At 39.3% G+C, this 72,089-nt stretch overlaps 1 protein-coding gene across 2 annotated transcripts; it reads left to right on the forward strand.

Moving 5' to 3' along the window:
* Positions 1 to 24,919: 24,919 nt before the first annotated feature.
* Positions 24,920 to 60,464, forward strand: LOC111566068 (sprouty-related, EVH1 domain-containing protein 2-like). 2 transcript variants are annotated; one of them, XM_035946521.2, is made up of 6 exons: positions 24,920 to 25,542; positions 43,893 to 44,085; positions 45,023 to 45,209; positions 46,011 to 46,075; positions 56,163 to 56,321; positions 56,429 to 60,464. In XM_035946521.2, the coding sequence occupies exons 1-6, from the start codon at positions 25,517 to 25,519 to the stop codon at positions 57,212 to 57,214; spliced, it is 1,416 nt and encodes a 471-aa protein (XP_035802414.2). In that variant the 5' UTR covers positions 24,920 to 25,516; the 3' UTR covers positions 57,215 to 60,464. The 2 variants fall into 2 exon arrangements, with proteins under 2 accessions (XP_035802414.2, XP_023122214.2); XM_023266446.3 differs by having other exon boundaries at positions 24,921 to 25,542; positions 45,023 to 45,191.
* The last annotated feature ends 11,625 nt before the right edge of the window (positions 60,465 to 72,089 follow it).

Below are 72,089 nucleotides of genomic sequence, written 5' to 3' on the forward strand. Positions count from 1 at the left end.
GCCTTTGTAGAGTACCAATAATCGGTATTGGTATCGGCCCTGGAAAACCCATATCAGTCAACCCGAATACAAAATATTAAACAATAGATCTGTGTCTGTGGAAGTGAAAATCCTTCACCACAGCTTCTCCTTCCTGCTTTGCTGAAACAGCCGGCAAGATGGAAAACAACAGGTCAAAAAGTAAAGGAGGCGATAATGAGAAAACAAGAGGATAATGGAAGCCTCCCTTTTATAATTTAGTCTAATAAGACAGGTGCATCTTAACAACAATAAATTATAACCCCAAGCAGCTTTAATTGAACTCGGCAATTAAAGAGACTCAGATGCTGATCATTACGGCGGCTACACATAAAGGGAGTACAGTAGCCGAGCTGGAACGCCGAGCTCAATGCAAAACACAAAACAATTACGTTTAGAAACACACCTGCACCGACGGTAACACTTCCATCAACACGTGCACAAGAATCACTGCAATTACGCCTGAATTAAACAAAGCAGCAGGTCGGATCTGCAAAGGAGAGAGCGTCGAATGAAAGGTTTGATTAACTTTAACCTTGAGTGAGTCTGCGAGCTGCACCTCTGCACTTTATATGGATGCAAATGAGTGTCTGACTGTTTATGTGGATGCATCCAGACGCAGAAACAGTGTGTCTGAGTGTGATACCGCCATGTGTTCTCTCTGCTCTCCATGCTGCTCGGCTCCCACAGTGCCCCTGGGACCCATCTGCCTCCCTGTTATTAATTCATCAGGCTTAACCATGCAGCGCTTTATGACTCTGTTTGGACTGACGAACTATCACACACCCCTGCCTCTCTGCCTCGGACTCTCTCGCAAGAACACAGTATCCAAAAACAATATCTGTCACTGAATGCTGAACCTTCACTTGCAGCATGATATGTCTCTTCATTGTCTATGTGTGGAATCAGCAGTACGGTGTGCAGCATGAGCTCCGTCTGCATGAGATGATCAACTTAAATAAAACAGAAAAGGGCTGAAAAATAGTTCCTCAAAAGCCCTAAACCTTCTCCTCACTTTGCTCCATCTGTGTAGCTAATTCCCATTTCAGAAAACATACAGCTGATTGCACCCCTGTTCAGAACAAACCCCCTTTCTTAAAAATAAAGACAGAAACCTAAAGTTTGCATTGAAAGATAATCTAAGAATCAATCAATGCCCTTCACGTGAATACGTCCTGATTGCCATGCCTAAACCGATTCCCATCAGCGGAGGGGAGATCTGAGATTGCAGCACATCAAAAGAGTTTATCTTGCTCGTATTATGTGACTGGAAATAGCTGCTGCAGAGACACAGAGCTGAGGAAGGAGAGAGGAGAGAAATGATGGAAAAGTCTTAGAGCAGCATGATTCTCTTTAAAGATGCAATAAAAAGCAAACAAAGCAGCTGCGTTATTCTCTCTCTTGCAACTACTAATAAAAATGCACCATTTTTTTAAAGATAGAACAACTTTGCATGCTTGCAGCTGAACAAAATTCGTCTTTAAGTTAGAGTTTAATAGAAATCCTTCATCTTTCCTCCCTCTTCTGCACACTATGCCTGCAAAAAACTTAACTTTTGCAGAATTAATGCAACTTCCACGTGCGACACTGAGCTTATTGGCCCGTTTCTGACAGGAATCCTTCATCTGGAGAAGGTGAGGGACATTTATTTCACAAATAACAAGGTTGCATATAAGTGACTTTCCCCTCAGAGGGCAACATTAAACTTGAGGACATCCAGGGGGAGTTCTTGTTGGCTCAACAGCGGCCGACTGCCAGGGTTATACTGCCCCCCAGTGGACGTAACGGGGACCCAGAGGTCTGCAGCAGTGAGCAGAAGAAAATAATCGAGGTCCATATGCATGAGTTTAGTCTAGAAGTTCAAAGTTGGATGCTCGGAGCTGGAAGGTGTGTTAATCCAAGGACACACAACCAGCAGGGAGTTGGCAAAAGGAGGCCAGAGTTTATTTAAAGTGCAAATTTCACAATCTATTATTCTTTAATATAATATGTGCAGGTCAGAGTTTGTCCAACACAGATTCTGGCAGGAAGCCCAGTGAGCATTTATGAGTTCAGGTTCAGGTTAGGGGTGAAACTGCAGGAATTACCTCTTTTAAATTTGGAAACATGCAAAAACTCTAAAACAAAAAATCAAAACGTCTGTTTTCCTGTAATCTGATGGAACACATGAAGACGCGTCAGCCAAGAAATGCCCACAATGTGAGTCACACGTGTTGGAAATGCTCTTGTTTGATCCTCGGAGCTCTAACGTGTCCCACCTTCGAGTCTCTGCGGAACAAAACGACTGACAGTGTTTGAAAATGGCCTGACAGCGTGATTACATGTATGACAGGACGGTGGTCGTCACTTTGAGGGGAAAAAGAGGGAGAGAAAAGAGGGATGCAAGGGAGAGAGATGGAAAGTTGTCAGGAGAACAGGCTGAGAATGAAGCTCTCTGTGGAGTAAAGGAGCGAGAATAGTCGAGAAGAGACGGAGGACGGTGATGTGACGGATTTACATGAAGGTGCAAGACGATGAGAAGAGATGGGAGTCAGACTGGAGTGGATAAAACACCAGCATCAGTGGAGGAAAAAGTACTGAAGTAAAATACAACGTAAAATCCTGCATGAAAAAACCCTATTCAAGTTAACCCTCCTGTTGTCCTCATTTATGGGCACCAAAAAATATTTTCCTTGTCTAAAAAAAATCCAAAAATTCAGCAAAAAATTTCCCCAAATTTCTGAAAATTTGCAAAACCTTCAGGAAGAAAATTCCAATAATTCCGTAAAAGTTTGAAATTCATAAAAATATGATAAATAAATATGAACACGAGAAGGAATTAGTAAAGTACTTTTGAATTTCCTCAAATATATTACTTGATTGTTTTTTTGATGAGATATTCAATCATTTGAACATTCTTTGAAATGATGTTTAGATGTAAAAATCCCTGTTTGGTGGCTCTATTAACAACTAACAGACATCAGAAATGTGACCCAGACTACACTCAGCTTTTTGGAACTGTGTTTGTTCTGTTATTTAAAGTGCAAAATCCTAAAAGTGAAGTAGAAAGTGCAGTTTTTACCTCTACAGTGTGGTGGAGTGGAAGAATAAAGTGGCATAAAAAGAAAACTTTCATTTGGCTCAAGTATGATTAGAAATGTTGACACCTTCTCAGGTAGAAAACAAAAATTCATACGGTTACTGAGGTCATCACAGTAAAAAGTAGGGTTTTTTAATCTGTAATTTGCAGTCATTTTAAAAGTTTTCCCTGCTTTGTGAAATTACAGATAATAACTGGTAAAATCACAAAAAAGAAAATCGTTATTTTAATGTTTGGCCATAAAATTACACAATTTTTAATGTATTCAAGTCAATTAAAAATATTATTTTGCAGATATTTGCTGTTATTTAAAAAGAATAAATATGTATATTAATAATTGAAAATTTGTAGATTATTTTACAAGCTGCATTTTGAAGATTTATCCTGTTAAATTACAGGAAATGCCAAAAAAAGCATATTTCTTTTTAATTTACATGTTGACCACAAAAAATAATAATAACAACTAATAATAATTATCAATAATCAGTAGTAATTTGTTCTTTTACAAAGTCTGACCATATAATTACACGGTTTCACTGTATTTAAATCAGCTTTTTCAGATATTTGGCATTGTTTTTACTGTTTGTACTGTGTTATTTTTTGCAGCATAGTTTGCTTTAGAGTTTATTGAAAAATACAAGATATCAGCAATATAAACTACCGTTCAAAAGTCACCCAGACAATTTCATGTTTTCCATGAAAACTCCAACTTTTCTCCATGTGCTAACATAACTGTACAAGGGTTTTCTAATCATCAATGAGCCTTTCAACACCATTAGCTAACACAATGTAGCATTAGAACACAGGAGTGATGGTTGCTGGAAATGTTCCTCTGTACTCCTATGGAGATATTCCATTAAAAATCAGCTGTTTCCAGCTACAATAGTCATTTACCACATTAACAATGTCTAGACTGGATTTACCATTCATTTAATGCCGTCTTCATTGGGAAAAAAAACTGCTTTCCTTTCAAAAATAAGGACACTTCTAAGTGATCCAAAACTTTTGAACGGTAGTGTAATAAATAATACAGTAAAAATATAGAAAAAATATAGTAAAAAAATATAGTAAAAATACAGTAAATATTTCGTAAAAATACAGCAAAAAATATAGCAAACATACAGTACAAAATATAGTAAATATATAGTAAAAAATATAGAAAAAATATAGCAAAAAACATAGCAAAAATACAATAAAAACACAGTAAAATATATTAAAAATATTGTAAAAAAAAATAGCAAAAATACAGTAAAAATATAGTAAAATATATCAAAAATACAGTAAGAAAATATTTAAAATATAGTAAAAATACAGTAAAAATATTGCAAAAATACAGTAAAAAATATATCAAAATATAGTACAAAAATATTGTAAAAATATAGTAAAATATATTTAAAAGTACAGTAAAAATACATTAAAAAAATAGCAAAAACACACTAAAAATATAGCAAAATACAGTACAAAAGTAAAAATACTATAGTAAAATACAGTAAAAATACAGTGAAAATACAGTAAAATATAGTAAAAATACATGTATAATATGTACAATATACTGAAGGGTAGTTACATTTAATTTCTTTCCTTTTCAGCTCCTAAAGTGCAGCATTTCAACAATTCAACAATTGAACTCTCAAATTTACTTAAACGTCTTTGTAGCTGTTTGCATGTAAACAATCAATAAACACAGAAAAGAAACACAAAGAAAATTAAACTTAATCAGTGAGTTACAATCACTTCCTTGGAATAAAGCTTTATTCTAAGTCTATTAATATTGCAGTTTATAATAAACACAAAGCAGCTCATTTGTACTGTCAGACCTCAGAGGTTACACAGCAGATTTATTTATTTCTAAAACAGTAAGAATCTACAGACTGAAGGTGGCACAAAGATGGAATAAACTCCGGCACCTTGAGGAAGCGCTCAGACATTTTCTGCTCTTCACAAAAGTAAATATGTTGTAGTTTCTTGGATAAACTGCTGCTTTCTCTCCATTTCCTGCCCTGAGCAGCCTGACTTAGTGGCTTCCCCTCCAGGGAGCCTTTTCTTGGCAAACAGAGCTGTTTATTTTACTAAACCGGGTCGTCTCCCTCTCTCTCTTCAGCCCGTTTGTCTAATTAAAATGTTGCTAAAGCATCGAGGAGTAGGCATTTTATTTAACAGCTAATTGTGCTGACGCCTGGGACCGGGATGTTTTATGCATACACTTTCCAGGATCTTAGGGAAATAACACACACACTAACACACACACAGGAGATGGGTTCTCGTTCATCGGTGGGATGAATTTTAAGCAGTCAGGAGTATCGCGTTAATCAGTGAGAATTCTGCGGGGGAATATCAGGTTGCCTTGTAACACGGGAGGATGCATGTATGATTAATGTGCCGCCTCCCCCACCGGACCGGCAGAATAATCGTCTTGTTTACCAACAGGTGTTTTTAATCTAGACGCAGGAATTAACAATCCTTGTTTGTACGGGCGCTCAGGGCTTCAGACGGAACGGCTCGTCGTTTCTCTTATCAGCAACTCGTGTCGCTCTAATTGAGGATTTCAAGTCAATGAGTTTGGAAAGTACAGGGAGAGAAAATAAAAAAGCTTTGTAACCGGGTTGATGTATGATTGAGGGATTTTTTTGTATCATAATTGACATTTTTGCTGTTTTCAGTCCTAAAATCAACATGGCCGCCTATAACCAAACCAAAACACAAAAAGACACAAAATTAGCACAAAAACAGACAAAATGACCACAAACAGACTGATAATGACCAAAAATGACCACAGAGAGACACAAACGGACAAAGAAACACAAAATGACCAAAAAAGGCTCCTAAAGGCACAAATGACCACAGAAAGACCTAAAATGCCCAGAAATCAGTCTGAAAATGACCAAAAAAGAAACAGAAGAATGAGCAGCAAGATATATAAAATAACCACAAAAAGACAAAAAAATTACACAAAATGACCACAGAAAAACACAAAATGACTCAGTGAGATAATTATCAGATAAAGACACAAAATGACAAGACACACAAAATAACTACAGAAAATTGCCACATTAACTCATTTTGGACAGGGTTTGAACAGTTAAGGAGGATTTTTTTTGAGCGAGTTCTGGAAAAATTTGAGTAATTTCTAGTCATTTTGTACATATTGCAGGTCATTTTTGACAACATTTAGAGAAAATATTTATTTTATGAGGTCAAATTTGAGACATTTTGGATGTGTTTTTATTGTTTGTAGTCATTTTTGGAACCCTTCTAAGCCATCCTACATGTTTAACTCATTTTGGACAGACTGAACAGGAAAAGAGGATTTTTTGAGCAAGTTCTGGACAAATTTCTAATAATTTTGGACAAACGTGGAGATTTGTTAAAGATTTCTGTATCGTTGCCAGATAGCGGCACGTCGTCACTGTAACCATGACAACAAGTGAACACTACGTCAGCTGCCTGCTGATGATCACATGATTGTGATCCTACTACAAATCCACCACTGAGGACTTATCAGGACTTATCCGTCAGAAATGATACAAGGAACAACTGATTAAATTGTGGGGGTGTTTCTGAGTCCCATCAATTCCTGCCACCTGTTACATATTTAGGTCACGTGATTCGGTACCTGTACATAATGTACACATGCATAACACACGCCTGTGCTCAGTGCAAGGTTATTTAGTTTGTGGGTACATTTCTATTAAATGGACACGTTCTATGGTGCCGTGATTTCTGATCATCAATGATTAATAAACAAATGCTGCATTTCTGACGATGTCATATGGGGGAATGAGCAGCCTTGGAGGAGGACTGCGCTCTCTGGGTGCTTTTCTAGTTATAATTACTACTGTAACTTATGTACAATAATTTATTAGAATTTCATCTTTTGTTTAAGGTTTCTCTGCTATTTTTGTGCTGTTTATATAACAGAATCTTAAACTCTTTCCTCACTGTGGGATCAATAAAGTTTATCTTATAGAGTAATCAATAGAAAAGAAGTTTATAATATCAGCATAGAACAATATAGTGACATGTTATTTTATTATTTGATTTAATCCCCTGCAGGTTCCTATGAGCAGACATGATGCTTGTGGGAAATAAATTCATCACATTTAACTTTTTCTTGCTGCAGATTTTCTGTCATTCTGGGAATCAGACCAATGAGACGACTCACCTTAGCTGAGTGTTATCAATGAAAAGTCCTTTTTTTCTTCTCTAATGAGGTGTTAAAGCACTTGGGTTGGTTTTTAGAGGGTTTGAAGGAGGATGGTGTGAATTTGGTGCAGTTATTGTAGCGGTGGAGGTGAGGAGGGGGATCTCAGTGAGCTGGTATTACCTTTTCACACGTCGGCCTGCAGCTGACAGGCTGCTAAAGCAAAGGTATTTTAACATCCAATTTCCACAGTTTGGTGGCACAATCGTGCGAAACTCGGGGTGAAAATGAAAATGGAGAGAGAGACAAAGAGAGATGTTAACTTGAGAATGGACGGAGGTTTTTTACTCTTCTAAGAGAAATAAAAACACACCAGTAGTGCTGTCATTTCTGATCTACGCTGACATGTCTAAGCTACTTTTAGGAGCTGATGCATCCTGAGGGGGAAAGTCTGAACAAAAAACATCTTAAATAAACAATAAATACAGTCCATTAGAGGGAAAGCAGCACTAAAATAAAGCCTGTCTGTCAGTGCAGCTGTTAATGCAAGAGTGAAGCCATATTACTACTGAAGCTAGTTTTTGCTTCATAATATCTTCAAATATGATAAATCTGTAAAGTAACATTCATAAAATTATTTACCATTTTTAAATCCTTGGTATACATAATTTTTCTTTCAAATACTGGCAAATATCTGTGAAATAATGACATTTTTATGAAGATTTAAATACAGTACAAGTGTGTGATTTTACAGCCACACATTATAAAAGAGCAAATTTCCATTTATAATTATTATTACTGTAACATTTAACATTATGATTTTTGATGTAGACGTTACTTACAGCTTTTTCATATTTTTTTTTCCATTTTTTTGTCTTTATACAACATTTTCTTTAAAATAACAGATACGTGTAAAATAATTAGATTTAAGCTGATTTAAATGCAGTAAAACAGTGTAGTTTTATGGTAACGTGCTGTAAAGAAAGAATTAGCATTTGGAAAATTATATTTACAGCTTTGGTGCTTTTCATCAGTTTTTTCTGGGTGGGGGGGGTTCAATAGTTAACATGTAAATTACTACTTTTTAGTAATTTTACTGGTTATTATCTATAATGTTCCAGAACAGGAAAAATCTGTAAAGTAATATTCAGATAATTATTTACCATTTTTAAATCCTTGATGTACATAATTTTTCTTTCAAATACTGGCAAATATTTGTGAAATAATTATATTTTTATGAAGATTTCAATGTAGTAAAATTTTATAATTTTACAGTCACACATTGTAAATTAAGAAATTTCTACTTATTATTACCGGTACTATTAAGGTAATATTTAAGATTATGATTTTTGAGGTGGACATTATTTACAGTTTTGTGGGATTTTTTTTTTTTTTTTTTTTTGGTTGTTTTGTGTGTTGTTGGTTTTCTTTATGTTTTGTTTTGTTTTTTTGCATTATAAATGCTATTTCCTGAATTTTCTGAACAAAATTACAGTTAAAAGCAGTTTACTTTAGAATATGTTAAAATATGATAAATATGAAGGCAAAATCTGTTTCCAGTCGCAACATACCAGGGAATTCACAGGGTACGCCGATTTTTATGTAAATGTTCTTAAAGAAAATATTAGAAGTTTTACTGATACATATGTAATCACTTTAGATATTTTTAGGATTTTTTTTTGAATATTTTTACGAATTTTTTGAAAATATTTACAAGAATTTTCTTGCCAAATTTGGGTTGTTTTTTTTTGTTTTTTTTTTAATAAAATTTTTAAGGGAAACTTTTAAGGAATTACTGGAATTTTCTTCCTGAAGGTTTTGCAAATTTTCATAAATTTGGGGAATTTTTTTGCAGATTTTTTTTCAGACAAGAAAACAATAATTTTTGTTGCCCGTAATTGAGGACAACAGGGGGGTTAAACATATTTCTGTACAGAAGATGCTTTCAGAATCCAGTTAAATTTGTATTTTCTAGGAATGGATCGGAGCATCTTTGCAACCAGAAGCCCCTCCTGTCCTCCAGTGAGCATGCTGGGATCCCATCCTGCTCAGAAACGGGTTCTCCAGGATTAACGGGTGTTTCTGACGCTCTTAACTAGTGTCTGAACACCTGATCACGGAGCCGTGGCCTAATCCCAACATCGATGCAGCTCCATCAACACGCTCTCCTGGAGCAGCTCACCTACAGAAAGGGGCTGACGGAGGCCACACACACACACACACACACACACACACACACACACACACACACACACACACACACACACACACACACACACACACACACACACACACACACACACACACAAACCTTTAACACACACACACACACACACACACACTAACCTTTAACACACACACACACAAACATTTAACACACACTAACCTTTAACACACACACACACACACACACAAACCTTTAACACACACACACACACACTAACCTTTAACACACACACACACACACAAACATTTAACACACACACACACACACTAACCTTTAACACACACACACACACACACACACACACACACACACACACACACACACACACACACACACACACACACACACACACACACACACACAAACCTTTAACACACACACACACACTAACCTTTAACACACACAGACACACACACACACACACACACACACACACACACACACACACACAGACACACACATCCACACACACACACACACACACTGAAACACACAGATCCCATTAACCCTCATGTCGTCCTGTGGGTCAAAATTGACCCATTATAAAGTTTGAAAATGTGGAAAAAAAAATATATTTTCACAGTGAAACTTCTGATGTCCACATTTTCAACATTTTTGGGAAATCTTTGAAGACTTTTTGGTGGAAAAAAGAAATGTTAAAAATGTTTTTTAAGAACATTCAGAAAAAAAATCAACCAAAATCCAGCGAAATTCGCTGGATTTTTTAAAAATCAATATTAGAAGTTTTACTGATATATATGGAATCACTTTAGATATTTTTAGGATTTTTTTGGAAGATTTTTATTCATTTTTTCAAAATATTTACAAGAATTTTCTTGCCAAATTTGGGGGATTTTTTTTAAAAGAAAACTTTTAAGGAATTATTGGATTTTTCTTCCTGAAGGTTTTGCAAATTTTCAGAAATTTGGGGAATTTTTTTGCTGAATTTTTGGATTTTTTTCAGACAAGGAAACAATATTTTTTGGTGCCTGTAAATGAGGACAACAGGAGGGTTAAAGGAACTCTGTGTCTGCTGCTGCTCATTTTGATAGTTGATGCCAGATGTCTAATCTCATAAACTTCTGCCTGTTCTCTGGTGACGGACTCAGATTTAAGATCTGTGAAGCGGTGTGTGTGTGTGTGTGTGTGTGTGTGTGTGTGTGTGTGTGTGTGTGTGTGTGTGTGTGTGTGTGTGTGTGTGTGTGTGTGTGTGTGTGTGTGTGTGTGTGTGTGTGTGTGTGTGTGTGTGTGTGTGTGTGTGTGTGTGTGTGTGTGTGTGTGTGTGTGTGTGTATATAAATCTCAGCGGCAGATTAAATCAGGTTGGTTGATCATCAGTGGGTTTGTTTAGGGCCGGCTTTAGACGGAGATGATAAGCTGTTTATGTCGGATCTGTCATGAATAATTGCAGATGTTTGGACCTTCTGATGTGTGGAATACGACCCCCTACATGTGACGCTGCTTTCCATCAGTGGAGATAAACACTTAGTGATTGGATATCATGTTTAAAATCTACTTTTAACAGATTTTGGGTCCTTAAAGTCGACAATACAACAAGCTGCACCTTTAAAAATCATTCATTGCCACCGTTTCCCAGACGTTGTGGTCAATAAGCAAACAGAACTGCTCCACTAAGGCTGATTTCTCTGTTTTATTATCATTCTCTACTCCTGCAACAGCCGTCCAATTTCATTTAACGGTCATAAACACACATCTGCACTTCTATGCTTGTGAGAACCTGAACTCAGACTCAAACTCTAAACCTTAAAACAGATCTTTGACCCTGTGAGCCGCAGCAGGTTTGGAAATCATCTCGTTTTATTTGGAAGGAGCAGCAGAACTACTGATTTATCAGAGCTAGAAACTGTGTAAGCAGAAAGAATCCTTGGATTTTCAGGTTCCCAATGGTCGTTGAACTACTCATCATGGCTTTAATGTAATCAAATGCGAGCTTGGAGTCAGGTTGTTTCATCATGTCACCAATGAATGTGCCAATTCAACACAATTATTCAACTTCCAGATCTCCAAAAGAGCAGATTCAGAGCTACATTTGATGTATTTTTTTGGTCACAGTATGTATATATTTCTACAAGCCATACAAAGAGACAGACAAGAGTGTAGTCAAACCAAAAAAAGACCCACTTTTTAATAAAACTTCCACTTCTGCAAAGACAGGTTTGTTATCACTGGCTATATAGCAGGAGCATGTGACAAACAGCAGCTCCTGAAGCTCTAAAATGCCTTTTTTTAATGATGTAATCCTATAAAATGACTACAGATTATTTTTGCACCAATGAATGCACCAATTTCAAGCAATTAATGAACTTCCACATCTCCGAAAGTGCTGATTTAGAGCTACACTTGGTGTATTTTTTTGTCAGAGTACATATTTCTGTCTATAACAAGCCATACAAAGAGACAGACAGAAGGACTGTGGTTAAATCAACTATAAAAAGGACCCTCTTTATGTTGTTTTTTTTTTTTTTTTTAATTACAATTTTCCCTTTGGCAACACTATGTTTGCATTTCACTGTGAAAATTAAAAACTCTTGAATCTCTGAAATGTTTTTTTTTTGTGATGCAATCCTTTAAAATAACTGAATGCACCAAATTCACTCCATGAATCAATTTCCAGATCTCTGAAAGTGCGGATTTGCAGCTAAATTTAGTGTATTTTGTCAGAGTAGGTATTCATCCCTACAACAAGCCATAGAAGGAACTCTTTTTTCCCTTTTTTTAATACAGTTTTCACTTCTGGAACACCACTTTTGCATTTTGCTGCCTATATTGTACAAGCATATAACTCTTGAATCTCCTAAATGCTGTTTTTGTTATTTTGCACCTATGAATGCACCTAATTATCTCAATTAATCAACTTCTAGATCTCCAAAACTGCAGATTTAGAGCTACATTTGGTGTATTTTTTGTAATTGCCTCTAACATACACAGAGATAGACAGGATTGTGGTCAAATGAAACTAAAATAAAACAAAGATAAAAATGACCCTAGGTAGGTTCATATTCATACCTGCAACAAGCAATACAAAAGATAAACTGATAAACAAAAGAAGACCCTCTTTTTGTCTTTTTTTTAATAAAATGTTCACTTCTGCATATCACTGCCTATGTTGCAGGAACATGTGACAAACAGCAACTCTTGAATCTTGTGGTGCAATACTATAAAAAAGATTAATTTTGCACCCATGAATGCACCAATTTAACAAAATTAATCAACGTCTAGGTCTCCAAAAGTGCAGATATATGGCTACATTTGGTGTATTTTCTGTAACATGCTTACAACAAGGCAGACAAAGAGACAGACAGAAGGAGTGTGGTCAAACAAAACAAAAATAAAATGAAAAATGAGCTTCTCTCTTCGCCCTCTGGCTGCTGGCTGTTTGACAGGACTGTATATCATACTACTGGATGAGTTGGAATTGTAAGTGACTGTTCTGTGTTTCTCAGAAGTGGCTGTGTGTTGTGTGTGTACTGAAGAAAAAAAAAGTGTTGCGCTTGCTGTGGATTCTTTAGGAAATAGTCGTGGCACATGCAGACCTGGAGCCGAGGCCCGGAGCCCGGAGCCGAGGTCCGGAGCCCGGAGCCGAGGTCCGGAGCCCGGAGCCCGGAGCCCGGAGCCCGGAGCCCGGAGCCGGAGCCCGGAGCCCGGAGCCCGGAGCCCGGAGCCGAGGCCCGGAGCCCGGAGCCCGGAGCCCGGAGCCGGAGCCCGGAGCCCGGAGCCCGGAGCCCGGAGCCCGGAGCCCGGAGCTGAGGCCCGGAGCCCGGAGCCCGGAGCCCGGAGCCCGGAGCCCGGAGCCCGGAGCCCGGAGCCCGGAGCCCGGAGCCCGGAGCCGAGGCCCGGAGCCGAGGCCCGGAGCCGAGGCCCGGAGCCCGGAGCCCGGAGCCCGGAGCCCGGAGCCCGGAGCCCGGAGCCCGGAGCCCGGAGCCGGAGCCCGGAGCCCGGAGCCCGGAGCCGAGGCCCGGAGCCCGGAGCCCGGAGCCCGGAGCCCGGAGCCCGGAGCCCGGAGCCCGGAGCCGAGGCCCGGAGCCGAGGCCCGGAGCCCGGAGCTGAGGCCTGGCGACGGTAGACGGAGTCTGGCTCTCTGAACCATTACTGGGCTGCTGGAGCAACCAGGACAAGCTGTGTGAGACTGAATGTGTGTTTTCACAGAGCTGAGAGCTTCTAGGGCCACAAGACTGGAGTGAAAAAGGGGAGATACTCGACTTATTTTTATATTTGGGCGAACAAAGATGTCGTTAGGTCAGAGCTGTTGGTGCATGATGAGACTTTTACGAGCAGCGACTGGTTTGAATTCAAGAAAATTCAATTAAGCTTTTAGCAATCTCTGGTTGTTCTTTGCCTTTTGGGTCTGAGCTGTTTCCTTCCATGCAGTGTTCCATCATAATCAAACTTTTGCATTTCACTGATATATTATTGCAACATGACAAATAAAAACTCCTGAATGTTGAAGCTGCTTTTTTGGTAATGCAATCCTGTAAAATTGACCATTTTCACTCAATTAATCAAATTCCAGATCTCCAAAGGTGCAGATTTACAGCAACATTTTGGTCTTTTTGTCAGACTACATATTTCTGCCTATAACTAGCCAAGCAAGGCCAAACAAGGCTTCTTTGCAGTTATAATTGTCCTTTTATATACAATTATATTAAATATTTATGTCCACATTTCACACATATTGGTATTTTTGCATCTAAACATGAGTGTGTGTGTATTGCATGTGCATATGTGCATGTATGTCTGTTCAGACTTCTCTATAAAAGCTCCAAAGCTGAGAAGGTAAAGCTGGAAATGCAAACTGAGAGTTGAAGTCGCCACTCCAGAGAAACCCTCAGACTAAACACTGATGACCTCAATGCTGACCTCACACACACACACACACACGTATACAAAACACACACACACGCTACTAAATGACACATGGGCATTTTCTGAGCTGCTGTCCACATGGTGAAGTTTAAATAACAACTTCATGGTCAAAAGGACAGCAAGAGGAAAACTTTAGGGCTGTAATATATATAGATATATCTAAAAAAAAAATCACTTTCGGTTGTAAAATTATCTTTTTTTTTCTTAGTTTATTCATAATAAATTGGCCTAAATATCATAAGATAATGGCAAAAAGAAAAAACTGCCAATTTTTTCAAGCCTTGGATGTGTTTGTTTGGTCCAAATTGCAAAGATATAAAGTTTTCTACACTGTAAAAAGCATATTTGAGCTGTATTAATTAGTCGGAACTTTTGACTTTTGTATATTACATCCACTGTGTAAATTGGCATTCTAATTTCAGCAAAAGTGCAAAAATTATGTTTATTGTTGCTTTAGTGACACGTCTGATGCAACTCAACTGTTGTTTTATTTTAACAGGATTAGATTTTGCAAAGACGAGGAAAAAAACTGTCAATCTAATGACAAAAATCAAGTTTTGCATTTTACATTTGGGCAAAAGCACATAATTAAGTTGGGAAAACTGCAAAAATTAAGCTGCATCAATGCAAACTGGTCATCTGAGAGGTATCAGTTGATTTATATACATTAAATATACATTATTTGTTAACTTTAACTGGATAAACTTAAATAAATACTGTACTACAAACTGGAGCAACAAATAAAAACTGCTGAATCTTGAACCTAATAACTTATTTTTTGGTAATGCAATCATGTAAAAGGACTACAGTTTATTTTGCATCTACAAATGTACCTATTTCACACAATTTATTGCATAAAAAAATGAGACACAAAACAACAAAAATGAGATGCAAAACGACAAAAACTAAACACAAAATAACAAAAATGAGGCACAAAACAACTAAAACGAGACACAAAATGAAAAAAAGAGACACAAAATGACAAAAACAAGACATAAAAGACAAAAGCAAGGCACAAAACAACAAAAACGAGACACAAAGCGACAAAAATGAGACACAAAACAAATAAAACGAGACACAAAACGACTGAAACGAGAAACAAAATGAAAAAATGAGATACAAAATGACAAAAACGAGATACAAAATGACAAAAATGAGACATAAAAGACAAAAACAAGACATAAAATGACAAAAACAAGACACAAAACGAAAAAACAAGACATAAAACGACAAAAACGAGACACAAAAGACAAAAATGAGATGCAGAACGACAAAAACTAAACACAAAATGACAAAAACGAGGCATAAAATGATTAAAATGAGACACAAAATGAAAAAAACGAGACACAAAATGACAACTTTTTTAAATTGGTCCAAACAATACTGAGAAAAAATCATAAATCTTCTCATATGAGAGGCAGAAGCCACCAGCTGTTTGCCACAGAATTATAAAATCAATTGTCAAAAATAGTTTCCCGTTTTTCTGTCAATTGATCGAGACGGAACTACAGTTCTTTTTCTGGTTTGTCAAAACTACTACTGAAAGATAACACCGTGACAAGCAGGCACTGCTTTGAACCTATAAGATGACATTCTGTTTAACATGCTGTGTGTCTGTGCAGGATAAAAGCCGTGGTACAGAGATCTAAGTGCTCCCAGTTTACACTTAATCTACCAAAATCCAGCGAATTCTGAGCTGATTTTTATGTGAATGTTCTTAAAGAAAATATTAGAAGTTTTACTGATATATATGAAATCACTTTAGATATTTTTAGGACTTTTTTTGGAAGATTTTTATTCATTTTGTGAAAATATTTACAAGAATTTTCTTGCCAAATTTGGGGGATTTTTTTTTTTTAAATAATACTTTCAAGGGAAACTTTTAAGGCATTATTGAAGTTTTCTTCCTGAAGGTTTTGCAAATTTTCAGAAATATGGGGAAATTTTTTTGCTGAATTTTTTTCCAATGAGGAAACAATATTTTTTGGTGCCAGTAAATTAAGACAGCAGGAGGTTTAAGCAGCAGGAACGTGAGCGTTTGTCTCCCTCTGCTGGACCACAGGTATAACGTTTTGCTGGGTTTGCTGGGATCCAGTTTGACCAGACTGGTGACCCACATCCCAGTGACTCCCATTTGCCCCCAGAATTTCACAAAAAACTGTTAGGTCGGCCTCTGACCCGATACCACACACTGGGCCGACCTCATTTATCACCTGGATGGGGAGTGTTGTGATAAGAGGGTGCAGGGAGGCTGGGGGGAGGCTGGGGGTGTGTTTGGGGGGTCATTAGTGCTGCGATGCCGGTGGAGGTTGTTAAGGAGGGAGCGAGGCTTTCATGTACGAGTACACGAGTTACAGACAGAGAGACGCTGTCTGGCTGGATGCTGATTGGCTGGTAGGGGGATGCAGAGGTCAGGGAGTCGGAGCTGATGGATGTTTGGTGATCCTCAGGAGGGGGGGGCACGGTGTGGTTTGAATTAGGGACAAATTGACCCCCTTAAAAACTCCTATTTGCTGTTGTGACTGCGGCTGCTCCAGAAAACTAGAGTGAAGCTTTTTTAATGAAGGGCAGCAACAGTTTTACTTTTATTCTTCCCCTGCTTTTGTTTTGGGTTTTTTCAACTAATTCTCTATATGCTGTCAATCATGTACCAATCATGCACTGCGTTGCAAGAGATTTTGGCAGAATCACATACTTATGTAAAAGCTCAACACTAAAGAAAGGGAATTTAAAGATTTGGGGACAATAATGAGAATTTTTGGGAGGACAGATGTTGTTAATGCAATTTGATTTGCACTTTTTGTTAACCCTTGTGTCGTCCTGCAGGTCAAATTGACCTGTTTTAAAGTTTGAAAATGTGGAAAAAAATATATTTTCACAGTGAAACTTCTGATGTCCACATTTTCAACATTTTTGGGAAATTTTTGAACATTTTTTGGTGGAAAAAAGAAATGTTAAAAATGTTTCTGAAGAACATTTACATAAAAATCAACCAAAATCCAGTGAATTTCGCTGGATTTTGGTTGATTTTTATGTGAATGTTCTTAAAGAAAGTATTAGAAGTTTTACTGATATATATGTAATCATTTTAGACATTTTTAGGATTTTTTTTAAAGATTTTTACTCATTTTTTGAAAATATTTACAAGAATTTTCTTGCCAAATTTGGGGGATTTTTTTTTTTTTTAAATAAAACTTTTAAGGGAAACTTTTAAGGAATTATTGGAATTTTCTTCTTGAAGGTTTTGCAAATTTTCAGAAATTTGGGGAATTTTTTGCTGAATTTTTGGATTTTCTTCAGACAAGAAAAATATATTTTTTGGTGCCCATAAATGAGGACAACGGGAGGGTTAAAATGAACTCTTCAGTTTAAAGCATGCGATGGAGCTTTAACACATAAGAAACCATCAAAACTAGAACTGTTAGACAAGGAGAACAGCATGAATGAAACAGTTTAACTCTGGGTCAGACTTGCTGCCATATATTCTAAATTGCAGCTTTTGTGATTGCTTCAAATCACAATTTTCATTTGAAATTGATGAATTTCTCATACTTGGCTGTAAGTACAACTGACTTCTTAGTTTCCACCAGCAGAGGTCAGCGCACCACGTTTTTCCTCCACATTAGATCCAATATGAAGCTGCATCTCAAATACTCAGGACATTTCTCAAAACTATTGTCTTTATGAGGAGTTTTGATGTCGAAATGTAAAACAAAAGGGTTCAGATTACCACCGAAGGAGATTGTTTAAACTATATTCACATTTATTCCCTCCTTTCAGTAACTCAGGTTCGACATCCAAATCCAGAGAATTAATATACACAATAACATTCTACATCCCATCATCATCTGCACACCACTTAATCCTCATTTGGGGGGGGGGGGGGGGGGGGGGGGGCTGGAGTGTATCCCAGCTGACTGAGGGTGAAGGCAGGAGACACCTGGACAGGTAACAGTCTGTCACAGGGCTACACATAGAGACAAACAATCACACTCACATTCACACCTGTGGACAATTTAGAATCATCAATTAACCTCAGCATGTTTCTGGACTGTGGGAGGAAGCTGGAGAACCTGGAGAAAACCCACACATGCACAGGGAGAACATGGAGACTCCATGTGGAAGATCCCAGACCGGAATGGGACGCGAAAATTTGGGGAAAATTAAGTATTTTTCCTGACTGATATTAGCATTTGATCTGTGATTTAGCTTTCTTTAAAGTCTGTGTAACAGATTTAAAACAGGTGATGGAGCATTAACACGTCACATACCATCAAAAACATGACTGGAACTTACTAAATGCGCTATTTCTAATCACAATTTTAGTTTAAAAATTAAAATAATTGTTCAGTCCTGAACTTATGCACAAAAGAAAAAGAAATCACACAGCATGCTTTAAATACTGAAGAAGAAGAAACATGGAGGCCGCTGAATGCAGTGTTTATAGTTGCATTCATTTAGCTGATTTACACTGAAATAGTGAAAGTCCTCCACTGCAGCTGTCTTCTACGTTCCAAAGTAATGCAAATTATTACGTTCCAAAGTAATGCAAATTATTACGTTCCAAAGTAATGCAAATTATTATGTTCCAAAGTAATGCAAACTTTTCTGATATGACTGTTCAGACTGAGATCACATTGATTTGGGGCACATATGGAAGAACTTAAAAAGATCAAATCCATGTAATGTGGGCTTTTCATACAGTTATGAGCTGTATGAATTATTAAACAGATCTCAGCCACATAGGAGCTAAAAATATTCACATTTGAGCCATTTTTGCCTGAGGTCTGAGCAAACATGACAACAAAATGATGACAAGAACACAACAGGCATTACAGAACAGCCACAGCACTTCAACACATCAGAAACAACTACTATACAAAGCACAGAGGTGAAAGAAGATGCAACAGGTAGAATAACTTCCACAGAAGGGACAGGTAGCTGGGTTAAGACATGCACAGGGACAAATGACAAAAATAACAAACGGAGAGTCAGATTATGTCCACAGATTCACTATCAATAATGAACCGACTGGGTTTTACCAGAGGATGGACGAGGATTAACCTCACAGCAGACTGAAGGAACTACACTTCTCCATCAGCTGATCCTTCAGAGGGTTTCTGGAGTCTGTTCAGTTCAATGTTGGGTTAGAGTCGTGGTACAACCTGGACAGGTGACCGACCAATCACAGAGCTCACACACAGAGACAGACAAATCCACACAGAGAACTATTTCTGTACTTCATTTCTACGTAATTTTGGCTCAAAATTGTCATTTGTGGAGCGACTATTCACAACAATAATCCTGATGGATCCACCTTCAGTAAAGGAAATGAGTCTCTGTTATCTAATTAGACAGAAATGTAGACATTTCTCTGTTATTTCTGGTCATTTAATGAACTAAGATGTCTGTTGTATTTAGGTAAATGATGCCCCAATCCAGAAAAAGGTACATTTTCTTACACTAGTGGTTTTAATTTGACCCTGGCTGAAACCTCTTAAGAAGATCGTGCCAAACATTTCTCAATGCATGTTTGATATATGTAAGAGTTTCAATTTTGCAAATTCCTCTACTTTTGCACCTACAAATTTCTGGGAAATTAAAGAGAACACTGTCCATTTTTTTCAGAAAAATTAACTGAGTTTTCTTCTTCAGTTTAACACATTTAATTCACAAAAAAGTCTATCAAACTACCTTTTATACAGTCTGAGAGAACCAGTTTAATGGATTTAGAACAACGGAGCAAAGGCCACGATTCAGGTTTGAGTTTAGGGTGGATGTACCAGAGTTATTATTCTGGTTTGTCAAAACTACTATCCAAAGATAATGCTGTCACTCTCAGGCACATGGCCTTATGGGAAACTTGAATGGAGCAGATCTTGCATCTTTGCTTTGACAAGTCAAACTATCTGCTATGAAAAACTCCTGAGACACAGACAGATGTTATTCCTCCACAATTCCACATTTTAAAGCAGCCACCTTTCTCAGATTCAATAACAGAGAAAACCAAGCAGCCTCATCTGCTCAACACTGAGCTCCAGGAACACAGAAGGGTGCTGGGAAAACTCTGTGGCTAAGATTCTGTCTTAAAAGCCTTTCACACAACAGTAACTCAACATGAAAACAACATTTCAGTAACACAAGTCCATCTGACTGCTACACAACAAGCATCACAGAGGAAGAACTGATGGAGCCAAAGATGCTTCAAACAACTGAAAAAACTGACACCAAGCAGCACATAAACCTTTCATAAAGAAGCAGTGAACTACACCTGTAACCTTTCACTGTGTTATAATGATGAACTGTAACAAAATCAGTCAGTATGGAGAAAAACACACAACAACTGCTGCTGATCAGCTGATCATTGATTCATCTTTCACTCCACAAAATGTCAGAAAACATAGAATCCAAAAATATGCACTTTTAAATGTGTTTGTGTTCTGCAAAACTAACAAAATACTCAATTTGCAGATTTGTAAAACAGAGAAAAGGCAGCAAATGTACACATTTGAAAGCTGGAAACTGTGAATGTTTGTCTTTTGAAAGGATAAATAACTAAAATAATCATTTTGACGATTAATTGCCAGATTGCTAATCAAGTTGTTTTAGCACAAATACGTCTCAAATGAACCAAACAATCTTACCTTGATCAGACTGTAGCCTCCTCATGTGGACAAACTGCAGCCGAAGGTTGAACTAGCTCGTCAGTCAGTCGGTTCAGTGACGTTACCGGTTAATTAGCTCCATAAAAAACGCAAAACGCGGTTCTTAGTAAACCGTTTGTAAACTTTTTTAAACAATAACTCCGCTAAAGAAAACTTTTCGGGTTTGTTATCGTCACAGGTAGACACACATTTGGATCCAAGGAGCCAATGATGGACAACTTCCTGACAAACACCAAATATGGACGACTTCCTGTTAAACACCTGCAGCTACGTCATAGCTCTGCGGGTTACAGGTCCTTCCAGAGCTGGAGGAGGGTTTACATCAAATTTCAAATAATCCATGTATTAAATCTTAAAACATGCAGTAGTTGTGTACATTTATTTGTCCTGAGACCATTTTACTCTTGTCCACCCCTCCGATGACCAAACTCAAACAGTCTAATCTAATTTATATCTCCTTTTTTTGGTTTTATTTTTTTCATTCACGTCTATTGTAATTGTGGAAACATGTTTTTAATCATCACAATATTTTAAATAATAATTATTATTCAGGGAATGTGTCCCACAACATGTTAACATGACCTGTTGATGACATTTTTATCGTTTTATGTCTCATTTTTGTCGTTTTGCATCTTGTTTTTGTTGTTTTGTGTGTTGTTTTTGTAATTATCTGTCGTTTCTCTTGTTTTGTCTTGTTTTTGCTGTTTTCTGTCTTGTTTTTGTTGTTTTGCGTCTCGTTTTTGTCATTTTGTGTCGCGTTTTTGTCATTTTTGGTCTCGTTTTTGTCACTTTGTGTCTTGTTTTTGTCGTTTTATTTCTTGTTTTTGTCGTTTTGTGTCTTGTTTTTGTTGTTTACATCTTTTTGACTGTTTTCCGTCAGTCAGTTTGTCCTCTTGGTCAGCAGTAACGGCTGTAAAGTAACAGCTGTGTGTGTGTTTACCTTATAGATGTTTTGTTTTGGGGCTTCAGAAGTTTAAAGGCTGCGATGCCATATGTCTCCTGATTCACTAAAATGACAGTTTTTTTGGGTAAATTCCATAATAAAACTAAACATGACCTCCATATGAATCATTAAATGAACCAAAGTACCACCTTCAAAACTCAATGTGAATCTGAAAATAAGGTTTGAGTGTCTGAACATTAATTATCATGCAGTCAAACAATAGCAGTTCATTACCGTAAAAAGGCAAACTTTACATCTTTATAAACTTTGTATTCTGTAAATAATGACTGAGCTGTTCCACCCTGGGGGGTCCTTCTGATGAATACAGAATGACATATTTAAAGATGTTTGACCTTATTTGGCTGATTTATTAAAGAGTAAATCCCTGCAACAAACATGTTATCTGATATTATTGTGAATTATAAATGTCTGTGAGACTAAATTCTGGTGTTTACTCCGCTGGTGATGAATGGTTGGTTCACTGTTTATATCCACTGGAGAACGCTGGATGAATGAGCCGTCGACACCCTGAGGGAACGTTTCTGCTGCATGAAGTACATACAGAACATAAAGCAAATATTAGGACACAAAAACAACACAAACGCTGACACAAACCAGACATGAATACCAGATGGACTTATAGGGCCACAAAAGCAGCTCATAAACAGAAAATGTATCCTGATGTAATGTTTGACCATTTAGTAACTTTTCCCTTATTGTTACGCAGCATATTAGCCTGGATGCTAAGTCAAAAACTTGCAGAAAAGAAGGATATCTGTGTTTTAAAATGCAGTAAACTGACATGCCGACTATTAATACTTTTATATGTTATCATGAAAACTATCATGTGATAATCAGCTGGACCAGAAGAAGGTTTATGTGACATAGATCTAGAAAAAATGGACATTTAAATGCAGAATTAAAGTCAGATTTTATTACAGATACAGTTATAACTTACAGTATATATACATAAAAGTAAGATAAGTTTATCAATCTCAGATGTAAATTTTTATATACATATACTGTATGTTATAACTGTGTCTGTGGTAAATCTGACCTTTTTTACATTTTAATGCCCAATTTTTCTAGAATCACACAAATCTTCTGGTCCAACTGATTATCACATGACAGTTTTCATCATAACATATAAAAATATTAATAGTCGGCACGTCAGTTTGCTTCCTATCTTATCTCTTATAATGAAAAATTAAACAGGGATTTGAAATATTACATCTGAAAAATGAAATAATGCACATTATTTCATTTACAAATATTAATTTGTTTCTAAAAATCTAACACAACACATATTTCCCTTTAAAAGTTTTCAGCTGTTAAGTCTGACTTTAATCAGTGAATTTTACATTTAAACATCATTGTGGCTGAGGAGATGATGATGGAGAAGCACTGCTGGGTTTTTGCGGTTAATAAAAAACATTGTTCAGTATCAAGTGAATCACTTGCACATTTCTGCACACTGTAAATATTTCTTTTACTTTTATAACTAAATGAGATTGCTGAACTTGCTGTCTATTGACTTGCAACACAGATTTTTTATGTTTTTATTTGTATTATTTTTCGACATGTTAGTGTTTACTGTCATGGGTCAAACTTCTCACACATTAAACCTTCGTTGCAATTTAAAGCTAATTCTAAACACCTATGTGTCAGAGGTGCCATATTTTGCAACAAATATTCAAAATGCACACATTTTCTATTTAAAATAAATGCATTTAATTTTAAACAACGCTTTAGTGTGCTTTTGTCGTTTTTGTTGGCTTTGTATCTGAATTTTTGCTCTTCAGCCCATATTTAAGCAATGCTTGAATTGTCCACCAGATGGCGCTGTGGCGGTCTTGACCCCAAATGACTGCATTCATTAGAAATATGATTCACAGTCACAGTTTTAATGTTATTTTTCATTAAACTTTGTTTTCAAATTAAATTATTTGGGGTCCATATTACAAGAACTATGTTTTATGACATATTTTTTTATAGTTATGTTATATAAATTCCACTTTTTAAAACATTTTTTAAAATTGCAATCTGAAAAATAAAAGCAAAAAATCTGTAAATTTACAAAATTTTTTTCTATGTATATATTGTACTTCATATATTTGGGACACATTACAAGAATTAGTATTATTTTCAGATATATAAATTGCAACATAAAATGGCCAATTTATATTATTTAATAGAAAACAAATTGAGTTTCTGTCTGGTTCCTGTTGTCGCTGGAAAGAAACACAACATGATCGCAGAATATTGATTAAAAACAGAAAGATGAGGCTGCGGTTTAGTTTCATTTCAGTCTTTTGTGTAGGAAGCAGTTCTGACCAGCTGATGGCGCTGCACGACCACACTTCTAAACATAACCGTGTTCATTTTTTTTATTTTATTTTATTTATTTATTTGCCCAGGCATGAACCTGAAAACAATTGCTGGCAACTGTTTGGGGCAGAAACACAAATCTGGCAGCACTCAGAGCAAATAAAAGAGTGTAATCAGTGAACTTCCCCGGATCAATGGGTGCTGAAGAGCCCAATCCAGGCCTCAACAGAGAGCTGCTGGATCACCTGAGAGCCTCTCAACCATGACGGTGTTAAAAGATTAGTCAGGAATCACCTTTAATCTCTTTAGTTGACTCATCAGACGTGCTGAACGTTGTCGATTTCACTTCCAATTACGCGCAAATCGCGATTCCATGCATCTGGTGGGTTCATGAAGGCGATATAAACCAATAAATATTAAATCTATCCAATCCGTAAAAACAGCATTTCTGTTGTGGATTAATATCCTAACTTGTGGATCCTCCTCTGGGAGCAGAGGTGACATGTAGCCGGAGAGCCCCTCTAGCCTGCAGTCGTCGTGGGCCCTTCACCAAAATGTAGACCGACGTCACCACTTCCGCCCTTGCACCCCCCTCCTCATCCTCCCCCTCTCCCTCCTCCCTCCCCTCCCCTCCCTCCCCCGGCGTCGTTGGAGCTGCTCGGCCGCCTGCAATCCAACATGGAGTAGAGAAGAGATGGGGCTCTAGCGGGGCCACCCCTCGGTAACGGCAGCGACGACGCGCTTCGTTTTTACCCACAACTGGAACCGGAGCCGTCGGCGAAAACATGCGCCTTAGGACTTAAAAAAAGCAACCCAAACGGAGGAGCGTGTGCCTTTTGTGTGTGTCCGTGTGTTGTGTGCGTGAGTGTGTGTGTTTGGGGAGGTGGTGGAGAGGGGAAGAGAGACAGAAGAGAGAAGACGAGAGCTGGATTCTAAAGTGTCCGCTCTGCTGGAGGGGATGCGGGATTAAAGTTGTAGAAGGAAGAAGAAAAAACAGGGAGGCTCCGGCGATCCAGAAGAACCAGGACAGGCTCCGGATAAATAAAAAAATAAGGGGGAGAATTGAGGAAAAAGAAGACGGAGGCGCAGCCAGTCGAAGGCAAAGCCAAAGAGCCGACACTCGCACAAAGGCGCAGGGGGGATTTATGCGGAATCGGAGCCAGAACCGGAGGAGAATGACGAGCGAAAAGTATGCAATCGCCGCGGCCCCTTACCTGAGGTGAAACGAGAAAATGATAGAAGAAACACACCCAAACGAGTGAGTACTTTAACATTTCTCTCTGCTTTATGTGTCGCTTCTCTCAGCGGCTACAAGTTGGAGGTGATTCGGGGCAACTTGGTGGAATGTTGCAGTAAAAGTCCGCTCCGTGCGTTTTTACGCTTTATTCAGGGGGTTAATTTTCTGGGATTTGATGCTGCTGCAATGCATTGACAGAGCTGTAGGGGCTTTTTAGGGCCCCCACCTCGGTGTAGTCTTGAGAAGGCTCAGAGAGAGAAAGGAGAGGAGTGGGAGGAGGAGGGGAATAAGCGTGGGTGGATCGGAAACATTTTCTGAAAGGATCTGAGGCAGAGCAGGCCCTGTTGCAGCGTAACTTAGAAACTCCAACACGCCCAGAAGTTCCACCTTTTCTAAACACGGACGGCTCACGCACCTCGCTTTATCTGTTTGCGTGTCGTGCAGAAAAAGAGCCGACGGCGTTTCTGCAGAGGCGCTTTTTTTTTCTTTTCCTCGTTATTTGGCCACAGATGTGTGTTTGCTTCCAACCGAGGAGGGGAGGAGGGGGGAGGAGGGGGAGTCTCACAGGATATGAGATATCCGATATGCCTCATCCGCCATCTCTTTCTCAATCGCCCTCATTTGCATAGCCTACCGCGCTCCATTCATAAAAAACACCGTCTGTAAACGACGGCTCGCCCTCAAACGTTCACGCATGTTTTCTCCGGTGCCATATGTTCGTGTGTGCGGAAAAAAACCCGGAGACTATCGGCGTGCAGGCCCACGGACGTGTTTATATGGCACCACGGGCCTGCCGCTGTGGAGGGCTGGTGTTTAGAGGAAGGGGTTGCGGGTTGATCCGAGCAGAACCGAGCAGGTGGAACCGGGGATTAGAACGGTTTCTGCTGCTGCGCTTTTTGCTAAAATCACATGTGCGCGGACGCCAGGAGGAAATAACGTGTCTCCGCGGCCATGTCGCCTGCTCGTGTCCGCGTCAGGCCGGTCGGGAATGCCTGCCTTGCAGATCGGTCTGCGGGGGTGGAAGGGCGAAGGGCACCGGAGGATGTTTGCGCTGCGGCGGCGTGACGCGACTCATTCATAAAAGCCTCCAACCTCCAGCTCCCCCTCCCCTCCTCCTCATTCATGCCGCCGGCCGGAGCTGATCTGAGGCCAGCGGTGGGAGTCTGTCCCCGGCTCGGCCCTGCAGAGACCCGGGACCCTGCAGAGATCCGGGACCCTGCAGAGATCCGGGGCCCTGCAGAGACCCGGGGACAGACACCGGTTCCGCAGGCCCACCGTGTTCCGGTGCGGATCTGTTCCTGAGTTCACCTCTGCTGCTGCTGCTTCTATCTTTATGGCTCTTCTGACTCATATGATTCTGATAACAAGTTCTCTTTTCTCGTGGCGTGATGTGCAAATTGGACGACGCCCACGCAGCTCAGAACCAGGCTGGTGGACTTCCAGCCTCTTTTATGGGCCCTGATCATGGATTTTACAAGAAACATCAGACGTGTATGACAACATGTTAGCAGTAGAACAGCTGAGAAACAGCAGACAGAAGAAATAGAAATTAAAAATACATGGACCTAAAAAACCTATGGGCCCCACTGATAGTGTTTTCCCATCACATTTCTCTTTCATATTCATCAGCCAACAGTTACTCAAAATTCCATCTAAATCCAAAACAAACTTTATTTTAACCCAGTACTATTCAATATATATGATTTGTGTTTAACATACATATGGGTGACAAATTAAAGGAAAAACCATTGACCTCTACAGTGCGTGGCTAAAGTAGTTTTACAAGCAGTGTAGCATTTTTCAAGAAATTCTCTGATTCCAGCTTCTTCGTGTTTCTTTCCTCTTTGACACTAAACTGAACATGTGGACGAAACAAGACATCTGAGGACATCGTCTTGAACTTTGGGAAACACCGATTGACATTTTTCAACATTTTCTAAACATGTTAGAGCCCAAATAATTGATTAATCAATAAGCTGAGGTGGTTGCAGCTCTGTTTTGTTGGAAGGGTTCACTGCAGTTCAATAGGAAGTTGTTGTGGCAGATAAAGCAGCGGTTCATCCTGGGAGGAATCCTCTCTTCTGTGAATCCCAGATAACAGTAGCTCCATCCACAGGACACCAGGGTCACTGGATGGGCTGATGAGAAGAACAACGATGCAGATTGTATATGGCCTTCAACAAACTCCAAATCGGGGGATATCTTTAGGAAGAATGACGTTTAAAGCTCTGGTAGAGTTCCAGAGACTTGGAGATTTAATGCTGAAGCTGTTCCAGTAGCACATGGAAGCCCAACACCTCACTGAGACACTTTATATCTGTGTTTTCCTTTAATTTGTCACCCACCTGTGTATTATAAACTGCTGGCTGATAGATGTCAGTTTGTCTTTTGATTTCCACTGGCTGAATAGTATCTTAAAACTCAAAACAGATGCAGAATTGGCACCACACTCCATGTGTTCAAACCTACATTTTCTGGTGATTTTCTCCGTTAGCTTTGCATGCTAACCTTTGACATTCGGTCCTTTCAGCTTCTTTTAGGTGCATTTTGCACAGTGAAGTAAGTTTTATTATTTTTCTGCAGATGTTTTCCTTCGTACAGATTCTGCTGCCTCATACAAAGCATTTATTGTCTTATTGCAGGATGGAAATAATCAGCTCTCAGTTATCGGCTGGATTTTTGTTGTTGCTCTCTTATCAGAAATAAAACTGTTGTAGGATCAAGGCAGAGTCAGGAAGTAAAGACACACCTGAACACTGTTTGTGTCAGGTTAGAAGGTGCAGCAGTGGAGCTTTTCTGATTGGCTCTCATTGAACGTCTAGTTCAGAGGTGTCCAACATGCGGCCTGCGGGCCAAAAGCGGTCCTCCAGAGGGTCCAATCCGGACCTCAAAGCGTAAAAATTCCAGAGAAGACACTAACTGCAGATTGTAAATCAGTAAAACTGTAAAATTAAAATAGTTTCTAGACCATGACAAGTTGTTTTGATCATAAAGTAAAATATTAGATTGTTCATTGTTCTTTTGTCATTTTGTGTCTAATTTTTGTAATATTTTGTCTCATTTTTGTGTTTTTTTGTCTTTTTTCTGTCTGTCTTTTGTCGTTTTGTCTCATTTTTGTAATATTTTGTCTTGTTTTAGTCTGACTTTTGTTGTTTCTGTAATTTCTTGGTCTTTTTGTGTTTCCCTTTTGTCTCACTTGTGTCGTTTGTCCATTTTTTTTCGCTTTGTAACTTTTTTGGCAATTTTTTTGTCTCTTTGTGTTTTGTTTTATTTCATTTTTCTCCTTTTTTGTCATTTTGTGTCTCATTTTTGTCATTTTTTCATTGTTTTTGTTTTTTGTCGTTTGTCTTATGTTTTTGTCGTTTCGTTTCAGGCTTTTGTAAATTTTTGTGTCGTTTGGGTTTTTTTGTCGCTTTGTAACTTTTTTGTCAAATTTTTTGTCACTTTTTTGGTGTCGTTTGTCTATTTTTTGTCGCTGTTTTTTGGTTTTTTGGTCTTTTTTTTAAAAAGTAAAATACTTTATGGTTCAGTTCCAGATAGCTGTGACTAAATGTTTCATTTTTCTTCAGAAATTTCAGGTTGTTCGTGATGCTTTATAAAAAGATAATTCCTTAAATGTGAACATTTTCAGAATGTACTTTTTTGTGCTAAAACAACTGAAACATTTGAAGTCATCGTTATGTATTGGTTCGTATTCTGTGATTTTCCTGGTCTGGTCCACTGGAGATTAACTTGGGTTGAATGTGGAATCTGGACTAAGGGTGCTTTCACACCTGTTAGTCCGCTAGAGTGGTTCGTTTGGACCCAAAAGTTGTTACAATGTTGCTATTTTCAACTGGTTCGGTTCGCATTCACACCAGTGTTTTCGCAGTTGAACCTACTCCAATTAATGTTATATCTCCCCCCAGTCGTTTGGCGGCGCTGTTTACAAAACAAGGCGTTTAAGTTTGTCCCCTGTTCATCGTAAACGCAGGCTCTCGATCAAACTCGTGTGGAGAATGTGGTTTAGCTAGCGCGAGTTTTTTTGCGCCTCCCAAAATTCCCTGTGCAGGTTGCTACGGAAGCTCCCGTAGACCAAAAAGTCTGCTGCGCCATCAAGCCGGTCCGAATGGAGACAGGTTTGTGTTCTCACCAGGAGCGAACCGAACTGGAGTTCACATAGAAGCGGACCGAGACCACCTCCCGAAGGTGGTCTCGGTGCGGTTCGTTAGTCCGAACCAAAAAAATCTGGTATGCTTTCACATCAGCCCAAACGAACCGTACTTGCAGGTGTTGCGGACTCCAGTCCGCTTTAAGCGGACTAAAAGACGTAGGTGTGAAAGCACCCTAAGATGAGTTTGACACCCTCTGGTCTAGTCTTTTAGTTTTTTGTAGAGATGGAGTCACGTGGCCACGTTTACTGCCCCACCTGCTCAATGGAACAATCACATTCGATGTGTCAGTTTACTGTCAGCGGGGTAAAGCGATTAGAATCACACATGCGTTGTTTGTGAGGTGTCCAGCTATCGTATCCTCGATCCCCGTCCTTCTGAGGACATTTATCACCTTTTATAGAACGATCTCCCCCCACAACCCGAGCAGAGGAAGCATCGATCGGGTGGAGCTGCTGCAGGGTCAGCATGTGCAGTCGGTATCAGACAGGAGATGCCCGCTGACTTTCAGCTAAGGTCAACGTAGCATCGAAATATAATCCATCCGCGAATAGAAAAAAAAAGCTCTCATCAATCGGAAAACAGCAGCGAGGAGCGAGCAGGGCTGTTCTGTTGCTCATTTTTAGCAGCTTTTAATATTTAAACTCAGCAGGTGTGGATTTCAAGGCACTGCAGAAGTGTCAGAATGCCTTAAATAAATAGATAAGAGGTTGATTTACTGATATAAATGCAGCACCGGAGCTGCTTTCCACACGGTTATGTAACAATTGCACACTTTGTTAAAGGGATACTTCTGGCGCTGTTTTAAAATAGCATTATAGCTACAGAAGTAGTCTATTAGAGTGGATACATATACACAAGAAGAGTACACCTATGTAATAATGGAGAGATAGTCACTTTTCTGCAAGTTTTAGGCCAAACGAGAATGTTAAAAATACAAAAAAAAGACATAAAAGATCAGAAAGATGATGACAACCACAAAAAGTTGCATTGTAGGGATAGAAATAGGCTATTAGAGTGGATAAATATGTGGTACATAAATGTGGATGTACAGATAAATAGAATAATATGATGTTAGCGATATACATGTAGCTAACAGAGAATATTAACACCATGTCCACAGATGAACTTCCTTTACAGACCCTTGGCATTTTTCTCCGTACTCAGTCTCCACACACACACACACACACACACACACACACACACACACACACACACACACACACACACACACACATCATGTGGAACAGATCCTTTTTCACAGTGTTTCCTGTGTTATACAGAGCAGCTCATCACTGCCTGCTATCCGGAGCCTTTATATAATGACCCGAGCTGTTTATATCGACAGACCAGACAATGGAGCTGGATTGTTTGCCTGTTTTTTAACTAATCTCTGCTCATCAGCTGACTGGATGACCAAGATTATAATAGCTGGAGTTTTCATTCACTTCACTGTGTGTGTTTTCCTCTTGTCACACCAGCTATACAACAGTCCAGCCAGGCAGAGAACTCCTATTCTCTCTAAAAGCCAATGAACTTAATTTCTTTGGTATCCAGTTTAGCCGTAGAGGCTCCATGATTGACGGTGGACGCATGCAATGTGCTTCTATAGAGTAATACTACTGTACTGTACGTTCTGTTGTTCCAGCTTTTATCATTTAGCTTCTTTTGCAACCGATTAGACAGTTAAGGAAAGGAAATAAGATCCAGTTAAAACTCTGGCTGTGTGAGAGTTGATTGAGGTCACCGACGTGCTGCAGATCTTCCTCAGCGTGACGTACACAAAAAGTTTTCTGATTATGAAATAGCTGCCCCACTTTTCAAACAGAGCCTTCACATTCAGCTGAAATGCAGAAATTCACAGTAATTGGAGCGGCTGTTTTAGCCGGATATGGATTCTAGGAAACTACAAAATATTTTCACATTAAGATTTAATTCAAATTATTTTCACAAACGCTTTATGGAGAAAGACCGGGGGCTATTCTGAACTGGCTGCTATTAGCATCTGGAAACGTCATGTGTAGCGGTAAATATATCAGCATGTTTAGACGAGGGAAGCCCCAGGAGGACAGACTTCCTACTGTTCATTATGCAAATGATTTTTTTCAATTGGAACAAACCGCCGGCATCCGACAGTTTCTGTAAAGGGAAGTCTACCTGATCAGACACGTCCATCAGAGGTGCAGAGAGGATTAGGAAAAGCCCCCGAGTTGACCCAAAGCGCTAAATCTAACAAAGCATAAGCGGATGTGAGGCTTTATTGTCGATCTTGTTTGGTTTTTCCAGTCAGCTGTAAGAGGTTTAGAGCCAATCAGCTTAATTTCGTTTCATTTAAGTTCATATTTAGACGGGCAGCAGTCACCTTCACACGGCACAATATTCCAATTTATTTCTTCTCCTAGATAGATTTTTAATCTGTGTTGTGATTGGTCAGTCAGATGTGGGATGTTATGGCACTCATTTACACCAGGAAAAGTGCTGCCCCAACATGTGAACGCCCCACATAACTCCAGCCGATTGACAGAAAACCGATCAAACCTCCCCTCAGGAGCTTCCGCCATCAATAGTTGTGAACGAACTCTCGTCACCTCACCGCCCTCCCTCTCTTTCTGTGTCTCTCCAAATGAAAAAACAAACATCATTGTTAGATTTGTCCCCACGCGCTACAGGAACATACATTTTTCTACCTGTTTCTACCTCCAGCAGTGGCAGCAGGTTACCATGGAAACGCTGCAAACCATCAAGAACAATTTGGAGTTTCGACGTCTTGCCAAACGTTTGATCTGATCACATACTTTTGCCCACACATCTGATCAGTTCCTCCTCTTTGTTCCTCCTTTGCATGCGATTCAAAGCACACACAAACCTCTAGAAACTGCTTTCTCACGCCGTCATTAGATCATGCTGAATGTGAAATAAGAAGTGGAGCTCACACATACGCAGACTGTATGCAAAGAAACAGCTCCTTCCTTCATGTAATGTGGTAAATATGGCATTTGTTTTAGTTTAACAATCGACAAAAGCTCAAGAGTGACTGCAGATGTCCTTCAAAACATGACAGAGTTAAAGAGTTAAATACAAGAGTGAATGAACCAGCAGGTGTCAGATTTACAAAAAAAAAAATCAGCAAGTCAGCCCAGTTTGAGCTCAAGTGTTCAGTAAAATCACAAGATAATATCCTATAAATAACCACAACTCCAAATGTTTCCTTTGTTTTAGTGCAAATAAGTACATTCGGAAAAGGTTCACATTTAAGGAATTATCTTTTTACAAAACATCATGAACAACCTGAAATTTATGAAGAAAAATAAATTCAATTTCAGCAACATTCAGCCTCCGTTGATCATTTCCACATGACAACTTCCAGATCACAGAGTGTCTACAAAGGAACACAACATTTAGTCACAGCTCAAAAAAGACAAAAAACAAAAAAACAGACAAAATATTACAAAAATGAGACACAAAACGAAAAGAAATGAGACAAACGACTCAAAACAAAACAAAAAATTCGACAAAGAAGTTACAAAGTGGCAAAAAATGGACAGACGAGACAAAAAAATGACAAAAATGAAACAAAACTATGAATAAAGCAAACACAGAATGACAACAAAGGAGATAAATGACAAAAAAATGAGATAAAAAAATTAGACCAAAAAAAGATACAAAGCAACAAAAAAAAACGGACAAATGACGCAAACAAGACAAAAAGGAAACACAAAAAAATGAGAGAAACAACAAAAGTCAGACAAAAAACTACACAGAAACTGTTACGGCAGGTTCAACAGGCTCAGGAGCAGGAAATAACGCCAGCATGAATGTTTTTAAAATGCTTTTATTCACAACAAGAAACTCTATACAGGAACCGGCACTAGAATCTTAGACAAAGAAGAAATAAACTACTACTAGAACTAAAAAACTAAACCCATCTAGAGGTACGGAGGAATAACTACATGAACATGGAAACTGAAACTAAGGTTAACCCACGTATGGTAACACCAAGGTAGGGAAACAACTGAAAATACTAAACTAACCCAGCCTAGACTACCAGTAATCATGAGCTGAAACCCCAGACTAAAGCTATCCTATGCAGAGCATAAGATTCATTAAGTTAAATATGCAACGCTGATTATTTAATTTGACGTATTAACAATACAAAGAGTCTGGTGATACTAGGGCTTGGAGACTCAGCTGATGAGCTGAGAACAGTCCTTTTGGTTTGACTTCATCTAGAACTCTCTCTCCCGGTGTTCGCCATGTGCTTGATAAGTTGGTATCAGTAGAACCCGGTCGTGGCAGATGTTTCCAGAGAAAGTCCTCTTTCCAGGTGTACGTGGATGTTCCCAGGTTAAGCTGGCGACAGGTGGAGATCCTCCGGAGAAGAAGACAGAATCCATGGTAGGGCAGAAAACCAGCAGACGACAGAACCCAGGCAACCCAGCAGGCAGGAATCAGCTTTCTAAACACAGAAAACAGAATTACTGGCAATTCTAGGCTGGTGGCAAAGACAGTTCTACTCCCAGCGCTAACTGGAGATTAGATGACGGTCCAGCTTCGAATGATGGGTGCCATCTGCTTTTATAGAGACGCTCAGAGACCAGTTACTCAGCTCCACCTGCAGCTCATCTGCTGGTTACAATGCAGCACACCTGCTGCCAGCTTCACCTAGAACACACCTAGGAGAGAGAGAACAGGAAGCACTACCACAGTCCACAGCCTTAAGCTGTAGCTGTGACAGAAACAAGACAAAATATTACAAAAATGAGACACAAAAATGACAAAAGAACAATCTAGTATTTTACTTTATGATCAAAACAACTTGTCATGGTCTAGAAATCATTTTAAATTTATAGTTTTACTAATTTACAATCTGCAGTAAATGCCTGCTCTGGAATTTTTACACTTTGAGGGCCGGATTGGACCCTCTGGAGGACCGCTGTTTGCCCGCAGGCCGCATGTTGAACTCCCCTGCTTTAGGTGTAAAGAAACCCGGAAATATAGACATAGAAGGAGAAGTTTTTGACATTTTTTCTTTGAAATATTACTGAAACCCATTAATTTACCAAGAGCGTGCTGGCAGAACAGTGGCTGTAGCTGTGGAGCGATCATGCATATTAATATTAACCGCAGTAAATGACCCAGTTTAACATCCTTTACAGAAACGTTCCACTTCTGGCAGACAGAAAGGTAGTTAATGTCATCTTTTCATAAGCAAGTCGCATGTGTGGCAAACTTGCAGTGGATTTCTGGCTCATTTTGTGACAAACTTCTGGCTAAACAGTTGATTTTTAATTCTATTTTTTTGCTGCAGGTTTGCTAGAATATTTACTGTTTGCCGTAAAGTCACTATTTATGTGTTTCCGGCAAATATTTCTACTCAGATAATCCTCATAGACCTTTGCTCTGGTCAAACACCATCAGCGCATCACAAGCAGTCATGAAATGAGCCTGGTTGTGATGTCACTTCCCGGCTGCTGCAGACTGAGCATGTGCAGTGGGCGGGTGGTTCTGTTGACGGGGCAGAGGTGCGGCCGCTCGTTGCTTATCAGAGGAAGTGGAAGCCGTCCTTATCACACATGGCTGGGCTGCCCTCACTGGCCTTCTATCCGTCACACGAGCTGGATTCAGGACCCGATAACCAGGCGGATCCTCGGCCCCCTTCACCATTTTATGCTCACTCACGGACCACGGCAGGTATTTCCAGGGTCCGGCCAACTGTGGAGCTTCTTAAAGTTCCTGAGAAGGAATAAAAATGATAAATAAGAACGTAGAAATGTGTGCTCCACCTCATTTCCTCATTATGACGTCTCCAAGGTGTGGAGGAGGCGTAGAAATAAAGTATAGGATGACACAGCAGTTCTGAGATGACTGATTGAATGAGAGAAACCAAGGATGTAGAATCATTAGTGCCTCATTTACAGAACAAACGGAGGCTAATTTTAGCAAATGCAACAAATGTAAGTGTGATTCCGCTATACAGCGGCTCATTTCTCATGGTGTTAAGAATCTGCACGGGTTCCTTTCATAACCGTTGACACATATGGCAGGAAATTCCAGAAAAGTTCATAGAAATAGCTTCATACATTGCTAGAAAATCAGATTAGCATCTCGTCATAGCTAGCTACACACTTCTTAGAAAGGAATCCAATAAATACATAAAGGTTTGGTAGTCTCATCTGAACCGTAGCCACACAGTGCTATTGGAAAAGGAGGTGTTTGTAGTGTGTTAGCATGTATTTTACATGTATGTTTGTACATTTAAATACCTGAAAAGTTTATGACGAACCTGCAGGGAACCACAGAGCCTTCTAGCGTTCATCTCAGGGTTTTAGTAGCAATACTAGGAAAGCTGCAGTCATTGGTTAGCAGCTTAGGCTATGTTAGTCTATGCAAACTATTTTTAGAATTTATTATTGAGATTTAACCCTGTAAGACCCAAATATATTTTCTTTGGGATGCATAAATTGTCATTTTTAGCCATTTTCTAATATTTTATAGACCTAAAAACTAATTGACGATGACAAATAATTGACAGTCATTGCAGTTGCAGCCCTAAACTTTGCTCTTGCTTTAGTCCTTCAGTCCGTTTTTTTAAACGGAGAAGCGTTTAAACCAGCTGCAAAATAGGTGACTGGCACCAAAAAACAAATGAATAAAGCTTGTGGTTGGCTGGGGAACACAGTAGTGTGATTTTTCCCTCAGGAGTGAGGTGGAGACCAAAGCCAGAGCTAAAAGGAGAGAGAATATTAGTGGTAATCATTCAGCCTGAATTAGATGCACAAATATTAGTGCTGGATTGTAACAATAGCAGAAAAAGCAGCTGTGAACAGGGAAGTAGAGCTCTGATGATGCGTCTGTTTTCTATCTGTGGGTGAGGTGGATGTTTGTATACCGGGCTGTTAAACTCACTGCTGTGAATGATCATCGTGATACTCACTGTACTGCAAGTCAAACAGAAGTGAATGACCGGCAGTGTACAGCCAGACACGCCCTGCACCTTTGACCTGGTGGCTCGTATTAAATTAGAAAAGGACGTGATGACTGCCCCTGTATCTTCCTTCTTCACTGAGTCATCGCTCAAGCTTTGACGCAACACTTTGTCTCTTTCCCACCTAAAAAAAAAGAGCCAAACGATAAATAAAATAAACAAACCAAACAAACTATGTGTGTGTGTATATATAAAAATCTACATACAGAAAATAAATGAGCAAAAAACAAATAATTAACCCTAACCCTATTTACATAAACCAAAAAATAGAAAAAGATTTTAAATTAAAAAAAAATAAATAAATAAAAAAAAAAAAATATATATATATATATATATATATATGTATGTATATTAGAAAATATCTAAAAAAAAATAAAACTGATGTAGTTTTACAACAGTGGGTTTTACAAGATTAAGTGTTTTTAAGGAAAAAATGCACACAAATTTGACTTGTGTGCATGTTTGCAACAAATCTAACTGGTATATTAAAATATACTCTTGCAGATTTGCAGCTAAATTGCCAAAAGGTACAATTTTTTTTGTAAAAGATGTCAAACTGGCACATTTGGTGCTGCAATGAATAATGGATTATTTGATTAGTTAGTCAAGCAATAAACTCAAATTAATAACCATAGTTGGATAATTCAATAGGAAAAAGTAACAAAAAATTTGCAAAACAATAAATAAAATAAAAACAAACTATATATATATATATATATATATATATGTAAACCCAAACAGAAAATAAATGAGAAAAAAAATGAATTATGTATATTTACATCAACCCAAATATAGAAAAAAAAATGCTAAAAGTGTTTTAAACCTAAATATCAGGTTAAAGATGGCGTGAATTCTGCACAAACAGGTGATTATAAATAGTGCATCAACCACCTTTCTGTCGCGCTCCGTTTTCAGCATCAGGACCTCGTGAAACATTCGTGTGGACAGAATTAGATTCACAGTTCCCAAACGTGTGTGTGTGTGTGTGTGTGTGTGTGTGTGTATGTGTGTATTTGGTCACTCCCATGTGTATTAAAGTAGCGCGTCGCTGCCGGTTGTGGCTGTCTGTGTGTTCCAGCCACAGATTACAGGCCTGTCGGGCTCTAAACACGGCTCACAAGACAGCCTAAAATGTGACAAGTTCATCTCAGAGAGCTGATAGCTGCTATCGTGTGTCTTAAAGCACATGTGCTTATATAGCTCAGAATCCGCTGTTATTTCTGCGTGTGGGTGGCCTGGACATGTGCTTCCGTGTGCCAGTGTGTCATACGTGTGTTTGAGTCATGTCGAACCGCCGCAGTGCTTTGGTAGAAAAGCAGCAGGATGGATTTTCAAACTAAACATTTGTCAGTTGGGCTCAGGCAGAAATGATCTCAATGAAGTGAAATAATGTAGAAACTACAACAAAGAACCAAGACGTGATCTGGTCTGCTACTGTGACACCGTGTTGGATTCAAGTCCCATTAAAAATAGTGTTTATTCATCAGCACAGAACTGTCAGGAATATGTTCTTTTGTTGTTTCTCACCACAGTATTTAACGTCAGACTTCACCAACATGAATATTACTCAAATCTATAGTTATACACACATGATCAGTGAGTTTATTGTGATTTTTTTGATATAACTGACATAATTTATCTGTTCTATCAGCCCAGCTTTGAGCATATACTGGTTTAAAATCAGTTAAGACCTGCTTTGTAAGTCCTTTCATTGTTTCCATCATGCACATACTTTAGAACCATGATAAAACTACAAATATGGCATCAAAGTATTCTTAGTCAGACAGTTACCTATTATTTCCATTGTTGATTAATTTGTCGATCTCCGTTAATCAACCAGTTGTTTGATCTAAATGTCAGTAAATGGTAAAACTGTTTCCCAGAGCCCACGATAACGTCTTCAAATGAACTAGTCATTTCAGTGACGGTGCAAATTTTCCACCAAAGCAGTTTCCCCTGATATTATTTTGCAGGGGCACCATCACTGCATCCTGGGCTCAGCGCCACCCAGGATAACTGTGGTTTCAACGAATGCAAACCAACAAGACATCGTAGCAGACTGGGCTGCAACTAACCATTGCTTTCTCTGTCGATTAATCTGCGGTTTGTTTTTCTGCATTAATCAATTGTTGTCTGTTCTACAAAATGTCAACAAAAATAGTGAACAATGTCAGTGTTTGCCAGAGCCCAAGATAACATCCTCAAATGTCTTGTTTTGTCCACAGCCCAAAGAATATTTGGTTTATAGTCACAGATGAGCAGAGGAAACAGGAAATATCCACAATTTAGAAGAATTTAATCAATCGACACTCAACACTGTTGGTTTTATCAAATAATTGGGTCATTGTGGAGCCGTACCTAACCACAATAAATGACCCAGTTTAACATCCTTTACAAAAAAATTGTTGTTTTTTAGAAAACTGTTGTATTTTTCAGCAAGGTCATATTTTCATATGCAAACTAAATTTACTTCCAAAGGATTTCTGGCTAGTTTTATGGAAAACTTGTGTTTTCCAGCAGATTTGCTAGAATATTTACTGTTTGCAGTTTATTTGCCACAAATTCACTATTTATGTGACATTTCTCTGAAGCAAAGTCTCATAAAAGTCATCATTTATCCATTAGTTCTGCCCACTTTATTAAGAGAGTTCACCAGTCCAGTGTAAGGCCAGCACAGACAAACATCCATTCATGCTCATATTCACAAGTTTAAAACAACATTTAATCTACCATGGCTGTTTTTAGGCTCCGCGTTCAAACCCATAAAATCACTGCGGTGAGATGACAGTGCTTGTGGGTTTTATATGGGACCTAAACATCCTCAACCACTAAGTGATTATTCTAAAAATCCAGCTGCAGGTCGCCTGCTTGGCCTTTCACAGCAATTTCAGCTGTTTGTTTTTCTCACTAGTCTTCTGGTCTGACGCTCTGAGATCATGAGGAAACATAAATAGATCACTGACATTTCTATTTAGATTTCCTATTATTTCCTTTTGTTGCTTTTCAAGTTTCCCACGTGGCAGAAAGTAGAACCTGAATGACTTTTAGCCTCCACCCATTGCGGTTGTTTGACATGGCAGATGAAATTTCCGCCTACGAGCTGCGATTCTGAAGCTCCGGCCTGCCAACAACAACAACAACAGCGCTGCTAATCGCTAATGTCTTGGTATTTTCTTCATTTAGCGTCACTCGCAGGGCAGATTTGGGGTCTTTGCTGTCCTAAGGCAACCCTCGGAGAAGCTTCGCTCGTTAAAGTGCACGAGAGCGCTGTGGGTGAATCTGTGGTTGCTTTGCTGTTTGTCTGCCGTCACCCAGTCAGTCTGTCATTCAGCCACTTTTATGAATGTGTGTGGGTGGGAGCTGCTGAACCAGTTTTACCACCTGTGTGTGTACGTGTGTGTACGTGTGTGTGCGTGTGTGTGTGTGTGTGTGTGTGTGTATGTGTGTGTGTGTGCACGTCCGATCCTTGGGACTGTCTGTAAGCTAATTATATAACAGCACCTCTCATTCACTCCCACTCGGCCTCCCTCCCTCCCTGCCTCTCTGTTTTCATGTTCCTCTCTTCATCTCCGTCTGGCTCTCGGCGCTGCATTGATAGAATAAACCGAGGTACATCCTGTTATTGTCGGATCGTTCATGCGGATTGCGTCCCTGCGAGGGTGGTGGCTGTCATGCTAATGCTTAAGAATGCCTCGTATTTTAACATCCAACCTCCAGAGTATTGTCTCCCGTCTCCGTTTTTGTCATGCATTGTTTTGCGTGGCGGTATAGACTAAACTGAACTGTATTATCTGTCAGCCTGGATGAGGTCTGTCTGATGGAGGCTCCAGTTCACTGAATGGTTGGAGTGGCTTTACTGTCTTACTGATTTAATCGCAGTAATACAGGATTTTTAGGCTGATATCGCCGTTGAAATCTGGCAATTTTTAGACAGTAAAAGGAATGTATTGGCTAAAATGTACATTTTTGCACATTTAAACGTTTTTCCTTTTTTTAAAAAAAAAAAAAAAAAGCAGTCACAACTAGGGATGTCTGATATTGTCTTTTTTGCTGATAACCGATATGCCAATATTGTCCAACTATCAATTTCTGATTCCGATATCAACCGATACCAATATCTGTGGGCTGTTTAACTAATTCTAGGTAACATCACATATCTCCTGTGGTGGAATTAACACATCATGCCTCATTTTACTGGATGCATTCTCAGATGCAACAAGGCTTTCAGATGGAAACATTGAGCAAAATAAGAAAACTGCTTCAACTTAAGTTATGGAAAAAATACCATATTTATACCATATTTATATTTTAATTGTCTCAAACAACAGTTCACACTCTCCCTCCATCTATGAGTCCAGTTAATGAACAGTTCAAAACTTAATACTAAAGAAAGGAAATATTCACCATCACTGGTGAATAACCCACTGTATTTTGATTTTATTCTGGTCTGGGAAATTCCACATGGATAACAAATTCTTTATTTCTGCTATTTATTCGTGGTTTAATGGAGCTGAAATGGAGAAAAATTACATCTGTTCAGAACTTTCCAGTTTTGTCTCGACCAGGGAACTGTTTCAAGATCATTTCTTGGACCGTTTTCTCTTTATTTCATAGTGACAGCAGAGAAACAGACAAGAAGTGAAGGAAGAGGGAAACAAAATGAATGAAACTGGGGAAGCTCAGATTATTTACAACCAGAATAATGGACATTTTTTAGAAATAATTGCAGGGTTGCTGCAGGGGAATGTTTAGCAGAGGTCGCATATTAAAACAGTCGCATATTAACCCTCCTGTTGTCTTCATTTATAGTCACCAAAAAATATTGTTTCCTTGTCTGAAAAAAATCTAAAAATTCAGCAAAAAAATTCCCCAAATTTCTGAATATTTGCAAAACCGGAATTAGGAAGAAAATTCCAATAATTCCTGCAAAGTTTCCCTTAAAAGTTTTATTTAGAAAAAACCAAACAAATTTGGCAAGAAAATTCTTCTAAATATTTTCAAAAAATGAGTAAAAATCTTCCAAAAATCCTAGAAATATCTAGTGATTACATATATATCAGTAAAACTACTAATATTTTCTTTAAGAAACATTTTTAACATTGCTTTTTTTCCACCAAAAAATGTTCAAAGATTTCCCAAAAATGTTGAAAATGTGGACATCAGAAATTTCACTGTGAAAATATGTATTTTTTCCCACATTTTCAAACTTTAAAACGGGTCAGTTTGACCCGCAGAATGACACAAGGGTTAACTGCATGGAATTTGCTGTGTGAAATATAAATGCAGTTTCATTTTGAGTTGTTTTTTAGTAGCACCAGACAGAACACAAGTCTGAGCTGCTTTTCCATTAAAGTTTGGGGTGTTTTCATGCTGACTTGTCCCGGTGCAACGCCTCCCACCGCGGCACAGCGAGGACCAGCAGAGTCGTGACTTGTGACGCCCTCAGACAGTCTGCCGGAGCGTGAACCAGCTCTGGATAAACTCACATTAGGACAGGTCTGACTTTACAGGATGGTCAGTTTTCACAAGTAGAGGCTGAAATATTTGTTGAAGTATTTCTGGAGTCTTTGCATCGTATGGAAAGTTTTTGAATGGTGTGACTTTCTCACACCTCACAGGTGCAGATGTTAAAACCAACACTTTGATATTATCTTTTTCTTTCATTTCTTTCTTATTACCGCAGAAGGAAGTGGGTGTTTCTCTGCATTTAATCTCTCACACACACAAACTGAACTTAACCATAACAGAACGATAATCTGATAATGAGTTTGGATGGATTTGTGTTTAATATCAGTTTAGCTGTTTATGTAATTATGGGATTATTTAAGTAATGAAAGCAGAAAGTGCTTCCTGGAGGTTACGGTCCAGACTTTAGACAACCTGAAAATCCTGCTGAGGTTGTTGTGCTGCTAAAAGTTCTTTTGTTGATGCTCTCGGTATCAGATGATCGATTGATCGATCAATCGATTGATTGATCGATCGATTGATTGATTGTCATCGTTGATGCAAAGTATGCAACATTGAAAACTCTGCAGGCGCTATTTTTTTAATCAAATTTTTATTTAAACTCCATGTTTTTCTACATATTTTTATGCCGCTCAAAAATGGACAAATGAGAGCATACACATGATAAACACAAACAAATTCGACACCACAACAAACTCATGTTATCATCTAAACCCACATAAAGAGGAGAGTTTCAAAGTAATTTTGAAGATAAATTAAAGAGCAGCAAAGGGTTATGAAACATGCAAAAAGACACAATCTAGACACAAATATTACAAACAAAAACATCTCCCCCAGCCTGTCAAATATGTAAAATCACATTAAGTTAAAGTGAGCAATAACAGGAGCCCATAAATTAATAAAGGAACCTAATTTTAAATGGAGTTTTGCTGTTATTTTTTCCATGAAATCCACTTTCTTTAATCTCTCTCTCCATTGGTGGAGGCTGGGAGGTAGTGGGCGGAGCCAAGACACAATTAGTAGGATATGTAGTAGATATGCCTTTTTTTGTCCATTACTTCCTCTGGAATAGAACCGATTATATAGAACAATGACTCAAGTGGTAAATCAACACTTTAAATATTATTATTTCTCCCCAAATAGTTTCAGTTCTGGATGGTCCCAGAATATGTGAGTGTGGTCTCCAGTTCTGCCACAGTTTCTCCAACATAAACTGTTGTTTCTTTCATCCAAGCTTGAGTGCAGGTGCTATTTTAGATGGTAGAGGTTTTTATTTTGCGCATGAATTGACATAGCACCATGGAGAGAATCACTTATTAGCCTGGGTTTTCTTGGATGTCAGTCTGCTGGATTAGCTGTAATATGATTAAAGTTTCTCTGAGTAAAGTGACACGTGGTGGTTTTAAGGTTTCCTTCTACCCGGGAACTGAAGAGTTGAACTATTCCACTTTACAGCTTTCTTCCTCCAAAAATATGAATTTCTTACTCATTCTTATGAGTCAGTGCTCTCAGATCAGTTGTTTTGTTAAAAATTCACTTAATGGAAGATGTTTTCTGTCACATATTCTAACATTTTGTTATCTTATAATGAGCGTATAAAAGGTTTAAAGGAACGTTAGTTGACAGAAGCAGTTAAATCTCCATCAGCCTCAGTGGACTTTGTTCTTCTTAATCATCATTCTGACACATCACCGCCCCACCGTACCTCGAATGCAGAAACAGAACCTGGAGATATGATCCTGATGGTTCTTTTGTCGTTTTCCGTGCAGTGACAGCTACATCGTGCGTGTGAAAGCGGTGGTGATGACGCGGGACGACTCGAGCGGTGGCTGGCTGGCCCAGGACGGCGGCGCTCTGAGCAGGGTGGGGGTTTGCCGCCTGCTGCCCACAGAGCTGGCCCCGCTGTCGGGCTCCGGCGGCTCGCAGTTCCTCATCAGAGGCGAGCGGCTGCAGGACAAACAGGTAAAACACACACCTTTAACCCTCCTGTTGTCTTCATTTACAGCACCAAAAAAATATTGTTTCCATGTCTGAAAAAAATCCAGAAATTCAGCAAAAAAAAAAAAATTCCTCAAATTTTTGAAAATTTGCAAAACCTTTAAGAGGAAAATTCCTAGAATTTCGTAAAAGTTTCCCTTAAAAGTTTTTTTTTTTATATATATATATATATATATATATATATATATATATATAAATGATTCCATATATATCAGTTAAACTTCTAGTATTTTCTTTAAGAGCATTCACAAAAAAAATCAACCAAATTCTGCGAAATTCACTGGATTTTGGTTGATTTTTTTTTGTGAATGTTCTTAAGAAACATTTTTTTTACCATTTCTTTTTTCCCCACCACAAATTTCACAAAAATGTTGAAAATGTGGACATCAGAATTTTCACTGTGAAAATCTTTTTCCCCCCACATTTTAAACTTTAAAACTAGTCAATTTAAAATTCAAAAATCCAGCAAAAAAATTCCCTAAATTTCTAAAAATTTGCAAAATATTCTGGAAGAAAATTCCAATAATTCCTTAAAAGTTTTATTTTAAAAAATCCCCCAAATTTGGCCAGAAAATTCTTCTAAATATTTTCCAAAAATGAGTAAAAATCTTCCAAAAAAATCCCAAAATATCTAAAGTGATTACATATATCAGTAAAACTTCTATTTTCTTTAAGAACATTTTTTTGCATTCCTTTTTTTTCACCAAAAAATGTTCAAAAATTTCCCAAAAATGTTGAAAATGTGGATATCAGAAGTTTCACTGTGAAAATCTTTTCTTTTTAACCCACATTTTCAAACTTTAAAACAGGTCAATTTGACCTGCAGGGTTAAAAAACATCAGTAGCAAAGTTCATGTAAGCATCAGAGAGGAACACGGCTTCCTGTGTGTCGGATCAACAGGTGATCCTGGACTGTCCTCTGAGGAAGGACCTGGTCTACACCATAGCCATGCCCACCTTCCACCACTGGAAGGTGGAGGACAGGAGGTGTGGTCTGTCCTTCCAGAGCCCAGCTGATGCCAGAGCTTTCGACAGGGGGGTCCGGAAAGCCATCGAGGACCTGGCTGAAGGTACGCGGTGCTGGAATGGTAAAGTCCAAAAATATGTTCTTAACCGCTTGACGCCAAATACTGATCATACCACTTTCATTCAGACTGCAGCCCAGACAGCGTATCCATTCCCCCAATGCCGGTTTGTGCATATTCAATACGGACCTCAGAACCTTTTAAAGCACTGGTTTCTGGTAGGACCAGTCAGAATGGGACCTAATTATTATATACCTGTTCTATGTGTAACAGACAAATTAACAATCTCCACTTCATTTAGCATCAGCTGGAAAGCAAAAACATAACTATTTTTTTTCCATGTATAATTGTAAATAAATTCAGGTGGCAAGGGGTTAAGAGAGACACCTGGCTCTGAGAAAGGGGTTGATGGAGTGTCACGACGTCTTATTTATGACTAAAACTTTCTTGTTGAAGGAGTTCATGGAGGAGAGACGCCACTCAGATTCATGAATGAGATATTTACTAGGAGGTGTGGGGAAGTTTAAAGCAAAACACAATCTGCTGGAATAACCAGTTAGTCCTGTCAGAGACATAAATGAAGGAGGAGCCTGTGGGAAAACATGTGTGTTAAGATTGATTTTTAAAAAGTTTCTTGATAAGGAACAAAATAAGAAAGTCAATATGAGCTGGTAGGAAGACCGATAAACAAGGTTACTCCAAGTCAAACTGCAGGAGTTTTCTGCTGTCCGGTTATTTTGGGTTGGGAAACTTTCTGGATGCATGGAAAAATGGTTTAGAGATTGAGACTAAACTGAAGTTTAGCTCAGCAACGTGTGGATTACAGATGTTTCTGTAAATTAAAGGCTGCTTTCTCCTCCGTAGGCTCCACGACCTCCTCCACTGCACTCCAGAATGAAGGCGAGCTGGGAGACGATGACGTCTTCACTGTAAGCACGTTTCTTTCATTCATTAACATGCTGCTCAGCCTTCTGGGTTACAGAGGTGACTCCTTCCTCCTTCGGTTCAACTCCCTGACAGAAAACAAGGCGTCAGGATTTGGTGGAATGAAGTGCACTCTGTAGTTCATTTTCCATCTGTGGGTTTTCCTCGGTGGAATCCAGGTAGACAGTTAAAGTTTCATGATATCGAATCGAGAAGCTGTTGATGATGACTTTGACATCGTTGCACTAGAAAACAGCTTTGAGGACGATTTGAAGCCACCTCTGCTTCTTCAGGTCACACCACCAGGCCTCAGCTTGCAGTCTGAAGTGTCACGATGTTATTTACGTTTTTAGTGGATTACTACGCAGCACCTTCGCTGTTTGAGGCCCTCAGACCAAATACAGCCCTGCCTTTAAGAAGCACAAGGAAATGCATTGGTACAGTGAGATTACTGAATTCGATTCAGGAAGTTTGGCCAACAGATTAATGACTATTAAAGCTTTTCATTCACCAAACACAACAGAAGTTATACAGTAAAAATTTTGTACAGTAAGTATACAGTAAAAAATAGTAAAAATACAGTAAAAATATAGTAAAAATACAGAAAAAATATAGTAAAAATACAGTAAAAATATAGTAAAAATACATTTAAAAATATAGTAAACGTACAGTAAAAAATACTGTAAAAATACAGTAAAAAAATAGTAAAATTACAGTAAACATATTGTAAATGTATAGTAATAATACACTAAAAATCTACACTACCATCCAAAGTTTGGGGTCACCCAGACAACTCCATGTTTTCCATGAAAACTCCCACTTTTATCCATGTGCTAACATAACTGCACAAGGGTTTTCTAATCATCAATGAGCCTTTCAACACCATTAGCTAACACAATGTAGCATTAGAACACAGGAGTGATGGTTGCTGGAAATGTTCCTCTGTACCCCTATGGAGATATTCCATTAAAAATCAGCTGTTTCCAGCTACAGTAGTCATTTACCACATTAACAATGTCTACACTGGATTTATCATTCATTTAATGTGATCTACATTGGAAAAAAAATGCTTTTCTTTCAAAAATAAGGATATTTCTAAGTGACCCCGAACTTTTGAACGGTGATGTAAATATTTTTTAATTATTTACCATTTTCCATTGCTCAATACACATATTTCTTTCTCTCAAATAACACCAAATGTCTGTGAAATAATTTAACTCCGGGAAAGATAGTGTAGTTTTACAGTCAAATGTTGTTAAAGAATAAATTCTTATATATAGAAATACCGAGGTTCACATGTGGACGTTATTTACTGGTTTTTCGCTGTTTTTTTTACAATTGACCTGTAAATTAATACTTTATCTGTGATTTAACAAAACTGAGAACAAACTGTTCAAAAAAATTCCAGATCAAAACTGTGAAAAAATAACTCATTTTTAAAAGTGTGGATAAGGCTCTTATATTTAGTGATTTATTGAATTAATTGTGTTGACAGATATATGGTGACAAGATCAGGCATCACATAAATGGTAAAAAAGTGGGTTATTTTCAGTAAATTTTTAAACGAGACACGTAGAATAAAGTGACAAAAGCGGGAAACAAAACGACGAAAAAGTAGACAACACAGCGAGACATTAAAAAAAAAACACAAAACGAAAAAGATGCTCAAAACAACGAATAAACAAAAAACAAAATGACAAATAAGACAAAAAACACAAGCGAGACAAAAAGGAAACACAAAACGACAAAAACGAGAAACAAAACGACTTTATGCTTTTGAAGAAGCATAAAGTCTGAATTTTGGCGATCCGTTCAAATAAATTTAGCAATTTTGGAAATACAGACTGCATTTCAAAGCCACTGCAGGTTTTGGGATTCAGAGCCTTCCTTGATCAGTGTGGTTGGAACTCAGGCCTACTTCTGGTCTGAACGTTTTGTTGACTGCTGCAGTCCCGTCTGTCTAAACAGCCTCAGGATTCATCGCCCAAATGGAAGCGCTAACAGTCCGCCCTGCAGCCCAGCACACACCGATCCTCCGGAAAACATCTCAGGACTTGGTTTAAGCCGTTGAGCCGCCGGTATTCCAGCTCTCTTCCCCATCAACTATACCTGCCACGGCGGATTCTCCACCTGAAGTTAGCACAGAGACCTCCCCACCTCCCCTCCCCACGCTGTAATCTGACTCCAGGACCAGCAGGCAGGGTCACGAGGTCACTTCCTGTATCCCACCAGCTCCCTCTCTCCTGGTCACCCACCGTCCGAGCTTCTCCACCCGCCCGGCTGGAAAAGAGCGCAGCCACCAAACTAGCAGCTGTTTCCCAGCTTAGCGCAGGCCGCTGATTTACGAGAGGAAGTGCCTCGTGGTTCATCTTTGACTCGAGCTGTCTGTAAGGGCCAAGACTAATAGGTGCTCTGCTGGGAGTGTACCACCACCATGGAGATGCACACAAACACATGAGGAGGAGTGGAGGTTGGAGGGGAAGGGGGAGGCTGCAGCAGATCCCAGGAACACACCGGCTTCCAGAGCAACAACTCCAAGGAAACTTCTCAGTATTGTTGCATGAAAATGTAATGAAATGTCTAAACCTCACATCCAGCTCCACTGATACACATAGTAAAACAAAATAGAAAGACAGCCTCCACATTTCCATTTCCCTTGTGGCCTAATATAAACTTTTTTAAGCACAAGACTCACCCTGTTGGCTGTCCGAGTCCCACCAGCACCGATGTTCGGCATCGCCTCATGTCTGCTGTTAAAGTTTGTACTTGAACACACCACAAGATTACAGACGGCAAACCTACACACACACGCGCGGCTACATGAGACAAATTACCAGCTTGTAGTCTGTTTGTAATCCAAAAAACACAATGGAAAGGCAAAAAATCTGTTTAAATCGTGTGTTTTTACATCAAGCAACCAGCTCATTAGGCCCACCCAATTAACATGCATTCTGATAAAACCAAGCCTTCATTTCATAGTTTAAATATTTTAACTGTTTTTAAAAAGTGTTGATTCAATTGCATGATCATTTTGGAGGCTGTATAAAGCAGTGTAGCAAATCCATGGTTGAACTGCAGGTCAGAGAGCGCTCCACTCTGTAGATTTACTATTAAAAATTAAAGCCAACTGGTCCCAACGAAGCAGCAGGCTGGATAGAAAACGCCACTGATAGGTTTCCTGCAGAGCTCAGTGTGGTTTCTTTGACCTTCACCATCTTGGCAGTGCCTCCTAACTCCGGGCTGATCCAAAAATGAAGGAAAAAGGGATGGACTGTCCTGAGATAGCGCCTGCCTGTCACCCAAATATGCTCAATTTTAAGCCTTCATATAAATTACAGAAGGGTAATTTTGATAGGATTTAATATAATACAGTTAGTACAAACAGGAAACTGGCTATAAAAACCAAAATATTTGTAGTATCAGGTTGTAAACATATTTTTTCTGGTGTGAAGCTGAGCATTTTCACATGGGGCTCTATGGCGATTGGAGCCAGCCTCTAGTGGTCATTTTAAGGAACTGCAGGTTTTGGTATTTTAGCATTGGCTTCATTTTTTGCAGGTTGCCACTAGGTCTCAGGTTATGTTTATGTTGTTAACGTTAAAAATATATCTCAGTTTTGTGCATCCATGCATATCACGTGTTCTGACTGATTCCCGACGTAAAGAACCGAAGGTTGTAAACCAAAACTTTGCATTAGCCTGGTGAGCTCCACAGAGGATTTCACAGCAATCACCTTCTTCTAGCATATGAACTCTTTGATAAACCATCATGAGAACAAGCACTAAAAACTTGTCTTTCTGATGAGACTTCGGCCACCAGACTGTCAGAATCTCCCAGCGCCGGCTCTGAAACCTCCGGTTAATGAGCATGTGATGCATCGACGGCTGCCTGTGCTCCTCTCAGCTCGTGCTAATGACCTTTCCTAAAGTTAGCGGTGGTGGCGGCTGCAGAGTTTGCGAGGCGGGCGGTTGCGGACAGGGGGAAATGCTGCTGCAGATTTACAGCCTTTAGGGGGTCGGATGGGGAGGGGAGCCCTGGGATGGACATACTTCCCTAAATTATTCCTCGTTGGCCGAACCTAAACTCAACCCGTCCCTCCCTGCAGCACGTCTCCTCTCCCGGTCTCTATTTTGGCTCATTCACAACAGGGGGAGTGAAAGCTATTGAAGCAATTCTGGGCTCATCCCAGGAGAGCGAGACGGGCCTGTTGAAGGATGAATCCTCCTGAGCTTTGAGTCGGGACATGTTTTGTGTCAGAAAATAACTTGAAATGCCCTCTGTCCAGCCTTGGACGAAAGAGAGGATGTCCAGAAATATAAACTCCTCCTTTGTCTCTGTGTCCTCTTGGAGCTCGCTGCAGAAGGTCTGGTCTGTGTTTTGAATTAGTCGCAGCCATGGAGGCCGGAGTCGGACTGGTTTTAAACCCCGTCGGCTCCTCCTCCCCCAGTAATGGCTTCTCCAGGGGGGCGGGGCTTGGAGCGGAGGCAACATGTTGTGTTATTTTTGGCCGGCTGCTCTGAGGGCTTTGTACGAAAGCTGGGGGAAATTCTCAGCATGGCGGTATCCATGTGGGGAGCAGGATATAATAGGGATAGCTTCAGCAGGCAGACAGACAGACAGACAGACACAGCAGATCTGGGTCATAGAACTCTGGTGAATAATTTGCGCGGTGGTTTTAGTCTTGTTGGAGCGCCACATTTTGGAACGGTAGTATTTTAGGTTTCATAAAGTTTATTAGGAATCGTGGGGGAGACGTGTTACCGGCACATGAGCCAAGCTCACACTGCAACAGGAGGCCACAGTTCTGCTTGGACTGCAGTTTCAGACAGTTTTGTGTTGATATTCACCGTGTAGCACTGATTAGATGGCCAGAAAGTTAAAAAATAAAGGTGTATCAGTATAAGGATTGTAATGTCTGGTGGACTTTTCTTCTACTCTGACTCACTGGATGTAGATTGCGGGTATAAGCCGGTCGTTGGTTGTGAATTTCACGTGGCTTTCTCCTCTACTTCTGAAGACGTAAAGTTTTGCTGAAGGTTTGGATTGTGCAGTAAAGCATCCCTGCTATTTATTTTGGGTAATTATCCATTTTAATTGCATCATGCAAATCATCCATCAACTCATCATTGAAAACACTTCCCCACCACACTGTTTTGAGTGAACGCTTATTTGTCGAGCATTTGGGTTGTGCCACTTCATCTTCCACCCAAGAGTTCCCCCCCCATCGCTGTTTTGCAAGAACACCATCCTGGGCTTGGCTCCACCCAAGATAAATGTGATTGGTTTAAACTCGGGCTGTGACTTTATCATGTTAATTTTGATTAATTAATTACAGAAAAAAAAAATTTTGTGACACACCGGTTGCACTGATGTACACTCCAGCCCAGTAGCTGGCGCTAATGCACCTAAAGACTGTTTTCCAGCCCTGAAGAAGATCCACAGGACGCACTGTAGTGGGCCGCTAGCTGGTCACATGACAGCGCTTTGGCTTCAGTCCGGTGGAAATGTCAGACCAACACAAACACTTCAGCAAAAAGTATTTCTGAAGGCATTTGAGGTGAAAAATAAGCTGCTGAATCTGTCCTGGTTTCACTTCAACAACGGCTAGTTTAGATGTTTAACGAATGTTTTGCGATGCATCAGACCTCTGCTGCCCGCACCGAATTCCCATAAAGTAGAAGTCAAGTCTACTTTATGGGAATTGGAAGGTGAGTAATTGACAATCCTGTGCACACGTTAGCTACGACAGTCCTGCTACCAGCTAACGATGTCGCCTTCCCATAATAGACCAATTTAGAAGACACTGAAAGTGCTTGAATTTAGAAAAAGTCTTAAAATGTTGAATATAATCGTTATAATTGCACTTTGAGTTTGCAGTAATCTGTGAATGTAGTAGACATGAAAAATGCAGATAAATGGAAATGAAACAAACATATTAGTTGTTTGTCTATTCATCCACTCACTCTCAACCAACATTTATTTGAGTTAAAAAACTTTGCTTATTGTTTCAAATATTGCTATTTGGCCAAAATGTAATTAATTACAAAGCCTCTAATTACTTATCTAATTTTTTTTTTTTTTAAAATCACGTCCCACCACTAGTTTGAAGAAATACAAACATGGTACAGCTGATAATGACCATTCTACATGGTACTGTGTTATTGCTAAAGAATGGTCTGACTGTGAGACTGAATTACCTGGACTGATTGGTGTAAAACCATCTTCAGAGGAAATCTTTTTCAGTTTGGTGATCCCTTGGATTTTCCTCTCAAGAAGTCTAGAGTAAAATGTCTCCACAGCCGTTGTATCGATTGACACAAAATTAGACTTGGACGTCCCTGTTCCTTTAACCCTCCTGTTGTCCTCATTTATGGGCACCAAAAAATATTGTTTCTTTGTCTGAAAAAAATCCCAAAATTCTGCAAAAAAATTCCCCAAATTTCTGAAAATTTGGAAAACCTTCAGGAAGAAAATTACAATAATTCCTTAAAAGTTTCGCTTAAAAGTTTATTTTTTAAAAAATCCCCCAAATTTGGCAAGAAAATTCTTGTAAATATTTTCAAAAAATGAGTAAAAATCATCTTAAAAATATCTAAAGTGATTCCATATATATCAGTAAAACTTCTAATATTTTCTTTAAGAACACTCACATAAAAATCAACCAAAATCCAGCGAAATTCACTGGATTTTGGTTGATTTTTTGTGAATGTCCTTAAGAAACATTATTAACATTTCTTTTTTCCCACCAAAAATGTTCAAAAATTTCCCAAAAATGTTGGAAATGTGGACATCAGAAGTTTCACTGTGAAAATCTTTTTTTTTTTTTCCACATTTTTAGACTTTGCAACAAGTCAATTTTGACCCGCAGGATGACACGAGGGTTAAGGATAATCAGCTTCATCGTCCCTTCGCCTTTTATCGTGTGCCAGATTTTGAATCTGCTGTTTGGTTTATGACTGAGTTCCTGCCAAGCTAATAGCACGATTAGCCTCAGGTGTGTTTTATCTTTATGATGTGGCTAAACTTGGAAACACCAGTTTAACAAACCAGATATCAGCATGTTAGCAGTGTTATCCTGAGCATGCTAGTATTAGCGTTTAGCTCAAGGTTCAACCGTACAAAGCAACAACTGATAGACTCCAAAGACCTGGTTATGCTTTATTACAGACCCACACATAGACAACTGGGGATGCTGTAGATCAAAATCACACCCCATAAAATGTGATCTAGAATTTTGTATCTTGAAAAAATATTATTCTGTTTCAGCTGTGCCATGATGTTTGTCTGTTTAGACGATTTTGTGAGTCAAAAAATTTGCAGTTTGTCTTTAAACTACTGAAATATAAGACTGATAATGTGTAATTTGAAAGGCTACACACCTGATCAAGATCTAGATCGATAGGTTTGCTGTTTGCTGTTTCTATAGCTGTAGCTCTCAGTTAAGCCAAACCTGGAGGGATTTTAACTCATTTTATTGCCTTTTCCTTAATTCTGGAAGAACGAGGTGAGATATGTCAGGGTTAGTGTTGGTGATCTGTATACCGTAAGACTAGATTTAGTTTACTTGCAGTTTCACACAAAATTTAACAGCACTTTAATGTCTTTAAATAAAACTTTCTTGACTGTTATGACTTGCATTCCGTACATAGGAAGCAGATTGGTTGCTTTGTTCAGCGTGTTTCCAGGAGGACCAGAGTTCCTACCATTAATAGCAAACCTCCACTGTCCTCTGAGGCACGGATTTCCTTTCGTCTTTCCAGTTAAAGAGAAATGGGAACATTTGAATAGCTGGAATCAAACTCCTATCATTTGTTTTGTGCCTGTCAAGTGGATTTTTTTTTTTTCAGAATGTGAAATCACATCAGCACGGAAAAAAAATAGGAAGCACAGAAATCTAACAGCTGCTGCAGACTTAGAGCAAAAAAAAAAAAAAAAGAAAAATCAGCAACGTCCAAATGTTTTTTTGCTGGAGGAGCTGTTGACTTCATGCTGACCATACGTGGGGCTCAAAGCACAGATTAGTATAACTGCATCTTATAGGCTTCTTCATACACAATCACACCTGCGGCCTTTTCGCTGGGATGAACACAGCTTGAATATCTCCTCCCTGTGAACTCCTATTACCAACATGACACGATGAGAGCGGAGGATCTGACCCGCGGAGTGCCGCTCTGAAAACCTGTCTGGGTGCTTCACGGCAGCGGCCCGACCGTCTTGTGTCTGGCCAGAGTTTGAGTTGGAGTGGAGCCCTGACAGCCTTCACGGGGTCAGGATACTGTTCACAGCGAAAAGGGAGAAGCAGCGGTGGAATGTGGAGAAAGTGCGATTGAGGAAAAGGAGGACAGGTTGTTGTTGTGGGGGAGAAAAGAGGGGAGGAGGCCAGAAAAGGTGAAACTCTGGATGGAAGAGCTGATATCAAGCTCCACCTCTGACTTTATCTCTTCAAATATCCATCTTTATCGCGTTAAAGGCTGATTGTGTGTCCTCTTTACTACCACAGTGGATTTAAGAGGTGAAGGTGACATTTTTAATAATAATAATAATAATAATAACTTTATTTGTACAAAACATTTAGAAAATGAAGTTACAACTGCTTTACGGTAGAAAACAATCTCAAATTAGACAAATAATGGCACAAATTCAATCAAATAAGATCCCAAACATGCAACATAAACGAGATAAAATAGTAAAGTCAAGTCCACCATTGTGCCAAAGTGTTTTCCAATGAATAAAGTTATGATTGGTCTTATAAAAAATTACCAAACAAGTGTAATTTTGAGGCTTGAGACCTTGTAATGGTACTAATGGTACTGATTTTTCCTGGCTAATTTACATATTAGGGAATAAAATGCAGCAAAAATATACTTTATGTGACTGTAATATTAATGCTGAGATACTACAGTGTTATTGAATATGGAGACTAATCTAACTAATGTAATGATGTAGCTAAGGCCCTATAATATTATAAATGACTAAACCTAAACATAATAATATGGCTATGGCTATAATAATGGCTATGACCCTACAGCATTATTAATTATGGATTTGTTGTGACTAATTTAAAGTTAAACCTTTGACCGTTTGATTATTTTTAGAGTCTCATACAGAAAAAAAAGCTTGAGGAAGTCATTTTGCACTTTTAAAGAGACTGTCGGTACAGTTTGACTTAAACTGAGGTGTTCCTATTATTTTGTCCACCCCATTTACATCAGTGAAGGTAGATTAAAAGTCTCGAACTCTCAGCCTCTTTGCAGATGTTGGACGCATCACTTTGCTTTTCCATCACCATGGCAGCCCTCTTAACAAGAAGCAGTGTTTTTAACCCTCGTGTCGTCCTGCGGGTCAAAATTGACCCATTTTAATGTTTGAAAACGTGGAAAAACAAATATATTTTCACAGTGAAACTTCTGATGTTCACATTTTCAAATAGCTGGATTTTGGTTGATTTTCATGTGAATGTTCTTAAAGAAAATATTCAAAGTTTTACTGATATATATGTAATCACTTTAGATATTTCTAGGAATTTTTGGAAGATTTTTACTCATTTTTTCAAAAATATTTACAAGAATTTTCTTGTCAAATTTGGGGGATTTTTAAAAAAATAAAACTTTTAAGGGAAACTTTAAGGGAATTATTGTAATTTTCTTCCTGAAGGTTTTGCAAATTTTCAGAAATTTGGAGAATTTTTTTTCTGAATTTTTGGATTTTTTTCAGACAAGGAAACAATATTTTTTGGTGCCTGTAAATGAGGACAACAGGAGGGTTAATTATTGGGACCTTAAGAGCCACAGTATTATCTCCACCTATGTGAGCAGCTAATTCCATTTTAACTTTACTTTTGATGATTACTAAAGTGTTTTTCTATCTGTGTCCGATGCTCTGACTGAAAGTTTCCCTCGCTGTGGTCCAAACGTGGATCCAGCGGCCTGAACAACAGAGCTCCCGCTTCCTGTTTTTCCAATCAGCGCTGCTCTGAGGCTTCCTGTTTTTGTTTGTCCAATCGTGTTGTTCTCTCGCGCCGACTATTTGTTTGACATATCCAATCAGAAAACAGCTTTTCAGGCCACATCCTGTGTTTGTTTGTCCCCTCAGAACACCACCGACAGCTCATCCAACTCCTCCCAGAAGCTGGAGAGCTCTCTGCAGCCGCTCGAGTCCTCGCCCCTTCCGCAGAGACACAAGTGCATGCTGGGACATCGCCACGACCTCCACGACCCCTACCGGCTCTCAGACCACTACTACTTAGACCAGGTGAGGGAGAACATCTGGTTGTAGTGGAGGACGATGTTTACATGAACCAGATGTTAAAATTAAGACATTTGAAGTTGTGCTCATTATTAAAGTTTCTTTCTGTCCAGCCGTTGTCTCGGATCCCCCGCCATGTCACCTTCGAGGACGAGGAAATCGTCCGCATCAACCCTCGGGAACGCAGCTGGGAGCGAACCACCGAGCGACACCACGGCCGCCCGTCGGATCGCTCCTGGCTCACCGGCTACGAGGACTACCGGCACGCCACCGTGCGGGACAAATTCATCCAAATGGAAGAGAACGAGCCGTACGTCCACTTCGCCAAGACGGAGGCACAGAAGCACGACTACACCTACCCCCTGGCCCCCGCCCTGTCGCCCTCAGACTCTGACCCCGCCCTCGGACCCTTGACCCATAAGGGCCACGGCGGCTCGTATCGCCACGGCTTCTCCTCGGCGGTCACCACGCAGCCTCGCTCCTTCCTCCCGAGCTCCTCGCCGTCCACCAACGGAGGAAAGGAGCGGAAGGACAACGGGATGGAGCGCGCTCAGTGCGAGCACTGCGGCGAGGCCTTTTACGTCTCCGACAACCGGAGAGGCCGGTGCCAGGATGCTCCGGACCCGGTGCGGGCGTGCATCCGGCGGGTCAGCTGCATGTGGCTGGCAGACACCATGCTGTACCACTGCATGTCCGACCCAGAGGGGGACTACTCGGACCCCTGCTCCTGTGACGGGGGTGAGGGTAGCGGGGGAGGACGCCTCGGCACACGCTGGTTAGCGCTGCTGGGCCTGTCTCTGGTGGCGCCCTGCCTTTGCCTCTACCCGCCCCTCCACGCCTGCCACCGGGCGGGGCTGACCTGCGGCTGCTGCGGAGGCCGACACAAGGCCCTGAGCTGAGCAGAAAAACCTCCCGGAGGAAAAACGACAAAAACCCAACGCAAGCACAGGGAAAGGGAAGGATGGGGAACACACAGAAGGGACAAGTGGTCGTGGCTGCTCGCTCTCTTGCCTTGGTTTCTCTGGGTTTCTCTACAAATTCCAGACACTGAAATAAGCCAAAAAAAAAAAACGGTGCATTTTTTTCTTTTTTTTGAACGGCCTGGGAAGATAAGCTCCCCCTTACGGCAGACAGTTCTCTCAGCTCTCCACGTGGCCATTTCATGCTCTGTTTCTAGAGAGAGAGCACTCTTTTTCAGGGGGGCCTTTTTTTTATAGCTGACCTATATGTCATGTATCACATATGCAGGTACTTTATATTGTTATATTTGTACACTGACTCGGCGTCAAAGAACTTGAATTGTTCCTTTGTTCTATTTTTTTTCTCTCCTTTGATGTTGGCGCGGCCGTTCTGTTTATATTCCAATATCAGGCCCGCTCAGATCCAGCTACCAGAGAATCAGACACTACACCTCTGTGCGCGAGTGTGTGTGTGTCTGTGTGTGTGCGAGTGTGTGTGTGTCTGTGTGTGTGCGAGTGTGTGTGTGTGCGTGGATGGTAAATGTGCATGCTTCTGATGTGCGCCGAGGCCTGTCATCTGCAGCTTCTAGTAAAGCTCCTGTATATAGTCCACATAGCTCTCCACCGTCAACATCTTCAAACGTGGTACTCACCCTAACCTTCTTCTGATATCCCAAAGATTCATGTTTTTATCCTATTTATTTTAATTGATCTACCAGCAAAAGGGTGCTGGGCTTTTTGTGATTCACTTCACTGAATGAGACGGTGCCTCGATGTTCTCCCGTCCGTCTCCCTGCTCCTTTCACATTATTTCAAACAGTGCCTATAAAAAAAAGAAGAAAAAAGTCATCCTAAACCAGGAAAATCCGTCGAGTCTCATGATTCCAGTCAGATTTTTGGGCTCATTTTAACGTACACTTGAAGCGGCGTGAGATTTTAAGGCTCTGATTTCCTTCGCAGAACCTCAGCCTGCAGTCTGGACTGAAAAAAATCTAAAGAATTGGTGCCCGTATGCCTTAAAATGTGGAGTCTCTCTGAAGATGTCTTGCTGTATTGAAAAAAGCGTGAACACGGTTACGGCTCCAAGCAATCAGCCTCACCGCCATTTCTTTTCAACTTAGTTTTTTATAAAAAGGAACTCTTTAAGAGGTTCTCATTGAGTGTGCAAACTATGGACTCTAGTTTGCCTGCGACGTACAATCAGCTCCCCTCTTTAAAGCATCGATCTCCAGTCCAGCCCATCAATCACATCTGTGGAACAGCAACGGCCAAAGTAACTGTGATCTGAACGTTTTCATTAATCAGTTAAGAACTCTGCTCAAAAGTTCGTCCAAAAACAGATCTGTTGACAACAAACTTAGGTAGAAGAACATTCTTGTGTGGGAAAATTGGAACTTTTATTTTATTTTGTCGCCAAAAACCTGATTATAACAGATATTTAACTTGTATAAGCAACCCAGGGAGTCTGATTTTACTACTATTTATATAAAAAATCCTCCAGCTACAAAGAAAGTTTGACATTTTGGGAAATAAATTATATATAACAGCATGTAAAGCTCACTAAAAACACATAATCTCTTGTAGTTTTAATCTATACAAGAGTAAAATTGACAGGACTTAAATGGGGTTGAGTCTCCACTTGAAAGAATTTCTCTAAATGCAATATAATGCATAAAAGGACAACTTAAATGTGGGATTTATAATAGAAAATATCCTAAATATGTGGTTTTTGTCTTATTTTTTCTATCTTATGTCAGAGCCTGGCTATCATTTTTCCTGTTTCCAGTCATTTTGCAGAGCTAATTAAACTAAAAGCATCTTCCAAAATGTCAAACTATTCCTTTAAGGCCCAAAAATGTGGCGAAAAATGGGAGATCATCATGAGAGACAACTTGCTGAAACCACATGACCGGCGTGTGCTTTTCTTCTCAGTCCGAAAGCATTTTTTCCTCCTTCCATGCCAGATTTGGTGCATTATCATAAGACGGTAAAGAAAAATGGTTAAAACCCGTCTTGATGTACGAACTCAGGCAATGGAGGAGGAAAAAAATCCCCAAACTGCTGTCCCACCTGCCTGAGTCTGCCGGCCAATCACGTCCCGGCATTGACAGCACAACACCAAACTGACCGCCGCTCGGTGACGGCGGCATCTGGGATGTGACCGGGAACACAATAAGCTTTTTTTTTCTTTCTTTTTTAAAAATAAAGCAGGACGTCGGGAGGATCCCATTGGAAAAACAAACATCCATCCCTGATTGTTTTGCCAAGGAAATGTCACTTACTACAGTCGAAATACAGAATGCCTGAGGATGTCCTTTTTCCTTTCCTGGTTCTATCTGTTTCATACATCCTGTTCCATGTACCAGTTTGTACGTCCTTGGTGTGTGTGTGTGTGTGTGTGTGTGTGTGTGTGTGTGTGTGTGTGTGTGTGTGTGTGTGTGTGTGTGTGTGTGTGTGTGTGTGTGTGTGTGTGTGTGTGTGTGTGTGTGTGTGTGTGTCTGTGTGTCTGTGTGTGTGTGTCTGTGTGTCTGTGTGTCTGTGTGTGTGTGTGTGTGTGTGTGTGTGTGTGTGTGTGTGTGTGTGTGTGTTCGTGCCACATCCCTTCCCCGTCCTCCTGCTCCTTGATCCAAAGCTACTGGGATCAGCTGAATATGCTATCACATGCCGACATCTTTCGAGTTGAATCGGATCCTTTGATGATGCGATGAATCAGGGACAGGGCCAATCAGATCGGAAAGAGCGAGTGTGTGTGTGCGCACGTGTGGGTCAGTGTTTAATCTTTTATCTCCGTCTCGTCTGGTCGTCGAGTGTGTTCTCACATGTCAGAGCCATTTACAAGTGCCTGAACGCATCCTCTTTATCTCCTTGTGTATTTAAATCGAAAAAAAAATTTAAAGAAAGGACTCCCTGTATTGAAATTAGACCCATTTTTTACGCTTAGTATTTTTACCTCTGTAAAAAAAAGAGCAAAAATTATATTATATATATCAAGTGTATGTTGTACATTATTATTTCTATTTTGTTTTTTAAAATAACTGTTTCTAACATGTACGATGGTTGTAGCTCTTGCTTTCGAGAAGGAACAGGAAGTACTTTGTAGATAGTGAAGGGTGGCCAGGTCTGTGAGAAAACTAAAGTGAAATGTGTGTCTTACCTTCCGCCTCCAATAAAACGAGAGAAAACAGTGAAACCACGTGAGTCTGCTGCTTAATTTTAGCGTCGCCTTGAAGATACTTCCTCACATCCGCAGTGGTGTTGATGTGAAATGAACCACAGAGTTTCCCAACTGTCACCTCCGAGGTTAGTAGTTTGTTCTATCAGTGTATGAAATCAAATTTAAGGTTGTTAAAGGACACAAAATGGGTCAAAAGATTCTCATAAACACACACAAACTCTAAAAACTAGACTCAAATGAAGTTGCAGCAGAAAGTTGAGGCCACTGACCAACAGGATAAATGCTACGATCATGCTAACATGTTTATCTTCAGCAGGTGTAGTGTTACTTTCATTTGGTTAGTATTCAGTCATGAAAAGTTCTGGAAAACTGCTCACTTGTTGGTTGTGTTGAAGGAAAAGTTGAAGTTTCCCCAGTGTCAGTTCGGTTTGTCCTCTGGGAAACATAAATAGATGACATTTTCATGTTTTTGCAAGCCTGAAAATAGCCCCTGGTCCTATGGCAAAGCAAAATGAAGAAGTTAGTTTGAAGAATAATGATTTGCATTTACATTTGTTCATCCATCATTCAATACCTGGAATGATTTGTTCCATAGTTGATAAAGGATGAACTCAAACTTTCAACAAATACAAGCCTCGTAGACACAGATCAACCAACAGGTGGCACGAATAACTTTGTGTCATTACGATGCACCTGAGTGGGATATATGTCAGTAAGTTCTTGAAGCGGATGCATTGAAAGCAGGAAAATGGGTGTTAAAATCCGAGCAACTTTGACAAAGACCAACGACTGGGTCAGAACATCTCCTAAACAGCAGGGTTTCTTCAATGCAGGGGTTAATGACTACCAAAAGTTGTCCAAGGAAGGACAACCGAAGATCTGATCACAGGATCACTGGTGCTATCTGAGGGGCAGTGAAGGCTGGAACTTGTGGTCTGATTCCTAAGAAGAGCCACAGTAGCAGAAAACTGGAGAAATCCTTAGTGTTGGCAACAATAGGTCCTCAAGTCCACCGCCAAAAGCATCTACAACCGGCACATGAGCATCAGAAGTGGACCATAGACCAATGAAAGAAGGCAACCTGGTCTACAGTTTGACTTGGAGAGGAGATGGCAGGAGGGGTGCATTGTGGGAAGAAAAGGCAGTGTGATGCTCTGGTCAATGTTCTGCTGGGAAACCTGGAGTCCTGGCAGTAATGAGGACGTATCTTTAATGCTTATATCTACCTAAACATTGTTACAGACCCTTCACTGTGGTCTTTCAGCTGGACAATGCTGCCTGTGACGTGGAAAGTTTACGCCTGGGTTTTAGTCTTAGATAATATAGCAAGCACAAAGGTGTAAATTTAACATTGTTCATAACATGGAGGTGAATGTACGCCATTGCAGAGGGGAAAAGACCTCACTGTTCTGCAAAGAAGCACAAATGTAAGAGCTTTTATAGTGAACTAACTCTTCCTCCAAGTCCGAGGCCATGGTTCTCTGCTGGAAACCGGTGGATTGCTCCCTCCAGGTTGGAGGGAGTTGCTTCCCCAAGCAAAGGAGTTCAAGTATCTCGGGATCTTGGTCATGAGTGATGAGAAAATGGAGCGTGAGATGGACAGATGGATTGGTGCAGTGTCAGCAGTAATGAAGGTGTTGTACCGAACTGTCGTGGTGAAGAGGGAGCTGAGCAGCAAGGAGAAGCTCTCAGTTTACCATCCATCTACATTCCAACCCTCACCTATGGTCATGAGCTCTGGGTAGTGACCCAAAGAATGAGATCGTGGATACAAGCGTCTGAAATGAGCTTCCTCTGTAGGGTGTCTGGGCTCAGCCTTAGAGATACGGGGAGAAGCTCAGACATCCAGAGGGAGCTCGGAGTAGAGCTGCTGATGCCTTCACCTCTAAAGGAGCCAGCTGAGGAGGTTTGGACATCTGATTCAGATCCTCCAGGGAGACTTCCTCTGGAGGTTTTCTGAACACGTCCACCTGGGAGGAGACCCAAGGGTAGACCCAGAACTCCCTGGAGGGATTATATATCTCATCTGGCCTGGGAACGCCTCGGGATCCTCCAGGAAGAGCTGGAAAGTGTTGCTGGGAGGAGGAACGTCTGGAATGACCTGCTTCATCTGCTGCCTCTACGACCCAGCAACGGATAAGAGGAAGAAGATGGATGGATGGATGGATGGATGGATGGATGGATTACTCTTTTTCTATTGAATATCTGGTAATAGGTTTTAAGTTTAAACCGTCTGATTCAGAGTTTCATGCCACGTAAGAAATGCTGAGTCATTTTTTCTTAGAACAAAAACTTTTTAGGGGGTGTAAAAGATCTTCTGAGGTAGAACTCAAACCTTAACCTTAAACAGTTATGTTGAACTACAAGAAAGTTACTCCACCAACATGCAAATAGCTCCCCAACCACATACATGTACATAAAATGAACAACTAGATGATAAATGATAACCTTAGAGCTCATGGTTGGTTTTACTTTCACACGGCAAAAATTGTTCAGGAACTGTTGGAGGAACATGGAAAAGAGTTCCAGGCGTTGCTTAGGCCTCCAAGTTCAACAGATCTCAATGCAATCAGATCAAATCAAGCATTTGTGGGATATTCTGCAAAAACAAGTCTGATCCATGCAACTTCCCGGACTCAAGGGATCTGCTAAGTTCTTAGTACCTGATACCACCGGACACCTTCAGAGGCTTTGTGGAGACCATGTCCTTGTGCAGATGACCTCCACAACGTTCAGCAGGTGGTTTTGATTGTGGCAGATTGGTGTGAAGCCCCTAAACAGTTTTGAAAACATGCAGAAACTTCAGAGAAACTGAAAGAAGAAAGCATGATTTCATGAGGAAACACATAGGATGAAAAAAAAGCCTTAAGTTTTTCCCCATGTTTTCAGAACTTGTGTAATTTGATGCACACAGCTCTTTGTAAAATCTTAATCAAAGAAAGCCCAAAGAGAGAGAAAAAAAACCCTCTTCCTAGTACAGCGTGTCTTATTCTGTTCAAGATGTCTTTCCCTCCTCAGCAGGAACATGTGATAGCCATCGAGGACGGCGAGCTGTTTCAGGATGTCTCTGGAAAAGCATGTGGGCGATAATGATGGAGGGGAGGGGGAGGGAGAAAAGAGAGGAGAGAGAAGGTCCCTGAGGGCTTTTGGGAGCCTGCTAAGCAGCTCAACGGCTGCAAACAGCATCACAGTCCACATGTGCAAACATTTAAGCTATCTGCTGGTGTAATGGGGTCAGCGTGGCCTCTCTGCAGCTCAGACGTTCACTTCCACTGCAGCTACAGGAACGGGTGGCCGTGGGCCAGTGTTCCCTCTAATTTTTCCTGAGTCTGAGCAAACACACAAACTCCCTGAGCGTCCCTTGGACCACTGTGAGCAACATCAGACGTGTGCACTGTGGTCACACCAGCATCACATCCATTCAAGTTACATGGTTCATTAAAAGAATCAAATTACAGCATTTACATTTCTGTTAAAACACTTTGTCAACAGGAGCCAGTTGAAGGCTGCAGTGATTTTAGTGACACTACAATGTATAAGAGTGAAGTTATTGAATATTTGTCTCTCTTTACTGTTGCAGTGGTTTTGCAAATTGCAGACGGATCCTGTTCACTCCATAGACACCAATGTTATTCCTGTAGCTTGAAAGACAGCTACTTTTGATAAAACTGGGCTTGTAGCACATTGTCTGCCTTGCAACAATGGGAAAGAGGCACCGTTTATGTTTTGACAACCTATATCTAATGAGTTATTGATGCTGGAAGTCCGAATCTGTGAATATCTTTCCAACTTTACTGAACTTGGGGCCACTACCACCTAAGGAGTGATATATTTAATTTTGAAAAAAGCATTTAGCCATACTTAAAGCTTTAAGTGCTTTATTAACACGGAACTAAAAATTTTGTATTGTTTTATTATCACAGGTTCTGTCTGAAAAGAGGTGGCATCATTTTAAACAGTGAAATCAAACTAATAAAATGTAATGACCAACCAGTGAGCAATACTGGATTCTGCAAGAACATAAACAACTTTTTTTTAAAAATCTAAATCTTATCTTAACACAGTTAATGTATTAACTTATTTATGTGTGTATGCATGTATTTATTGATTTATTTAGTGCTGTTAACATATCAGAGTTCTGAGTGAATTTTTCTTAAGATGGGCAAAGGCCATTTATTGATTACATATAGGCTCTTAAATGTTTATTAAAAACTAAAAAGCATTTAAAAAAAAACAACTTAGGCATTTATTGAGTCACTAAAATACTGTAGAGTACAGACCACATCAGCATGATTATAAGCATCCTCTGGTAAATTAACAACCAGATACTGATGTCTCTCACCATATGGACTTCAGGAGATGATTAGATGATGATAAACTGTGACCTACTGGTTGGGTTCTCTCTGTTCTCATGTTTCTTACATGTTTGTCCCCTGACAGCCGGGTCGTAATGTTTTTTGAGCAACACACCATACTATGACGTTTTTACAATGATGGTTCTACTATGGAACCAGTTTGACATGTTCAGGTGTTCTTTGTGTGAAAACTCAGAGATTTCAGGTATCAGAAGGTGGTTTTCAACTTTCTTTGTTAACTTTCTGCTTCAACTTTAAATTTCCTTGACTAAGCCAGCCCTCTGGACTTCCAGGAAGCTGTGTTCCTATTGGCTGTCCAGGTGGCTGCTTGGTGTTATCAGGAACACCTGAGCAGCTTGGTGTTATCAGGAACACCTGAGCAGCTCAGTGTCTTCCTGCTTTATGTGGCTGCAGACAAACATTTCCTCTGCTTCTCTTCACCAGTGAACTGGGTTTGGCTCCATTGCTTGAGTTTGTTCTTTAGGCGTTGGCTTGCAGCTTCCAGCAGTAAAATCATCTTTAATGTGTTTCTTGGTGTGTTTTAGGGCTTTGTACTGGATAGTTGTCTTGGTAAATGAGGTTCTTTAGCCACAGTTAGCACATGGTGCTAATGTGTGCAGTGATTAGTGGATTTGGTGCAGCTGAGTTGTGTCTTTATCTTGGCTGTAGTGAGTCTTCAGAGGTTTTTGGTCAGACACATTCTGTATTCTTGTTTGTGAACCAGCGTTGGTTGTCCAGAAGGTAAGAGTTCCTGTCCTGATTCTCTGTTCTCAGAGGTTCTCTGGTAGGCTGCAGGAGACTTTAGTGTTTGGGTTGTGCTAGTTTGGTTTTTGTACGGTTTCATTTGGACGACTATCTTGAGGCCCCTCCATGTGGTTTAGTGAGGTTTTCTGTAACAGTTCTACAAAGCAACCTGCAGCAGAAGAGACTTTGAGAGTTTTTAGGAAGTTCTGGAGAGCAGACTTTAGAGCAGCAGAAACATTTGTCAGCAGCTTGAGCAGGAGAAGGTGATCTTCAGAGTAGACAGAAACCTTCTTGACCCGTGTGGTGAGGTCCTGTACCAAGAGTTTGAGCAGGTTGTGAAGAGTCTGTAGTTCTTTGGTCTGAAAGCACAAGAAGAGTCGACTCATTAAAGGAGGAAACAGGAGATATTGTTGCTTCTTCTGTCGCTCTGCAGTTTCCAGTTTCCTTAGACTGAATATCAAGTTTATATTTTAAATTATGTCCCATGTGAGCCCAAGAAGACTTCAGTAAACTCCCTCCATCCCCTGGACACAACATACTTTATTACCATGTTAAGTCTTTTTTTTTTTAACTGTTTTTGAGTTTTAATCATAGTTTTAGCATAATTTTTTTCTCTTTGCTTGTTTAGTTTTGTCAGCTGTGTAAAAGGTGCTAAACAAATAAAGTTGAATCGATAAACTGAATAATTGACTAACTCATGATTGTGACAACAGAAGTATTTTCATTGTGATTTAAGGGTTTGTTTCATTTTGAAGGTTGGGGTTAAAATCTTGACAGAAAAAGAAGATTAAAGAAATAAACTACATAACAAAAACCAATTAAATCAAAGTAAAAACAATTATTACAATGAAACTTTTAAAAAGTTTTATTATTAAAAAGATTTCAGAAATTTAAGATGTAATTTTCTAATTAAACATTTAATTTTTTAATTAAATGTTTTGTCTTTTCAAAGGTTTAATATTCTAATTAAATGTTTTACATTTTTAAAAATGTTTAATATTCTTCTTGTTGAATTGTATTTTTTAAATGTTTAATTATGGAAAATATTTTACCTGTAATTTTTAATATTTGTATTTTAAAAATGTTGTTTAATTTCATAATGACATGTATTGTAGCTTGTTGAATTATCTCATTCAATATTTTGTCTGTTTAATATAATTTAATGTAATTTAATGTTTAACTCTATTAAACAGACAAAATATTGAATGAGATCATTCAACAAGATACAATACGTGTCATTATGAAATTAAACAAAATTTTTAAAATACAAATATTAGAAATTACAGATAAAGTATTTTCCATCATTAAACATTTAAAAAATACAATTAAACAAGAAGAATATTAAACATTTTTAAAAATGCAAAACATTTAATTAGAATATTAAACCTTTGAAAAGACAAAACATTTAATTAAAAAATTAAATGTTTAATTAGAAAATTACATCTTAAAGACAATAAAACTTCAAATAGGAATTAAACAGAAAATACAATGAAGCATTTAAAAAGAAAATCCTTAACAAAGATTTAATCAAAAAATTAAACATTGGGAAAGAAAAAGGAATTTTTCAAACAAGCCAATAAAACATTTGAAAAAACAACAATTAAACATTAAAAAGACAAAACATTTCAAAATCAAATCAGACATTAGAAAAGAATAAAAGGTGAGAAAAGAGCAAAACTAAACATTTAAGAAGAATCAAACTAAAGACAAAACATTTGAAAAGACACCAGTTAGACTTTAGAAGATCAAATTAAACAGAAGAGACAATAAAAGGATGAAAAAGCAAAAACAGATGAAGGTCTTAAAGCGTTTTCTAGTCTGAAATGAAAACATCAAGTTGTTTCTTCAAACATTTCCTCTTTCTATGTTCTTGGTTTGATTGTGGACAGATTTACTAAGAACTCATTTCAGAAAACTGCTTTCCAAATAAAGTCTACTAGTAGTTGAAGGCATTGATCAAACTAATGTTACCTTCTGATCTCCACAAACTTTACTGTTCAGTGAAGAGAATCAAAGTTTGTTCAGGATTTCTAAAAAACCCACAGGTGAAGGTTTGAGAAGAACTCAGATGGATGGTCTAAATGTGAAATCAAAACTCATGGTCACAAGTTTTAAGGCTTCTGTTAACCAGAAAGTTCAAACTAACAGAGAAGTACTGAGAAACTTTTAAAACTTCAGTCCTCAGAGTGTCTGAAGGTTCAAACTAACAGAGAAGTACTGAGAAACTTTTAAAATTTCAGTCCTCAGACTGTCTGAAAGCTCAAACTAACAGAGAAGTACTGAGAAACTTTTAAGATTTCAGTCCTTGGACTGTCTAAAGGTTCAAACTAACAGAGAACTACTGTGGGACTTAGAAAATTTCAGCCCTCAGACTGTGCGAAAGCTCAGGTCCTGAGGACTCGGGAGGTGTGGAGGCTTGGAAAGTCTTGGAACTGAGGGTTCAACCCTCCAGCACAAAGGCTGAAGTCCAACCTCCTGAGAAAAACGGTCGAGTCGAGACTCGTTAAAAAAAAAAAACTCGAAAACGACAAAAAATAGATGATAAATGCGCAAAAAAAAGAAGAATTAGTATCTGAGCGAGTAGCTCAGGGGATAAGAAGACAGACTACCAAGTGGAAGGTCGCAGGTTCAAGACCCGCCACTGGCAGTTTTCTTTCTTTGTCTTTGTCAGGATTTCCAAAAACTTTAAGAAGTGTCTGGTCTTGAACCAGCGACCTGCAGCTCCATAGGCAAATCCTTAACTCACTGAGCTACAGATCAGATACAAAGACATAAATTCGTCGTCCCTTTGGCATCGTAGTTCCTGAAGTGACCACATGGGTGGAGCCAAGGCGGAGTCTGGGTGGAGTCAGGGCGGAGAGTAGGCGGGGAGGTGGGTGGCGGCCTCCCCCCTCTACTCCCCCACCACCCACCACACCTTCCCCCGCCCGACGAGTTCTTCGAGTCTCCACGAGTTCTTCGAGTCTCCACAGGTTTTCCCGAGTTTCTGGAGTTTCCACGAGGTCAGAGGCAGAACAAGTTGTCATGAAGAGGTGTTGAAGTCGGTCAGGATGGACTGACTTTTTACAGCGACTAGAAGGAAGACGACTAGAAGAGCAGGTCTTTAACCACCATCCATAAAATCCATGGAGTCGCTCCAGAGAAATGAAGGGAGGTCAACTTTTATCAACCTCCATCCAGATGTTCAACTTGATATCTTTACTTTGACATTTTTAGCACCACAAACCTTTAGTATCACACTTTATTATCATTTATTAGGACTTTAATGGAATCCGCCAGCAGATTTACTTTTTGTTGATAAACTTTATTCTTGTCGTCGTGGGACTGCAGTATTTAAAACTGTTCCTTCTATTTGACCTCATGTTTATTAGTTTTAGTGGAGAAACTTATTTTAATTGTCGATTAGTCTCTTAAAAACCAAATAATAAATTGGATTAGTCAAGAGGTTTAAATTTCTTACTTTGTCATATTTTAAATATAACAAAAAACATAAAAATAAAGTGTCTTGAGGCAATTTGACCTGTAATTGGCGTTACATAAATAAAATGGAATTTAAATTGTATGTATCTTGTAATGTTGGAGTAATTCAGCCATATATGTTGGAAAACACATTTTCTTTGTCCATTAATCTGTTGATTGTTTTCTCCAGTAATTCATTTCTTGTTTTGGTTTATAAAATATCAAACCCAAATATATTCAGTTTACTGTCATAAAAACCAAAAAGATTTACATTCATGATGCAGGAATCAGGCAGTTTTTCACTTTTTATCTTAGTTTAGTCAGAAAGATAGTTGATAATGTGTGAATCGTTGCAGCTTGTGAGCCGTAGAAGGTTTTAATCTTTGGGGCTGAGTGTCAAAAAACATTTAGAAACCAACATCAACAAAACACTCAACAAAGATTTGAACATCATTAAAGGGAAATCCAACTTTTGCATGACAATGTCTAATTAAAGGACATTTATTTCCAACGTAAATGTGTGATATTCATCCTCTGGAGCTTTCTCTTCACATCGTCTTCCACCTGGACTGCTTTGGTCGGGAGCATGTGCAACAAACATTTGAAAAACTGCACTTTAACATCAATGAATGACACTGAAGTTTAATCTCTACATAAATGAGACTGAGTCTGGATGTGCTGCTCTGTCATTAACTCCTAAGTTTAGGGAAAGTTCAAACAAAAGAGGACAGTTCAGATCAGACTTGAGAATGAGCTTATCTTGAACAAACATCTCAGACTTTCTGAGCTTCAGCACCTCTAGCAAGATATTTTAACAACAAGCAACTCAAGAGATCCAGAAGTTGGAGAGAGTTAGCTTTAGCTGAGCCAAAGAACATGTGGGACGCTAAGCTAGCAAACATTTCAGACTTTTCTCTGTGAATTCTGAGAAATAATTTACTATTTAATGACAGAGCTACACATCTTAACTCAGTCTCATTAAAACAGACTCTAATTCAGCGTCATCCATCCATATTAAAGTGCAGTTACCCAAAATGTTTGTTGCATGAGCTCCAAGACAACCTGTCCAGGTAGAAGGCCACTTTGACAAACAGGAAGTGGAAGATTCCAAGCAGATTTATAGAAGGGGGAACCGGACTGTACTAAGTGTGGTCGAGTATAGAGGGGTGTTTTGTGGGTTTTTAAGGCGGATAATGATTATTAGTGAGACATTTGGAGTAGATATTCGTGTGCAGTAAATGAAAGTATTTAAAATCTTGAGTTAAACTTAGAAGAACATAAACTCTAACAGAAAACTTTGTTGATACGTTTTTGTTTACAGATGTTAAGTTAAAGGAGTTTTATTCATTACGTATAACCAATCAAATCACTCCAGAAGACAGAACGACCACAGGTAGATAAAGGTTCAGAGCCAAAGTAGCACCATTTTTAAATGTATTTATTACCGTAAATCAGTAAAAAATAAAATACTGATAATCAGTAAATCAATCAGCCCACAATTACTACAATTCTGCAATGTATGTCTCTTTCCTTTGACTTGTTATTTGTACAATATACGATGTATATGATGGCGTTTTTTCATACCAAAGGCTCTACTATGATGTTTTCTAAGAGACATACTATGCTACTCTGTTTGTTCTGGCTCTGGGCTGCTGCACTCCTCCTCTGTTGTTTTCTGGATTGTACTCAGCTTCATGCCTTCGTCCACCCGGCCTCCGTTGACTCGTCCCGCCTGCCATCTCTGGAGCTGAAGCTGGATTGGAACAGACCAAAGTACAGTCCAATCACGATGCCAGCTGCCTCTCAAAAGGCTCCTTCATCGGGCAGGTGGCAGCACTTCTTCTGAGGGGAAGCTGAGCTGGTCCAGCAGAACTTTGGAGATGTGTTCCAGTGGTTGGTGGATGTGTGGGGAGATAGAGAGGGACCTTTGAATAGTTCACAAAGGAAAACAGGGAACCCATTGGTAGTTTTAGTTTACGGTGCTACTGAGGTGTGTTTTTGGGTTTTAAGAGGTGAACAGGAAGAGGTTTTTTTTCGTATTGATTATCTTTTACTTTGTTCCTGGTTGGAATGCCCATCAATGTCAACATGAAGTTCACTTTTAGTTCTGTTGATTTATTTTTATTTTACTAACACCCATTTGTTTTTAACCTCCTCACATGTTGTGTTGTTGTAAACTTACTCTTTCAAATAAATTCTCGTCTAACCCTCTGGAAACCAGCGTTTGGACTGTTTTTGTGTTGCTCCTCACCTACAGACAGCTGTGGACTAAAGGCTATACTGTGACGTTTTTAGAGCCACATGCTGTACTATGATGTTTGTTGGGCGACATGCTATACTATAGGCTTTTTTAATTGACATATTACTGTGACGTTTTTTTTGTTTTAGTTTTAGTTTTTTTTTTAGCAACATACAAGAATTCGAACAGTTTTAAAAGTTACTATACTTTTACTTGTGCAATGAAATTATTATTCTATGGCATTTTTTAGACGACATATTATACTCTGATGTTTTCTTGAATTACATACTATTTTGACAATATACTGCACTATGACATTTTTTGAACCACATATCATACATGACAATTTTAGGCAACATCCTATCACTTTGTGCTTTTTGAACCACATAATAATCTATGTTTTGTTTTTTTTTCTTGCCAACATGCTGTACTATGAACTACAGGCCATACTATGTTATTCTTGAGTAAAGCATACTATACTTTGACATTTTCTGAACTACATCCTATACTATGGCGTTATCCACAGAGTGCTTTGGTTACATGTTGATTTATAATCTAGATTTTTTTCTGTTTTGTTTTTTGACGGGATTACCACAGACCTGACTGTGAACACCTGTTGACACCCACCTCAGGGAGACGCTGCCTAAGATCTCAAGGCTGCTTGGTCGTGGTCTTTCTGGCACGTACTCTTCCAAGATGAGCCGAGAAGTTTAACACTGATGGAATGACACCAGGTCTAAGCCGACAAACTTCCAATTCCTCCTCAACCCATAGCCTCTGGGAAACCTACATGGAGTAAGAAAAGTAGACAGAAGTAATTAAGTCTGTACACAACATATTAAA

This window comes from Amphiprion ocellaris, chromosome 16, assembly GCF_022539595.1.
Source record: "Amphiprion ocellaris isolate individual 3 ecotype Okinawa chromosome 16, ASM2253959v1, whole genome shotgun sequence".
Classification (NCBI taxonomy): domain Eukaryota; kingdom Metazoa; phylum Chordata; class Actinopteri; family Pomacentridae; genus Amphiprion; species Amphiprion ocellaris.

Coding starts and splice junctions, on each gene's coding strand:
- LOC111566068 (XM_035946521.2), top strand. CDS start 25,517: ATGATAGAAGAAACACACCCAAACGA. Junction 44,086..45,022: donor AGCGGCTGCAGGACAAACAG/GTAAAACACACA, acceptor TCGGATCAACAG/GTGATCCTGGACTGTCCTCT. Junction 46,076..56,162: donor GAGACGATGACGTCTTCACT/GTAAGCACGTTT, acceptor TTGTCCCCTCAG/AACACCACCGACAGCTCATC.